Consider the following 72,089-nt stretch of genomic DNA (forward strand, 5'->3'; position numbering starts at 1 on the left):
CCGTCTGTGTTATGATTGTGTTTTCTTCAGGTTTATTCGGACAATTTGAGGCAATGTGGCCTTGCGTTTTACATAAGAAGCATGTTAGCGAGTCGTCCGATATAAATATTCTGTAGTTTGTGTCATCGTAGTTGATTAGGATTGAACTAGGGAGTTTTTCTACGTCTTCTTGACTTATGAATAATTGACGACGAAAGCTTAAAATGTGGGAGAAGTCGGCATCTTGTATACCTGCTCTTAAAAATGAGATGTTGCTAAGCAAAACTATATTAAGTTTGTTAAATTCATGTTCTATGGCTTCGTGCGGAATGTTGGGATAGACGTTAGATATAATTATTCGTTTGTTTGGGTTATGCAATTTACGGATTTTGAATTGTTGTTCATTAATTGTTATTATTGGGTGGTTGATAGTGAGATTGTCTACTAATGCTTTATTAGTTAGGAAAATGCACAATCGTTTATTCGATATACGGGAGGCGAAGATGATGTTGGCCGGTTTTACAATATTGCCGATAGCGATAATATAATCTTTGTGCGGGAATGTTTCGTTTATGTCTATTAATATTGCTTGTTCTTTTTTCGGGATTAGGCTGTTTGCTACAGTTGAGGCAAAAGATTTTTTGTGTGCATCTGCGGATATTTGTGCTTCGAGATTGTTTGTTGATGAGGAGGTCTTCTGTGGTGTGAGGATTTGCTGGGTTATTTTGGTTACTAGTGGCGTTGATTTGGTTGTTAATACCTGTGAGGTTTTAATTTGATTGATTTTACTGGGTGACTTTGTAACAGTTGACTTTGTGTTGGTTGGTGGGTTTTGACGGATTGATGGGCTCTTCATCGCGGGTTTTTTTGTGAACATGATTTAGTGTTTTGGGCTTGTGCCCTGGTTGTTTTTTTTTTTTGAGCGCGCGCCTACGGTATTAAATAATTACCATATTTACCTGCTTATATTGACTGCGTTGACTGTATGCTATCGAAGCTAATAAATACGGGACTCGCGATAATAAACGTGTTGTCTGTACGCAGTATAAACACGAACTGAATATGCCTTTTGTTCATTAATATAATATACAAATACAATATACATTATTTTATTTTGAACTGAATAAAATATGTTGCATCACGTAAAATTAAAAATACAAATTAAATGATAATTAAATAAATGAAATAATAATTATAAATGTAATAATTTACCAACTAGGAACTATCTTCATTTTCTGATGCAAGTCCATCCCTAATAGGTAAATTTCTATCAAATCGAGAATCAACCATTTCTGGCAATAAACAGTGATAGTAGAAGTTAGTTAATTGTTGTAACATTTTTTCTGACCAAAAATTGTCGTCTCTTTTAATTTTTTCATGCAGCATACCTCGAGGTGTCCAAATACAAAAATAACAAAATTGTCTCTTTGAAATATGAAGTTGACCTTGTACTTGGTAATAAAATGTATCCGTACGTTTCAATCGAAGCTGCCCATTCACAATTTCACAACTTGTAATTTTTTTTCTTGTTATACCTTCTTCAGGAGTTAGGTCTTTAGAAGTTATTGGACACTTGATTTCAACCAGTGAATCTCCATCAATCAGACCATCTGGAGAAGCAGCTAAAAACGGCAAATCTTAATCAATAATTAATCCCGACGGTACAATAGTTTTATTTAAAATTCCAGATAATGCACATTTTGCGTTTTCTTCGTTTTGTGTTCCATATTTTGTTGCATTATTTCCACTAAATGAACCGTACAAAATATTCGAAACAGTTTTAGCTCGTGATGTTTTAACTCTAAGTTTGCATATTTTACCGAAATAAGAAGCAGTTAATCTTTTTTTCCTGTGCAGATGCCACTCTGTGCATTCATTTTGTCGCCGTGTGTCTAAAATCAAAATTAATATTATGAAATAATTTTATTTTAAATATATTTTATTTAAAAAAATATGTAAGGTTTAATCATGAATCATATACCTTTTTCAATTTGCTCTATTTGTTCTCCGGTAAGTTTCAAACGAGATAAAAAAATATCTTTTTTAATTTCATATTCTTCTTTAGACATATCTGGAGAAGTAGTTAAATCCGCTGTAGCTCCATAATGTTCATCTGGTCCATGTACTGTTTTATTATAGACAGGAGGATGAAAGAGTCGTCGTTTACTTCTGGATTCACTTTTTAAAATAGATTTTGATATGTACTTTTTAGTAAATATTCCAGGACTACGCTTAGAAATTTTTTTATGTAATGAGTACAAACGTCTAGGGCCTTCATTGTAGGATGTCACCGCGGCATTACATCGTAAACTATATGATCCACGCATTGAAAAATTTACCCGTTTACCGCCAATAAATTTTGCCAAAATGGAGTTATACGACTCTGCTGCATTATTATTAACTTTATACAATAAACTTTCTGCGTGAAATAAAATGAGACTTTTAGCTGCCACTAATTCATCCCAAATCCCTAAAGACTTCATTTCTGGTACTACATTTATTTCACCATCTTTTGTCCCGTTGCAAAAATAAACTCTACAGTTTGTATGCTCACCAAAAACATGACTATGGCCATTTATTAAATCTTTTTTTAAATTCAACAATTTTTCTTCAAACGAGATGTCTTTTTGATTTTTCCAATACTTCACAGCTTCAGTAATTGCATACCTCAGACGCAAAACTCTGTCTTTTATTGTTTGTCTAATATTACCAGGAATATTCACGCCTCTATTTGTTCTTCTTTTTGTAGCAATGTCTTTTAATTTGTTTACGTAATTACGTAAAATATTATTCGAACATTCAATTTTTTTTATAACAAAATCACTTCCATAGGGTTTGGCCAAATGCAGTTTATTCATGACACTACTGTCACCATCACCTATAATAACATTAATTGAAATGTACATTTAACTATGCATTATATATATATTATAAAATTTACGTATTATACTGAATACAATTAAAAAATGACGTGAAACGAATTTATATATAAAAATTATATTTCTATCTCATATATAAGAAAAAGAAGCATAGCTTTAAAATCCCCTATTGGTTATATATAATACGTATATAATTACGTTTCAAGTTTTCTCTATAGCTATTCGAAGGAAAACTTATGGAAAACTTAGTATTGAATTTTTTAACCTTAGATTATTTTGACTAGTTATGCTGTACAGTGTACACAGACACAAAACATTCAAAACACACCAACACAAAAAAACACAAATCATTGTAAAATCAATACATTCATCACTTCGTTCAAAATCAAATATAAATTAAATTTTATTACATAAATGTTATTCATTTCATCAAAATATTATAGTTTTTTGCATGAAATTTTCACTGGTTGTTTATATTTGCATTTTCTATACACGATAAAAATTTGAAAATAATATGATTCTTTTTGAACTGTTTACGGATATTGTCAGTTTTCAATTTTTTTAGTTTTTTTTTCTATAAATATCAATAAAATTTTATTTGTTGGGTAAAAAAGCGTGAAAATTTAATATAAGGACCCTTATATATTGTTACAATAGCAGTTGAAAAATATAGAAAATATATATGCATAATTTTTTTTTATAAGCATTTAAAGTTCAAATTTTGCCAAAATTTGTCAAATTTAAAATGTAATAATTATTTTGTAGTTAAAAATTTATAAAATGTTCAAATTTTGTAGCTAAGGATTAAAAATTTAAAACAAGGTTCCACGTAAATAGGTTATATATAAATTACTTTATTCACAATAATATCATCAAATATATACTTGGTAATATCATAGACTGACTGACTGTTTTCGCTCAGAATCGTTTTTCTTATACAATGATATTATATCATTGAATTCAAATTTAACACCATCCATTACAGTGACCCACTTGTCACCTACTGTACTGCAGAGCGACATCCACTTACCCACCTTTTTAACATAATATTTAAATAAATTTAAAACGATTTCCGTCCCTGGTAAAGATATCTGATATTTTTCGTGAAATGAACGTATAAAGAAAAATTCATAATTTATGAAACTTGGACTATAGATAATAAACTATGTGTAGAGTGTGAACTCCAACATGTTGGTGCAAATACATTTTTAATTATTGTATCTAAAAAAGTACTTTTAGAAAACATATAGTATATTATAATATATATCTTAATAATATTACCTATGAGACGTGAATATATCAAATTATGCATATCAAGACTTTTTTTGAAACCATCGACAATGATATCTGCTTCCATAGCAGTGGATGGAAAGTTCCAATTTTTAAAACACATGTGTTCTTTAGGTTCTGTGTTGTTTTTATAAGCTCGTTGACATACACAGCAGTACTTATTCCTTACGCCAATAAACATAATTTTTCGTGTTTTAGCTCCAACAATACAAGCCTAAAAATTAAATTAACTGATATATTTATATTCTACAAAATATAAAATTATTATTGAGTCTAATCAATTGAAACTTACAACTCCAGAAAGAGCATTGTACTTGGTTTTGTATGATCGTTTAGACCAAGCGCCATCTGCAATCACAGCAATCATTGGTCTACCTTCAGCATCGACATCATTATTTTCAATAGCAATTTTCGCTTCTTCTTTGCCAGCTAATTCCATGTCTTCCCATGATAATTCATTCATATATGTGGAAATATCGTTATGAAGTAACTGATATTTACTATTTGACATAACAGGCATGTTAGTTATAGCTCCTAATTCTTCAAGTTGTGCATGCCTAAAATTAAACATTAAATTATCATTATACCATAATTAGTTGAAAATGTATGTTATAAAGTGGCATAGTTAACGAAAAAAATTGGAATATAAAAATATAATATAAAATTCTTCATTTAAAAATAAGGCCACTGATGTAAAAAAAGACGATTTAACCTTACCCTTGTCCTATATTTACAGCAGCTGTCACCATTGCAATATTAGTGTTAAATTTAGTACATGGTGCTTCAGAATGTATAACTTCTTTTTGGTGACAAAAATTGCAGGTAAAATAAAATGAACTTATAAAGCCATTTCTTACTTCATGACTAAAAGTTAAATTATTGAAAGTACAATCAAATGGAGAATGATTAATTGATTTTATAGATTTAAATATGTGATTTATGTCCACAATCCGCCTTCCTTCAAGATTAATTTCATCTGCTTTGTCTTCGTCATTACTATTTTCCATCGCCAAAGGTAAAGCCAGATCTTCCATAGTGTCATCAGAATTTATGACTCTAAAAAAAAAGCGGGCAAGTGGATTTTTTGAAAATTTGATAGTGTATTGAGATTGCAAATATAAAAATTTTGTCAAAATTTCATGTATCTACGATTATTGTTTTTTGTTTTATACCAAAAAGAAAACTCGATTTTTCCAAAAATGTGCGTTGCGTAAAAATTCCCGTATTTTTCTCGATTTTTTGTTTGTTTTTCCCGCCGCGTTTAAAAACTTTTGGACATTTTTTAATTTTGACCACCCCAAAGTATCAACTACATTAATTTTCCTATCAGAAAAGTTGCTGGTCGAGAAAATCGGAGCACTTTTACTGCCCCAAAACGTGATAACAGACACAAACAAAATAAAAAAACACACATCATTGTAAAATCAATACATTGTAAATTAATATGAATATTATTATATATTTATATAAAAACACTTCCCTAGTGGCTAAATTATTGTATACTTACACACGAACATCACGATTCAATATTACATTTTCATTATTTTCAATTCGATCAATTTCTTTTTTCTACAAAATAAAAATAAATATTATCTGTATTATAGGTAATATTATTTTGAAATTGTTTTTTTTTTGGTAAATATTTAACCATTATTTTGGAGTAACGACCTCATAACTAAAACCGATTTCATGAAAATGTAACGGCCCTTTTTCCAGTTTTTACTAAATTTTTCGGTAGTTTAAGCTTATAGCTATTCTATTCAGAATTATGAAAAAGTATTTATATAAAGTACTATGCAAACAAAATTCTTTACCAGAAACATATGTGTCTATACGTACTGATCTAAGCACTTTTTCGAGGAGACAAATATTAAAAAAATTAACATTTTTGTAAAACTACTTATATAGCTTCTTAGCTTCACTCAAAATCTATAAGGATATGAATTATGATACCTAGTAAACTATAACGTTTTTATATTTTAGAGAATTTATTAAAAACTTCAATTTTATAAAAATAATGTATTAGGTACTTTAATTTTATGTACATTTATTTTTAGTATAAGTTATAATTTTGTTAAACAAATTAACACTTACCTTTTTTTGGTTAAATTCAGCTATATTCCCCTTTCTCTTGGGAGCCTTGCTAGGAAAATAACTCTGTTTTTTACCTTTTCGCCAACCACTTTTACTATTCATTTTTCAAATGTAAAAAAACAATACAAAAAGAAACGTTTATGACACGGAACACAAGCACAATTTAAATGAACACGTTTAGAAACACACGTGCGTGTTTTGTAATTTGGAAATGAATTGGAACACAGAATAAAATATTTTATTATCCATTTCAAAATTGTAATACAATTTACGAGACAGAAAAGTGTAACACTATCGTTATACGTTTTATACATATATTATGTATGTATAGATTTACTGATTTCCTAGTAAATAAAATTATATTATCGGTATTTATCATTAGCTATCTATAAATCTAATCGCTAATGTGTTTATAAATAATATTCGTCCGACGCCAGTGGAGTCGCGCCGCGTCTAGCATTCCCGCACTCGCATGCACATGTCAATATAATAAAATACGGCCGTGTACTAATTTACTTTTTGAACAGAAATATGCTTCCGCTGTGACAAGATTGTGAGATTTTGGTTGGTCCGATTTTTATTCTGTAAAAACATCAAGGTTGCTTGACATCTTTTCCAGGTCTTGACCGAGGGATTTTCCGAAATATGAATTTATGTCTTTGGTATGATGAAAACAAAATGTCCAAATTTATAATTTTTTTAATTGTGGATATCCAAGGCAAAAATTTACATTTCGAAAAAAGCCTCGATCAAGATCTAGAAAAGATGTCAGGAAATCTTGAGATTTGTACAGAATAAAAATCGGACCAACCGAAATCTCACAATCTTGTCACAGCCAGAGGTCTAAAAGCGATAATTTTTCAACCGGCTAGAACCACCTTAAGAATATTATCTTAAATGTAATAATAAACAATTGAATGATATTTGTGGCTAAATTCTCATACAAACGAGGTGTTACGTATTCTTGTTGTTTATTTTTCACGTCCAAATCGGCAGAATACAAAAAAGTGGTGTGACACATCGATTTGCATATTAGCACTCTGTAAGATAAACGGTGGTGGTATTTGTGTCTTGTAATTTAACCTAGGTATTTTATTTTACCTTATGTCATTTAATCTGATTAATAATTATAACACTGCAGTTTTTATACTGTCAACTAAATAATTATGATGAAATTTAAGTTGTATTAGATAAAATTATGGTAACTTTTATATTTATTAAGTCATAACTCGTAAGACATAATAGAAACTAACCATTTGTATGTTTATACTAAAATAGTAATTCCAGTTTTTGGTACAATAACATAACATTACATTCCTAGGTACCTAATTATTTTGACTATCGATATTAATATTTTTTTAACATTTATTGGTTTATATACAATCTGTAATGGTATTTACAATAAGCATATGTCCGAAAAAATATTTATACACAAGACATGGAAACGTGAAGAAAGAAGTCACCCAGCAGTAACACATCGATATAGATAAACATTTTATTTTGTACTTATTATTAATGTAATATTGTACTTTTATCGTTAATAATGAAGTGACCTACTTGATACATTAAAAAACATTAAGTATTTTGATTATAACTCAGTCCATTACTATTGGCACTGATCAAAACATTTTCAATTTCTTTTTAAGTTATAAAGGTTAGTTATTAATAATATATTACACTAACGTTGAATTTGCAGATGTGGTTTTCATTGTGGGTTAGTACTTATGAGTTTGATTAATTTATTTAACTAATGTCGCAGTTCTGCGATAGCAGTCAACCGGTGCGCACGCGTTCTCCTGTGCGCCTCCAATGTGTTTACTGTTCTTCTTACCTACCTCAAATTTCACGAATTTGCTTACGGGTTGTAATGTTATTCAACTTCCTTCGGTTTTGTGCGATTTTTTAAGTTATCTTATTCACTTGCTTCGTTACAAACATACAACACAAATAAATATTTCGCAAACCGCCAGGTGCGTGTATACGCGTTATACCGTATACGTCGTTTCTTATCAAGTGCCGCCGCGGCGGCCTTGTAGTAATTGTAATTACTATTATATTAATAAATACGCTATCGCTGTGCAGTACTTCGATTCTACCGTGATTAAACTAATCACAGTTCTACCTGAAAATGGCAAATCATAATAATAAACCTTCTTCCTCGTCCACAAACGCAAATAAAAACATTGGATCTCATTCAAACAAAAATACAAACAAAACTAACAGTTCTTCAGACGGCGAGTGAAAAACTCAGCAAAAATCAAAAAGAATCCACTCGGACTCCTCAGTATCTGATAATCCTACATCACCCAAACCCCAACAAATACGTAAAAAATTATTTTCTACAACAAATCGATTTGAAGTTCTCAAATGTTAACACAGACGAAAACTTGGACGACAATCTTATCGATTTAGAACCGCCGATTATACCGGATACAATCAAAACCACCTCCTCCTATATTCGTCAAAGGAGTTGAAGACTCCCCCGAACTTTGCCTGACCTTAATCGAACTTATTGGTGTCGATAACTTTATTTGTAAGTCTACGTCCGATTGTTTAAAAATCCAAACGACGAACCCTGTTGCATACAGAGCATTAGTGCGCTTTCTTAGAGATGAAAAAGCTGAGTTCCATACGTACCAGCTCAAGGAAGACAAGCCTTTACGAGTCGTTATTCGTAACCTCCACCCAACCTCACCATTAAATCTAATCAAAGAAGATTTAACTGTTCGCCTATTCGAGGTAAGACAAGTAACTAATGTCCTCCATAAGGTAACAAAAAACCCCCTCCCCCTCTTCTTCGTTGATCTAGAGCCTACTACTATTGCAAACGAAATCTTCAAACTTACATCGCTTTTGCACACCAAAATCAAAATAGAAGAACCGTATAAATCAAAAACTATTAGCCAATGCTTCAATTGCCAACAATATGGCCACACTAGAGCATATTGTGGCTATAAATCCAGATGTGTCCGCTGTGGTGACGAGCACCAGTCTACTGATTTCCCAAACTCACGTGATCATCCTCCAAAATGTGCACATTGTTCAGAAAACCATCCAGCCAACTACAAGGGCTGTGCAATTTATAAAGAGATTCAACGCAAGAAAAGACGCAGCCCAACAAGCAATTTTATACACGATAACCTTAGATCTAAACCTTTAAATGTACAAGGTAGCCTTCCTGATCATACTTTACCTAGTCAACCACCACCTCTAACAAAAACATATGCTCAGGCTACGCACAACACCCACACCAATAATAGTATACCAACTGCTCCAGAAACCAATGCTCCTGACATAAATAAAACGTTGTCATCGTTTCTTGATGAATTTAAATCTCTCATCCATCCTATGTTATCTCTTCTCACAAAATTAATCTCCAGCTTAATAGATAAAAACAATGCCTAATTCTAACAATAAAAATTCTGTCACTGACAACTCACTCTTAATACTTCAATTCAATGCAAATGGACTTAAAAATCACGCCCTTGAACTAGAAACTGTTTTAAATAACAAGCGCATCGATATTGCGCTCATAACTGAAACTCACTTCACTAAATATTCTTATGTTCGTATCCCTGGGTATACTTTAATCAAAACTAATCATCCAGATAACACCGCACATGGGGGCGTTGCTATATTTGTAAAATCCACACTTGCTTTTCATCCTTTACCAAACTTTTGTCAAGATTTTCTTTAATCCTGTGCTATCAGTCTTATTGTAAATAATACTTCACTCACTGTCGCAGCAATATACTCTCCTCCAAAACACAATGTCACTAACACTCAATTCACGGAGTACTTTAACACAATTAAAAATAACTTTATTATAGGCGGCGACTACAATGCCAAACATCAGTCTTGGGGTTGCCGTGTGAATAATCCGCGTGGTCTTACATTATATAATTTTATAAACACTAAAGGATTTAAAGTATTAGCTCCACCTGGACCAACGTATTGGCATCCTCCTCCTCAAAAAATCCAGATATATTTATTTATTTAACGCCAAGCGGCAATTTATAGATACATTGTACGATTAGTAGATTAACATGAAGTGATAATAATGAAATAAAATACATGGAAAATATAGTTATAATTATAGACTTAAGTTTAAACTTATACTAAACAGCGTTCAGCTAGAAGAGTACATGCTAAGGTAAAATAAACTAAAGACAAAAACATTCAGTAGAGATAACAGTAATATAGTCAGCCAAAGATCAGGAGCTATTAAGTAGGCGGAGCATTCTATCTAATGGATTATTAGAGGAGTAGTTAGTACGGTGAGAGGAGACAAGGTATAAAGAGTAATTTCTAGTGAAATGCACAGGAACGTGGAAAGAGATTGAGGACAGAAGGTTAGGGGCATCTATTGAGCCGTTGAGGAGGGAGGTGATGAATGAGAGGTCAGCATCGACACGACGAGATGCGAGAGTATGGATATTTAAGGAAGTTCTAACTGGTAGGTAATCATGGGGTGGGTGACTAATATTGAGTATAAAGGCGGCGTAGGAAAGGAAGCGGTTTTGGACACGCTCTAAACGTAATTGGTCCTTGGCTAGATATGGGTACCATACAACTGAGCCATATTCTAAGACAGAGCGGACAAGGGAAAAATAAAGGGAGCGAAGACAAGTAGCGGACGTGAAAAGGCTAGTGTTGCGCTTTAAGAACCCCAGAGTTTTTAACGCTCTACCAATCGTAACATCAATATGGTGTTCAAAGGAAAGAGAAGGAGTGAGATAGAACCCAAGATCTTTGACAGTGGATACACGTTTGAGAGTAGAGCCATTAAGGGAATAAGGATGTATTATGCAAGTACGTTTTCTATGAAAAGACATAACATGACACTTGTTGAGGTTGAGCGTTAGGCCAATACGCTGGGCCCAGAGAGAGAAAGTATTGAGATCTGATTGAAGTTGAAGACTGTCAGACGGAGATGTAATTTTTGAGAAAAATTTAATATCGTCGGCAAACAGAAGAACTTTAGAGGATGAAATGTACCTGTTAATTGAGTTAACGAAAAGGATGAACAGAAGAGGACTGAGATGCCCTCCTTGGGGGACCCCAGAGGGAGTAATAAATAATTCAGAGTCAACGCCGTGAACTCTTACGAATTGCTTTCTATGACTTAAATAAGATTGGAGCCATGAGAGTAAAGGATTACCGATACCAAGTGAATCCAATTCAGAGATAAGGCGGCTATGAATGACAGTGTCGAAGGCTTTATTAAAGTCCGTGAACACAGCATCAACTTGACAATCAGATTCAAAGCTTTTTAAAATATATGATGTGAAAGATAGGCTGCAAGTGACAGTAGATTTCCCACTACGGTAACCATGCTGCTCATCCATTAGAATATGGTTAAGACTTCTTTTGATTGAGGAGTAGACGATGGACTCAAATAGTTTAGAAATGTGTGGTAGGATGGAAATAGGTCTGTAATTAGAAACGAGCGAGGGAACTCCAGATTTAAAAACAGGGGTGACAGAACATGTTTTCCAAGCAGCTGGAAAGATACCCTCATCAAGAGATAGCCTAAAGAGTAGGAATTAAGGATAAACAATAGAATCTTGACAATTAAAAAGTAAACGTGCTGAAATCCCGTCAGGGCCATTAGAATTGGTGTTTTTTAAAGAGTTGAGTGCAAGTTGTACATCGTTGAGGGAGAAGTGACAATTAGAAGGAAGTTCATATGGAATAGTATTAATATTAGAAATATTGACGGGTGGAGAAATAGAGTTGTTATACATAGAATAAAAGTACTTAGAGAATAGGTTAGCCGAACCAAGAGGAGTATCAACCTTATCATTGTTCCAAAATAGTGTGGCGGGTATAGTGTTTTTCTGGTTTAGATTTTTAATAGATTTCCAGAATAGTGAGGGATTGCGATTGAACGAGTTTTCGGTATTTTTTATATAAGACTGGTAGTCTATTTTAGATTGGCGCTTGCATTTAGCACGAAGTTCGGAAAAAGCTGAGTAGTCATAGGGGGACCTCGAGCACTTATAGAGTGCGTGAGCTCGCTTTTTCTCCAAAATAAGATTTTTGAGAGAGGGAGTAGTTCACGCAGGGAATTTTGGCAATTTAAATATTTTTGTGGGAACAAACAGATCGATAGCATGAAGTAGGGCTTCATTAAAAACAGAGGCTGCATCTTCGATTGTGTACTGTGAAAATGTTAACTCCCAATTAAAGGAGTTAATAAATTGCGTTATGGCAGGGTAGTTTGCAGCCTTAAAATCTTTATAAGTATGAGTATTAACTACTGATTTGTCAGATTGTGAAGGAAGGACCACGTGAAGAGGTGGGTGGTAAGGATCAGGAATAACCAAATATTCCGTTGCTAAATTGACTGTAATTCTATTGCAGTTGGAAAAGACAAGATCTAAGATACTGCTATGATTATTGCGAAAGAAATTATGCTGGAAAAAATTAAGGTAAGAAAAAGAATCAATAATAGTTGTGGTAATTATACTGGGATCATTAGTCCCGATTAATCCTAATTCATCAGAAGACCAGTTGATATTAGGGAGATTGTAATCACCACATATGACTAGGGAATTTGGTTTATAAGAGGAAATGATGTGTTCAACAGAAGTGGTATGGGATTCAACTACAGAAAGGGGGGATCGAGGGGGTAAGTATACACCTCCTACCAATAAGTGGCCAGAGTTTAGGGACAATAATACAAATACTTGTTCAACATTAGTTACGGTTAGTGAAATAGGTTGAAAGGAACGGGTATCCTTGATAGCAATTAGAACTCCGCCACCTCGGGTAGAAGTGCTGTTATTATGGTTTCTATCAAGTCTTATTACTTGAAAGCCAGCGAAACCAAGTTCGCTGTCACTTATGTCAGGAGTCAGCCAGGTTTCTGTGAGGATAATGATATCATAAAAGTGAAACATGGGGAAAGAACATCTGAAGCTAACTAATTTTGTTCTTAGACCACGAACATTTTGATAGAATATTTTAAGGTTACAATTAAGGGCATTATCACAAAAGTTATTATTACAAATATTAGAAAAATTATTAGGTTTACAAAATGAGGCTTTAAGGTTAGTGAAGTCTAGCAAGAAAGAATCTAGAGTTATTTCAGCAGTGTAGCAGCGTGAGCAATTTGAAGAACGAAGTTTAATGTTATACATACAATTGCAGAGTGGATCAGTTAAACAGGAGTAGTAGCATGAGTCATTTTTTACAGTTTTGTTGAGGCGACGGAGTGCTTGCCTAGGCAGCGAACAGTCGAGTACTGTTAGTTTTTTGATTGGGTAAAGGCCGAGTTCGATGTTTGATGGCGTCTGTCCTGGGATGATCTGCGGGCCGGTACAATATAGGGGAGTCCATCTCTGTATTTGATTACTAAGTCAGAATCACCGTTCTTTTTACGATTTTCCAAATCAGTGTATACGCGACGAATTGCTTTACGCTCACTGGGAGTGCGATCACGAGTAACCGAAATGGGATGGCGCATATTGTCAGTATGAGAAGATCTGATATTAGTATTATAGTCTGAGACAAGTTTCTGGGATATTTCTTTGGACTGGAAGAAAACCTTGAGTGGTCGGGGACCTCGATCACTGGGTTTACCTAGCCTTATTGCTTAAAAGTCTGATGGTAATTCGGGAAAGTACGGTTTGATAGCCTCGGTTATTTTTAGGACGTCATTAGAGACTCTATCTTCTAATACAGAAGAAGAAGATTCTTGAGCACCACGAATAATGACATTTCGAGAACAGCGCTCACGTTCTGTGATCTCATGGAAAATGCTAGGAAAGGTGTCAGCCGAGGAGATAAGACGACTACTGTTTGCAGATTCAAGATCTTGGACTCGATTGCTGAGACTAGAGATGATTTTTTGGAGTTTGTCGTTCTCAGATTTTAATTCAACAACCTGAGAGGAAAGACGACCTAAGTTTTCATTGAGCTCAGAAAATTGAGCATTTTGAGATTCACACAAGCGTTTGCATTGGGCCAGGGTTTCTTTTTGTGTTTTTTGATGTTCAGCCATAGTGTTGTTAAAAACAACAAGGGTCAGCAGATCGGAAGAAGAAGAGGCTGGTTTAGAAGACTTGCCAGACATTACAGAAGCAATATTGCCAGCAGTGGTTGATCGGGTGGAGATCCTTGAGGGTGAGCTCTGATTCATTTAAATGAATACGCCTTGTATATTAGATATCTTTGTGTCCAAAATCCCAAATAATTTATATTGCACCACTAAAAATATCCTTGATTTGAATTCAGATCACTCCTCTGTTCTTCTAACCCTAAATACAACTCCTACTAAAAAAGAAACACCACAACTTTTTAATAAATTTACAAATCACCTTCAATTTCATGATTTTGTAAATGCAGAAATTCAATTAAATATTAAACTAAAAACACCCGAAGACATAGATTTAGCGGTAAATAATCTAACTAATACAGCGGTTCCCAACCTGGGGGGCGTATACACATAGCTGGGGAGGCGCAAGCAGTCATCACAAAGTATATTTATCAAATTTTATTATATTTAAAATGAAGAGAAAAAATGAAAAATTAATAAAGACTGGTTATCGTTATAGAATATAGATTATAGAATATAGGGTCGTTAAAGTTGATAAAGTAATCGATAAAGATTACAAGTGTTTAGCCACATCGTCCGTAAATTAATCAGTACGATAAGAAAAAGCCAGGGGAAAAAACTATTAGATTAGTTTAGACTCGATTTATTTTTATTTTGCAGTTGCTCAGTGCACGTCAGTGTCGTGGTACGTAGTCGTCGCGAGTGCACGTATATCAAAGTAATGGCTTCTCCGAAAATAAGAACGTATATCGATGATTATGTCAAATTTGGTTTTACGTTCATTGAAAAAGATGGTGTCCAAAAGCCTCAGTGTGTTATTTGTCACGTTGTATTAAGTAACGATGCCCTCCGACCTAGTCGACTAGAACGACATTTAACCACAGCTCATCCGATGCTAAAAGGAAAACCTAAAGAGTTTTTTGTTGCTAAAAAAAATTCTTTAAGTAAAATGAAAATTGACCATACCGGTGAGTTTCAACAGAATAATGAAAAAATTGTTGAAGCTTCATATCACATCGCCTTCATGGTGGCTCAGCAAAAGAAACCCCATACCTTGGGTGAAACATTAATTAAACCTAGCATACTTAAAGCTGTTGAAATAGTACTTGGCGAAGAAAGCAAAAGGAAAATAGCTTAATTATCTCTTTCAGATAATACAGTGAAACGACGTATAGATAAATTAGCAGTGGACATTAAAAATCAGTTGATTCATAAATTAAAACATTCCGTATTCTTTGCAATCCAGTGTGATGAATCAACTGATGTGGCCAATTGTTGCCAGCTATTAGTTTACTGCCGTTTTATAAATGAACAGTCCATCGCAGAAGAACTTCTATTTTCCCAGGCTTTAAATTCCACCTCAAAAGGCAGTGACGTTTTGTCTGCCATTGACATATTTTTTGATCAGAATGGTTTGTCTTGGAAAAATGTTGTAGGTGTCTGTACAGACGGTGCACCTGCAATGCTAGGGTCAAGATCGGGTTTTGTAAGCCTAGCAAAAAATAAAAACCCGTCAATAATTGGTTCTCATTGTGTAATACACCGACAAGCTTTAGCTGCAAAAACGCTGCCATCTGAACTTAAAAATGTACTTGAAGTATGTATAAAAGTTGTTAACACCATCAAAAGCAGTGCACTTAACTCACGTCTTTTTAAGATTCTTTGTTCAGAGCTGTCCGCGGAACATTCTGTTTTATTATTCCATACAGAGGTTCGTTGGTTATCCAAAGGGAATATGTTTGAACGTTAGTACGAATTAAAATGTGAAGTTGAAATTATGCTTTTACAATTAGGAAAAGACAATCTTCGTGAGAATTTTACCGATGAAAACTTCACATTCTACTTTGCGTACCTAGTAGATATTTTTGAAACTATTAATAACCTAAATCTCAAATTACAAAGGAGGAATACGAATATTATAACCGCCAAAGATTCTATAAACTCTTTCTAGAAAAGATACAGCTGTGGAAACGCCGAGTAAACAAAGAGACTCCTAATTTTTCGTCTCTCCGTCGATTGAACGAACTTATCTCTGATGAGGAAAAATCTATTTGTCTTGCTGGATTGAAAAGTATAGTGATTGAACATCTTGACTGTTTGACTGATGAATTCATGCGATATTTTCCGGATTTTTCTAACGAAAGTTGGAAATATACGCTAACAAGTTGTCCATTCATTGCTAACGTAGACACATTGCCGGATACATTTCAAGAACAGGCAATCGAGCTGAAGAACGATTCACGCGCAAAAATTGATTTTAACAGTGGCAGCTCTTTGGAAGAGTTTTGGGTAAAATACCAACCCATTTATCCTGAAATTTCAAATGAAGCCTTACAAGTCCTTGTACAATTTTCATCGACTTATTTATGTGAATCTGGGTTCTCCAGCTTGGCCATTATAAAAACCAAACATAGAAATCGCTTGGATGTCGAATCTGACTTGAGGTGTTCTTTATCAAACATCGAGCCGAACTTTAAAAAATTGTCCAAAGAAAAGTGTTGTCAGCCTTCACATTAAATGTTAATTTGATGATACATTCTATTATTTATATTTTTTACTAATTTAATTAATTACTCACGTCAATTTATAATTTCATTATAATACTATATTATTTACAATTATTTATATTTTATAATTACTATCATCAATAAAAAAGTAGTCTTTCTAAATATTATATAGTTTATTTGTAAAATGTAAAGTAAACAAAAAAATTATAATTTTTTCAATTTATATGTGGGGGGGGGGGGGTGCGAAATTTTTGAAAATCTACAAAGGGGGCGTAGAATAAATAAGGTTGGGAACCACTGAACTAATATCATTCAAAGAGCTACCTGGTCGGCTACAAACACAAATCCACCCCCTGCTATCCTAGACTCGCTTCCGATGTATATGTTACGGACAAAGTGGGGTAGTCGGGCATTGTGCAACAATAGCCGGGCATTGTGCACAGTGCCCATCAGTTTCGGGTAAAGTATTCAGTTAGTAATAATTGTTTACTATGACCGGTCATTCTATAACAATGTCTGGGCAATTTGGATTGCCCGACATTCTTTTGGTCAATGTAAAAATTTACTGTATAATATATGTCGGTACCGCGGAGACGACCTAAGGACGATACCGCGTCGTCTCGTAATTAAGATATTATATACCTAACTCACAATGACAAAATATAACGATTATTAACAATACAAAGATAAAATATAAATATGATAGAAAAATAACAGACGACGCGTATGAGTGTATGTGTGGCAGGTGTGTGATAGGTGCACGCCTCATATCACTGATGATCGATCAGACTCTGGGTGCAAACACTTCTTTAGTTATCTTATCGACCACCTATCTTTATTATTACTCTGTTATAATTTGGAAAGTTTTGGTTATGATGTGGGTTATGATGGTATATGTCTAAAATTATTTGAGCAATACTCCAGTACTGTAGATATACTGTGTAGTGTGTTCAGTGTTCAGTGTTGTTCAGTGACGTTTTTAATATTGTATTAATTTTTTTTCCCAAATTTTACCATGAAAACCGAATTTAATAGACGTTTAAAGTTATTATACAGTGAAAAAAATGCCAATAGTACATTTTTAAGTAAAATAAAATATATGAACTTATAAATAAAATTAAAGAAATAAAAACAAAAACCACGGCTAAACAGGTACAGAATATAAAGCTTTAAAAAAATATGATGTTATGATGGTAGGTGAAGTTGAAAAATTGGTGGTGCCAATATTGCCTACTTCTAATTCAATTAAATATTATGTTTAGAATGATATATGAAATAAATTTGAAATATAAAAATATTACTAGGGAAATTATAATGTTAAATCTAAATTTGTGTATAACATGTCAAAAAAAAGGAAGTACTATAAAAAAAGGTTTAGTTGTACGACCAATCCTCTCCTCAGAAATGAATTCGCGTTGCCAGGTCGACTTGATCGACATGCAAGCTCAGCCCGATAAAAACTTTAAATTTATTTTGGTCTATCAAGATCACTTAACTAAATTTGTTTTACTGCGTCCATTAACCCATAAACGCGCGGAAAATATTGCTTGCGTTCTTTTGGACATTTTTACTACATTTGGTGCACCTTCAATACTTCATAGCGACAACGGTCGAGAATTTGTTAATACGATTATTAGCGACTTATGTAATATGTGGCCTGAACTTAAAATAGTTCACGGAAAACCACGACATTCCCGAAGCCAAGGTTCCGTCGAAAGAGCAAATCAAGACATTGAAAATATGATGGCTACTTGGCTCCAGGACAATAATACGAGAAGATGGAGTGAGGGGCTGAAATTTATTCAATTCATGAAAAACCGATGTTTACATCATGTGATTAAATGTTCACCATACGAGGCTATGTTTGGTACAAAAGCTAAAGTTGGACTACCCACTTCATCACTTCCAAAAAATATTTCATCTATATTGAAGACAGAAGAAGACTTAGAAGAAGCTTTAAAAAAAAGTACGTATACTTATAATATTATAATAAATTTTACTATTAAATGGATGTATTAAATTTAAAGGAATTTTGGCTGTCCTACGTATAAATAATATTTCGATAAATATAATATGTAGGTATTAACAATTAAAAAAATATATTTTTAGCTGTCGTATGCCCGATTGGTGATGAACATGTCAATATTAATGATGAAGTGCACGAAGTTCAAGACAAAAGTATGTCATATTTATTCATCTAAAACATTTTATTAATATTTTTTAGCGGTGACGAATGATGACATTTCCGAAGGTGATGATGATGATAATGAAAGTGATGGAAGTGATATAGAATTAACAACTGTAGATAATACGAAAATTGCAAAAGACAAATGTATACTATGTATACTAATGTATACATGTATACTAATATTCATCTAATAAATAATAATAAATAAATAAATTTAATATTTATTATTATATTGTATTAAATTTATTTAATTGTATTGTTTTGAACATGGTAGCATACATTGCCCTTCAAGGATTCGGTCATTGTACACAATGTCCGAGCAATGTGTTTTATTTTCACTTTAACCACTAAAATTGGGCATTGTACACAATGTCCGGGCACTGTGCACAATGCCCAACTACCTCACCTTGTCCGTAACAAAAATATACGTACAAAAATTTCTGAAAAGCGAAGAGCTAGAGCCCTCTATCAACTTACTCGTCTTCCTTCCCACCGTCTAAATTATAACCATTTATCCAATTCCCTGAAAACAATTCTTGTCAAATTTAAATCTACAACCTTGCAAAACCATCTATCTAATCTTTCTCCAAAGGAAGGTACTCTTTGGAAAACAACAAAACAAATACTACGTTATAAAGCACCAAACCTCCCAATCAAAAAATTTGATGGCAGTTTAGCGTGCTCGGACACTGAAAAGGCTGATCTTTTTAAGCTTCATCTATTTAACACATTCCAGCCACACTCTAATATAAGTGATGTTGTGCATTTGAATACGGTCGATGAGTTTCTTAATTCTCCACTTCTCGTCTCTTTACCAGTCAAACCATTCACTCCAAACGATATTAAATATACCATTCAAAAAAGCTCTCTGAATAAATCACCTGGCTTCGATCTTATAACTGCTGAAGTAGCTAGAAGTCTCCCAAAAAGAGCCATCGTCCACATCTCACACATAATATACAATGCAATTCTTAGACTTTCGTATTTTCCACTACTCTGGAAATTTTCAACTATAATATTAGTCCCTAAACCAAATAAACCTCCTGATCTTCCATCATCCTATCGTCCAATTAGTCTCTTACCATTCTTTGCTAAAATACTAGAAAGGTTAATTTTAAAACAAATACTACCCATTATTATGGAAAATAATGTACTACCTGATACCCAATTCGGATTTCATGCTTCTCATTCGACTATACACCAAGTACACAGATTAGTTGACGCTATTTCCTATGCACTGGAACAAAAATTATATTGTACGTGTGTGTTTTTAGACATCTCTCAAGCATTTGACAGAGTCTGGCATGATGGCCTACTGTATAAGCTTAAAAAATTCCTTCCACCTGCTTACTATCTAATTATAAAATCGTACCTCATAGAACGTCATTTTCAAATTCGCTACGGTTCTGCTTTCCCCGATATAGCAGTTATAAACGCTGGTGTTCCACAAGGTGGCATATTATCCCCTATCCTTTATAACATTTATGCTTCAGACCAACCAACCACTCCTTTTACGTCAGTAGCCGACTATGCAGATGACAAAGCGATAATTTCTATCAACAACGATCCCCTCACTGCCTCTTCAAACCTACAAAATCATCTTGCCTACATGGAAAACTGGTTTACCATATGGTGTTTCAAAGTAAATCAAAGTAAATCTACCCCCACCACCTTCACCCTCAGACAGGCTCCGTGTCCAAATGTTTCTCTATATGACACACCCATTCCTACCTCTCCTACTGTAAAATACCTTGGTCTAACACTAGATCAAAGACTTACTTGGCCCCACCATATAAGAACCAAAAGACTGGCTCTAAATAATCGCCTACGCATGTTAAAAACGGTATTATGCAATAATAAATATACCTCCACGTCCACCAAACTTCTTATATATAAAAGTCTACTCAAACCAATGTGGACGTACGGTCTGCAGTTATGGGGTAGTGCAAAAAAAAACAAACGTCAACAAAATTCAAGCATTCCAAAACATTGCCCTAAGGAAACTAACAAATGCACCTCCCTACGTCTCCAATTTTCCCCTTCATTCAGACCTAAAACTAAAAACAATAACAGAGGAATTCAAATGTTTCTATAAAAGATTCTACAACCACCTAAGCACTCATCCGAATCCACTCATAAAAAATTGGCCTCCGCTACTATACCAGGTAATCCCCCAAGGCGCCTAAAGCGCAAGTGGTGTCGTGATTTGTTATAGTAATAAAATAAAAAAAAAGTAAATAATTAAGAATTCACAGAAAGTGTCATCAATGGGTGGCTCCTTTCATCATATTATTTTTCCTGTCATAATACCCTTACCATATATTCTTATTGTATTAGTGATACAGATTGTATATTACTTGTAAAAATAAAAAAAAAACTAATGTCGCCAATTGTTTGCATTATAATAAATTTATTATAATTTAATTTAATCCAAATTTTGAAAATAGAATATAATTTCAACAAATTCGTCATTTGGTCACCCCAGTAAGTACGCTTTACTAATGACCTCGTTCATTTCAGAACCCGGGTGTTTATCCATACAATTTATTTAATTGGCATATTATAACAACAAATATTTTCAATAACTCTTATAATATTCATCATGTCAAAATAATTTATTATTATTTTTTTTTTTTAATTTTTATTCATACAACCCGTTACGCATCAAAACAATAAGTCATTGGCGTAGCCAGGATTTTTTTTGGGGGGGGTCGGGCTAATCAACTTTTACACTTTTACACATTAAATACGTACTAGCACTGAAAAGTGTTAATACTTTTAATACATTTTTAAATATTTTAAATACAATTTAAGACTTTTTAAGCGACTATCATAGACCATTAAAATAATCTTTAAATTTTCTTAACATTTCGGGTGGAGGGGGGGTGCAGCCCCTCCTATGGCTATGCCTTTACAATAAGTAACATATATTATGACAGTAAAAACGACAGGAATTACGGATTATTGAAGAAGATTATCTACAATCGACCAGGAGGAACTACGACTTTATTTATTATTATAAATAATATATTTTTGCAGAACATAAATTAATTTTGAATTTTAAACTTTGGCGCCACTGTTGAATTGGAAAATAAATAAATCATCTAGTTATTATTTTTACCGCTTAAGAGCACAAGTATAAATATTCTATATTCCGTAATATGACGGTCCGGAACATTACGGTTCTACTTTCCGTACTTCTACGGTCCGAGGCTTTAGATTTATTTTCCGTAATTTGACGGTCCGTAAAAATACGGTTTGTCACTTTCCGTTATGTGACGGTCCATGATGTTACGTTTCGTACATTTATATTTGTTGAAATATACAATTAATATTAGTATTCAAACCATGTAAACACACGTGCGTGTACAATGTCGTTTTCTAATAGATACTTATGCAGCTACGATATAGCTGTGTAACACCTTTACTATCGCTTTCTATATTATATACGGATACGGGATGGCCTCGATTGTTAATATAAATAGGGCCTTTGATGTATGTAATAATCACTTGCACAGACGCCGTCATACCGAGTGTACGCGGTGTGTGCGTATAGTCACAGTTTAATTGTCCAGTTGTACGTTATTATATATTATACTTATACATAATCATATTGTCGTGTTATTACTTATTATATTAATGCTAACATCATTAGTCCGTCAAGCTCCACTTTCAACAGGTTATGGGCCCAGGACAATAGCCCAGGACATTAGCCCAGGACAATAGCCCAGGACAATAGCCCAGGACATTAGCCCAGTCAATAACCAAGACATACAGTCTAGTGGATTCGTGATCGAAGTATTTTTATATCTGTATTAACGCAGAAAACTACAACCAGTCGGAGATATCCTGGATTTCGGAAAACGGCGGAACAGTGTACATAGGTAAAGTTTTGTTATAAATTGTTATACAGGAAAGTATACGGGAAATCATCGGTCATGGAAGACACGGTGAAGATAACAAAATTATGTGCGGAAAACTGGTCGTTATGGAAGTTCCAGATGAAGGTCATTTTAAATGCCTTGGAAGTAGGTGAGATAGTTTCAGGTGAATGGACGAAACCAAGTCTACCTATAAAGAAGTCGGCAGGAGAAACCGACGAGGATGCCAAAGCACGTTGGCAAAGGCAGGCAAACGCTTGGCAAAAAGCGGACGGTAAATGTCAGAAAATAATAGTTACCTCAGTGGACGATGGTCCATTACAATATTTGATTAACTGTGAGACTGCATTGGAAATGTGGGAGAAACTGCTGAGTATTTACGAGCAGAAGTCTGAGGCAAGTATACATTTGCTTCAACAACAATTTTTCAGTTATTCAAAGGAGTTGACAGATGACTTGTCGACGCATATTTCTAAATTGGTCAATTTAGGAAGGAAACTGAGAGTAGCGGGTGAACCAGTTACGGATAACATGGTTATGACAAAAATACTAATGACATTACCAAAAGAATATAATCATTTTTACAGTGCTTGGGATTCAGTCCCAACGGGAAGTAAAAATATAAATAATTTAACTAGTCGGTTGTTGATTGAAGAATCACGGGTTATCCAGATCAAAGGTGAAGTTGGTGAACAAGAGAAATCGAGTGCATTTCCAGCCAAATTTCAAAACAGATCCGATGGAAAAAACGGCAGTTATGGTAAAGGTAAAAAGCAATTTACTAATAAAAGTAATGTTAAATGTTATTACTGTGGTAAAATTGGTCATTATAAAAGAAACTGTAAGAATTTTCTAAGTAGTATGAAAGGTGGGAAAACCGGTACTACAGGTACAAATTTAAATGCATTTGTAAGCGAGTCAAGGATAAATGAAACTACAACAGATACGTGGGTTTTAGACTCAGGCGCGTCGGATCATATGAGCGCGAACCTAGAATGGTTTACAAGTTATGAACCATTGAAATATACACAACAGGTAACAATAGGTGACGGAACAAATCTGTACGCAACAGGAAAAGGTAATATTAATATATTATCATACGTGAACGGTAATTGGAATAAAAATTACTTGGCAAATGTATTGCACGTGCCGGGATTAAAATTTAATTTATTCTCGTGCGGGTCAGCGTTGGACAAAGGTTTAGAACTAACGTCAGACAATAAAACGTGTGTGTTCAAAAGAAATGGGATTCCTGTATGCATAGGCACAAGATGCGGTAGGTTGTTTGAATTACAGATCAAAGTCGAAACACCGTCGAAAGCTGAATGTTATGCGAACATTGCAGTAGAAAGACGATTAGAAGTATGGCATAAGCGTTTAGCTCACCAGAATATTCAATACGTGAGGAATTGTTTAGCAAAACATAATATTGATTATTCAACCAAGGACGATCAATTTGTATGCAGCGACTGCATAATCGGGAAACAACACCGTCAATCGTTCAGTAAAAGTGAGACCGAATATTTTAACGTCGGCGATTTAATACATGCAGATTTATGTGGACCGATGCAGAGGGACTCTATCGGTATGTCAAAATATTTTTTATTATTTAGAGATGACTACTCACGTTACAGAACGGTATATTTTATTAAAAATAAATATGAAGTAAAAAATATTATGGAAACATTTATAAAAAGTGTTAAAACAGAAACAGGATCTAAGGTCAAAATATTAAGGACTGATAATGGGTTAGAATTTGTAAACAAGGATATTACAGGTATTCTACAGAAATATGGCATACGACACCAAACTACGGTAGCATATACGCCGGAACAGAACGGGAAAGTCGAGCGTGATAACAGAACAATCGTAGAAGCTGCCAGGACAATGATATGTGCGAAAAATCTTGACGAATCATTATGGGCAGAAGCTGTGAACACAGCCGTTTATACACTTAATCTAACCGGGACGAGTTCACAGAATGGTAAGCCACCTTACGAGTTATATTATAAAGTCGTGCCAGATATTAAACATTTACGAGTTGTTGGTACTGCGGTATATACACACATACCAAAGCAAAAACGTCAGAAATGGGATCCAAAAAGTGAAAAAGGAATATTTGTTGGCTATTCGAACAGCACGAAAGGTTATCGTGTATGGTATTCGAAAACAAATAAAATATCCGTGTGCAGAGACATTATATTCGAAGACGAATGTAATAATTATGAAAATGTAATTGCTGACACAATAGAGTTTACAGACACTCAAATTAATTCAACGGGCGTGCGTGAGAAGGACGAAAACATAGTCGATGATAGAAATGTTATGGTTCTACGTGACAGGAATACACTTAAGAAGCCGGACAGGTATAATGTTCAGACTTTTATTGCTAACTGTGTCAGTCCATTGAATTATGATGAGGCAATTACTGGGTCAAACAAAAATGAATGGAATAATGCTATGAACGACGAAATTAATTCATTACACGAAAATCAGAATTGGACTCTAGTCGATTTGCCACAGGATAAAGTTGCATTACGAAATGCATGGGTGTTCAAAACAAAATATAAAACTGACGGTAGTATAGATAAATTTAAGGCCAGATTGGTCATTAAGGGTTGTTCACAGAAATATGGTATAGATTACCATGAAACATTTTCGCCAGTGGTCAGATACGAATCAATTAGGGCGATATTCGCAGTAGCAGCTGTGGAAAAATTAATACTACGACAATTCGACATCAAGACAGCATTTCTGTACGGAGAACTACAGGAAGAAATATACATGGTACAACCACCAGGATACGAAGATGGATCGAATAAAGTATGTAAGCTTCAGCGTAGTTTATATGGCTTAAAACAAAGTCCAAGATGTTGGAATATACGTTTTAAGAATTTTTTGAATGCATTTGGTTTACAATGTACCGAAGCAGATGCATGTGTATTCAAAGCTGATAACAGCCAAATTATTCTTGCAATATTTGTTGACGATGGTTTAATCGCGGCAGATAATGAAGATATTATAGAGAAACTTTTAACAAACTTGGAGAAAGAGTTTGAGGTTAAAAAGGGAAACTTAGAATATTTTCTAGGTATGCAGGTAAACTTAATGAAAAATGGTTCATTATTTGTGCATCAGACAAATTATGCATGTAGCATAATTAATAAATTTAATATGCTGGACGCCAAAGAACTTTCAATTCCGATAGACAAATCACATACTATTGAACAAAAGGAAGAATCGGAGATATTAAGTGAAGAAATACCTTATAGGCAGGCAGTAGGTAGCTTACTGTTTTTATCACAGGTAACGAGACCAGATATAGCATATGCAGTAAACTTTGCTAGTCGTTACTTAGCAAAACCAACTAAAGCTCATTGGAACTTGGTAAAACGGATTATACGATATGTCAAACGAACATTTAATTATGGCTTGTATTTTAATCACAATACACAACTGTCATTAGAAATATTTAGCGATGCAGATTACGCAGGTGACGTTCAGACACGACGTTCAACGTCAGGATTTCTATTCAGATACGGGTCAAGCATAATTTCATGGACATCGCAGAGACAACATTGTGTGTCATTGTCATCGACAGAGGCTGAATATATTTCGGCCAGTGAAGCTGTAAAAGGGATCATGTGGATTACGCGGTTGATAATAAGCTTATCAAAAACAGGTGATAAACAACCGACATTATTCATTGATAATCAGAGTGCTATTCGTTTAGTTAAAAATCCGGAGTTTCATAAGAGGACAAAACACATAGACGTACGATATCATTTCATACGGGAGAAATACGAAGAAGGACAATTTCAACTACAGTACATTGGAACAGAGGACCAGATTGCGGACATTCTAACCAAGCCTTTGGTTAAGGAACGATTCGAGAAGTTGCGGTCAGCTGTAGGAGTGACTACAATTAAAGAAATTATTAATTGAGGGAGGGTGTTGAAATATACAATTAATATTAGTATTCAAACCATGTAAACACACGTGCGTGTACAATGTCGTTTTCTAATAGATACTTATGCAGCTACGATATAGCTGTGTAACACCTTTACTATCGCTTTCTATATTATATACGGATACGGGATGGCCTCGATTGTTCATATAAATAGGGCCTTTGATGTATGTAATAATCACTTGCACAGACGCCGTCATACCGAGTGTACGCGGTGTGTGCGTATAGTCACAGTTTAATTGTCCAGTTGTACGTTATTATATATTATACTTATACATAATCATATTGTCGTGTTATTACTTATTATATTAATGCTAACATCATTAGTCCGTCAAGCTCCACTTTCAACAATATTCAGTAATTCTACGGTCCGTTCGATTATTTTCCGTGATTTTACATGCGTCCACCTGTCTACTGAAAAGTTCGCATTTTTGATTATAATGTTATATGGAATAACCAGTTGTAAAAAAAAATGCTGCCTTTTGGTTGCAAAAAACTGCGATAACTAAAAACAACCATTACTCTGTCACCAGGTTTACACATATCCACCAAATCATGCTCCAATAATACATCAACAAACTGGGCCGCTTGCCCGGCTGGACATTTTTGGCGGATTCTTGAACTGTTAAAGTCTGCCGATCTTTAAAAACAAAAAAAAGTACATAATACGGACGCATGTAAAATCACGGAAAATAATCTAACGCACCGTAGAATTACAGAATATAAATGTAAACACGAGAAAAACTGTTATTGCATTACGTGTAATTGTGAATCGTGTCTAATATGCTAACTGTAAGTTTTACCAAGGTCATCACATTTTGTTCTGTTAATCTGTTTCTATACCTAAAAAAAATTGACACAAGGTTAATTATAACCAAATAATATCAATAAAACAAGCTGGTTCGTGCATGATCGTTGTGTTATTAATTAAGACTAGATGTTTATATATGGTCATTTACGAAATGAAAATGAGTGGATAGATATTGTTTTAACAGTCAAATTATATGATTCAAACGGCGAACACTGTTTATGTATTTATGTATACTTGCTTATTTTGCTAATATTTATTATCATAGCCCAAAAATGACCCTGCCCGTTTCGCCCAAAGTAGTTTATACCAGTTTAAAATTAAGTTAGAAATGATTATAATATTTTAATATTTGAGTATCATTTAGCGTTATCCAGAAAATATCACGAAATATCACTTTTGTTTTCCAAATTTTTTTTAAACATTTAACACATTTTAAATTAAGTCCACAATATTTATTAAAAAATCAAATTTATCTCACAATACAAATTTAAAATCAAGTCCAGAATATTAATTAAAAATCAAATTTATCTCACAATACAAATTTAAAATTAAGTAAAAAATATTTATTAATACCTACCCTTCAATGCGTTATTTGATATTCGGTGTATGATGTTCTAGATTTATCTTAACTTTTCTGTTGCCTGGAGTAAAAATTCTGTTTCCCAGCAGTATATTATAAGGTAGGCAATCTACCTACGGCAGATCGCGGACACCGTGCTGTTTGTACATAAGTGTATGATTTAATTCTAAAGTATCAAAGTTATACCAAGTTTGTCGTTTTTCCTTAATTCCGCCTACGGTGGATTAATATAATCAATTAATATAAAATCCTAACCTAACCTAACCGTACTATAATCCGATGAATAAAAAAAACCAAATTTAATCCTTTTTAAATTAGCCTATCTTCTTCCCAGAGGTCTAATCTACACACAAACATTCATTTATATATATATATATATATTAACAAAAAATAATAATACAAACTTACAAACATGCCTGATTAACTAATAGAAACCAATATATCATACACTATTATTATTTCTATTTTTATTTTTTCTGGACAACCCTTAGGGGTATGAAAAATAGATAGTAGCTGATTCTCAGACCTACTGAATATGCATATAAAATTTCATAAAAATCGGTCAAGCCGTTTCAGAGGAGTGTGGTAACTAACATTGTGACACGAGAATTTTATATATTAGATTATTTATAAACGATATTTCTTTTCTTTTCTATCTCAATTAACCATAATTTTATTACTATAGGTTTTATAACAGTCGTCTTTTAGGGATCAGAAACTTTAGCACAATTTCTCCTTGACGTTCGCTTATAATATTTGACTGAACTTTTGCCAACTTAAATTTTAATTGGTCTAAACTATTCTGGGCAAAACGGGAATCATAAAGAAACACAATTTGGGCGAAACAGGCAGGGTCATTTTTGGGGGAAACGGGCTACGCCCCTGGGGGTTTTCTCCAGCACGCGCATGGCAATAACGGGTTTTCTCGTGTTTGGGAGGGTGTACATAATTTTATTTTGCTTGTAAAAAATTGTACATAAAAAAGTACATAATACTGTCAACTTTTGGTATTAAAATTCGAAAGTGGCAGTGCTGGCTAAACGGAGCTAGATTATCTACCTATATAAAAAAAAAATGACTACAAGCAAATCAAATTAAATTTTTATGAGCGTTTGAAATTAAAATTTTTACAATATTGGATGTTCACTCGATATCTTATGTAGCGATTTTCTTATTATATTGTAATTAAAAACGAATGATTGTAGATACATGAAAATTTCACTGAATGTTTATACTGGCATTTTCTATACACCATACAATTAAAAAAAGTAACCAATTATATATGTTCTATAAATAAAAAAAATATACCTACAGAATTATTTCTTAACTATTTTTTGAAACTACTTATCGCTGTGTATACAATTATTTGTACAAAAACAAATATTCAAGTAAGTATAGTATTTGAAATAATTCTTGGTTTTAATAGAAAACGTACTTCAAAAAGCTAATCATAAAATATACGCGTAACGCGACTTGAGCACGTAAAAGTCAACATACAGATTACAGAATATACATGATACATTGCCACCTAAAGAAAAACGTTCGGTACGGTCGATATTATATTTCAATAAGTAATAATTCAATAAATACAAATCAAGCTATGTAAAAATACAGTTTATACGATCTATGTATTGGTATATTTATTTAAGTAAGCAGTGACTTAAATTATAATCGATAGTATATGGGTACGCGCGGATATTAAAAATATTGCAGCACCATTTACGTGTATGGATTTTATAATGACGCGAAACGTCGTCGACGAACATCCATTCAATAATAAAAGACGCTCCCGAATGAGACGCGTCGGCAAGCCGTCGACTACGAGTAGTGGGCGTGGCTCAAACGCCGCGTGCTTGTGGTTCATGAAAACACCTAACAGCGCATTCTCTTAGCTGTTGTATACGTTTCACTTTTGGTATCACGTCCTCTTAAGATGTATATAATTTAACACAGATCCCAACCGATTGAACAGAACATTGGGTTAAACAACAAACAAAGTACACAAAACAAGTTCAAAAAGGAGTACTAAATACAACTGAGCTAATCTCAATAAAAATACCACCTGATCCATTATGTTGCCCAGCAAATAGTATACTAGTTATTCCATCAGAAGTTTCTTTAGATAGTAATGTTGTATCTACACCACCTGTAAGTGAAGTTGAGTAGGTATATTGAAAATGTTCAGCCGGTTCCAAATTCATCACGTTGCACTGCTACTCTCATACCTACCAGTTCCTTCATCTGAAGTTTTTGTATATAATGGTTTATCTACACTGGCTAAAAGTGAACCTGAGTACTTTGTAAATTTTCAGCAAGTTATTGGTGGAAGGAAAAGGAACATTATTAATAAAAAAAAGTTAAAACAATTACAGACAAATAAAATATCTATATAATGGACTTTTAATGATTGAAGGCATACCAGAGAAAGTAAAAGTGTATTTGTAAAGTATATAATCTATCATTTGAGAACATGAACACATTAAGAAAAAACATATCAACCATCAAAAGTAAAATTGACCAGGATAAATATGTACTAACAATGATGGTTGTGAATCGTGCAAAAGATACTCGAAGGCATAGCACACCAAGAACAGTACGAACTTATGTGGGATATTATTTACCAAGTATAATCGGTGAAAGAATTCCAGTTTGTTCTACTGTGTTCAGTAATGTCACATCATTCACTCGTAGGCATTTAAATCTGCTAACTTCAACATTCAAAAAAGATCAAAGAAGTACTATTAAAAAAAGAAGTGGATCAAGACTCAATGAAAAATCAGAGGAAGTCACTGAAAGTATCAAAGCATTTATTATGAAAATGTGTCGAGAAGTCACTATGCTAGAAATGATACCGGAGGAGTTATTTACCACCTGAAGTGTCCGCAAAATATTGTGGGAGCATTTGAAGGAAAAAAGAATTAAAATGAAAACCCTGTGGCTTACATTTCTAAGTTTCATCATGTATTTACAAACAGTTTTTGAGTTTTGAGTTTTGAGTTTTGGCCATCCTCGACAGGATGTTTGTAGCAATTGTACAGAGTGAATTACCAAGGTTAAATTAGAAAAAGATATAGAGGCAAAAGCATACTTAAAACGAAAACTGTACAACCATAAAGAAAATGCCAAAATGTTTACTAAAATTATGTCCGATATAAGACCAGGATCTATTCATGTTAGTTTTGACATGATGCGAAACTAACCTCTACCTAAATTATCTGTTACAGATACATTTTACAGTCGACAAGTATGGCTGTATAATCATTTGTAATAAATTCTGAACAATATCAAACTCCTGCTAACTGTTACATTTATATACATGGCTGGAAAGTGAGAGTGGAAGAGGACTCAAAGAAGTTTGCTCAGCTTTATTACATTTTCTAGAAAAATTAGAAGAACGTCTAAAACAATATCCAAATCCACCAACTACTTTAATTTATTTTCCGATTCCGTTCAGCGCAGAACGAAAATCAGTTTCTAGTTGCTGTACTATTATACTATATAAACTGCAAAGAAACAGTTTTTCAAGCAATTTATTAGTTATATGCCTCCTGATCAGGTGTTTGGTAGAATAAAAAAATGCCTTCGCACTAAAGAAAACATGATCTATCCTACTGAGTACTACAGAGTTTTTGAAAAAATTTACTAAATTCCATATATTTAATATAGACTTCTTTATTTATGACATTAAAAACATGTAAGAATCTAGTAAAACCAAATTCTTTAAAAACTACTGAACAAAAAATTTTTAAATACCAAAAAAACAAAAACACTGTGGGTCTGTCAAGTACTTAAAACGGTGTTCCTAACTTACTTCTATATCAACTATACTTAAACGCAATACAAATTTAAGAAATCTGGGTGATGTTGGAATACTTAATAAAATTAATCATATTAAAAAAATTGTGTGATAACAAATCTCGTACTTTTGGTCCCCAGTTTTACTTGTATTTTTAAATCTAATTGTGTGCGCTTCTCTTTCTCGTTTACTTAAAATCGTTCTGTACTCACCGCTTGTGCTTTGGAAGTCAATGCAGCTCACCCTCTGCAATTTTTCATCAGTTTTTTTGATTTGTTTTGGGGCAACTTTCACGTGAGTACTGAAGCTTGGTTTGTTGTTATCACCGTGCTCTCGTTCCTAACTTCCGCCATCAGCTGTTTTCTGGAGACTTTAACGTTGGGCGTCGTTGTTAGCCACTTATCGATTTACTGTACCTCTACATACAGTCTACGGGTGACTTTAACGCTGGTATTCTTATAACCACCGCTACATTGAGAGCTGTACTACATTACTATTGTACACTTCATCATGTCGTCTAGTAAAACTCCTTTTATTAATGCTCAAAAATCACCTACTAATACCCGGGTTCTTCGTAGCCACCTTGGAGCAACCTTTCTTAATACGTCAGTTACCAGCGCTACCTCCTTAGATGATATGATGTCCACGCTACTCTCCTTTCGTGGTCACTATATGTCCTCTAATAAAGCGCAATCTGCTGCCCAAGTGTCTCAGTTTAAAGAACTGAAAAACGACCTTAAACAACTTTCGTGTCTAGTTGCAGAGCTAAAAGCTGAAAATTCAGCGTTACGTTTTGAAATCGACTTGCTTAAGGACAAGGTAACGTCCCTTGAGTCAGGTTCCACCTCTGCTATTGCGACAACTAGTGTCACTCAAGTCTTGCAAGAGACTTATGAGCGTGAAAGGTGTTCTTTCAACACTATGGTGTATGGTGTCCCTGAGTCTAAGTCTTCTCCTGTTTCTCAGAGGGCCGAAGAAGATAAAGTTTCTTTTTAGGAGCTGCTTGGTGATAATATCAATGTGCCGTTAAGGGGCTGTAAATATATTCTACTTGGTAAAGCCAATTCTGATAATGTACGTCCTCTAAAGGTTATTTTTGAATCTAAAGGTGATGCATCCAACCTGATTTCCTCCTTTAATGAAGCTAAGCGACAAGGAGTATCATTTCCTCAAGGTTTTCGTATTATCAAAGATAAGACTCTACTTCAACGGCAGCAGCTAAAATCTTGCCACACGGAATTTGATCTTCGGACTTCTAATGGTGAATTTGGGCTAATCTCGGGGTCAAAAAACGGAGAACCTCTTCTGCGCCGACCAGGTCCAAAGTCCAACACTCAAATCGTCCACTAGATTTAACAGTTTCTGGCTATTATCAGAACTGCAGAGGGCTACGCACGAAACTCTCTAATGTTAGATGTAATGTTGTGTTCTTTAACTATATGTTTATTGTTTTAACTGAAACCTGGCTAAGTTATTCATTTTCTGTTGTGAACTTGGTTTTTTTTAATTATAATTTTTAAATGTTACCTTAATAAGTTGCTTGTGAAGCAACTATAGTACTTGCTCTCGGGGGGGAGGGGTCTTAATTGGTATCCGGATAGATATATCCTCTTGCATTGTACCAATTTACTGTTCTAACGTTGAGCAGTTGTTTGTGCGCTTTCACGTTGGACCTCTTTCCTTTATAATTTGTGGTGTTTACTTTCCCTCTTCCTCGCATCCCTCAACTTATGAGTCTCATAAGTCTGTTATTTATTCCGTTGTTTCCCAGTACTCTAGTTACTCCTTTGTCTTCTGTGGTGACTACAATCTGCTTGAAATTTCATAGTCTGTAAATAGCGATGGTTTCCAGTATAGTTCATGTACTGGACTCAGAGTTCCCTGTGTCCCTGAAGGATTTTCCCTAACAGGCTTCTTGCAGCACAATAGTGTCCTTAATTGTCGTAAAACAGTTTTGGATTTGGTGTTCTCTAATCTTAATAATTTGACTGTTGAACCAGCAATTGAGCCCATAGTCTCTCTTGATCACTACCACCCTGCGCTAAGTATTAAATATATTATGATGACGCCAGTTATGCAGTTTGATTCAACTCATGAATTCTATAAATTTCATAAGGGTCGTTATAAGGAAATCAATAGATACATTTCTTCCTTAAACTGGGAGCAAACCTTTTCTAATCTCGATCTAAACTCCTCTGCGTATGCATTATATGATGCTCTCCACTTCACTGTACTCAAATACGTTCCCAAGTCCACATTTATTAAGTCTAGTTTTTCCACATGAGTCTCCAAGCGCATGAAAGATCTTATTTTCCAAAAGAAAAGAGCACATGCGTACTATACTAAGTCATCAGGTTCCCTATTTCGCTATAGAGAGTTTTCCATCCTTCGGGCACGCTATAAATTTGAGGCGAAATAGTGCTTCAGAAGCTTTGTCTCCAATGCTGTAGTCATTTCACAATGAACCCAACAGTTTTTGGGACTTTGTTAGGAAACACCGCTCACCTTATCCTATTCCCAAAACTGTATTCCATAATAATACAACAGGACATGGTGAACAACATTCTGCCAATTTGTATATACACCAAAACGAAGCAACTGTGATCTTTCCAACATTAATATCTTAGAATATGACTTGCCAAGTAACTGCTTTTTCTCAATTGATGATGTTTTTGACGGTCTTACCTCTCTGCGTAATACTAAATCTATTGGGCCTGATGGATTATCTTTAGTATTTTTATTTAATTTTAGGCCGTCGCTTTTCCACTGTGGTTTTTATTTAGACGCTCCTTGGATGACGGATTTTTTCCAGATATATGGAAACTATGTGCTATTACTCCGGTACTAAAATCCGGGGATGCATCTCTAGTCTCCAACTACAGGCCGATATCTATTCTTTCCCACATTGCCAAATTATTCGAATCAATAGTTCTTAATAATATTCAACCAATTGTCAACAGAATGTTAATGGAGGAACAGCATGGGTTCCGGTCAGGCCGTTCTACCACTACTTGTAATGCAGTCTTTTTTAATTATATACAGGGAGATTTATTAAGCGTAAAACACTCATTATCTCAAAAAGTATTAATATTTTTGAAAATATTTTTTTACATAGTTTCAAGTTAAAAATACAAAATTTTTACTAAAAAATTATATTTTTTATCCTTATAATTTTTTAAGTTTTTAACTTTTTTTAATGACAGCATAGAGTTTTAATTTCATTTTCCAAAGCAGAATATTTTTCTAAGTATTTCAATGTATAAATATCGAATTTATGACGAGTAGTTTATAAGTTATAAGTATTTAAAGTTTAGACAAGCGGAGTAGTGGGACACACATTTGCGGGGTAACCCCATACCACTCCACTCCGCCCATCTAAAATTAAATTCTTATACCTCATAGACTACTCGCCCTAAATTATATTTTTATGAATCAAAATACTTAGAAAAATATTCTGCTTTGGACTATGAATTTAAAACTCTATGCTGTCATTCAAAAAAGTAAAAAACTTAAAAAATTATATAGATAAAAAATATTTAAAAATAAAATTTTTTAATAAAAACATAGTTTTTATTAACAACTTGTAACTATGTAAAAAAATATTTACAAAAACATTAATACTTTTTGAGATAATGAGTATTTTACGCTTTATAAATCACCCTGTATTTGAAGCTTTTAAAGCTCATTCGCAAGTTGATGTCATCTTCACTGACTTCTGCAAAGCTTTTGACCGTGTAGACCACCATATATTGCAATGTGTCTTGCAAGCAACTGGTTTCGGTGAGCCACTTTTCTCGTGGTTTCGTTCCTTTATTGAAGGTAGGAAACAATTTGTGAAAATTCATGGAGTCTCTTCTGATATACTCCCCATTTCATCTGGTGTCCCTCAAGGTAGCCACCTCTCCCCGCTACTGTTTCTATATTTTTAAATGGTATTAACCATTCTTTAAAGTTTAAAGCATGCACGGCTCCTAGCGTTTGCGGATGATGTAAAAGTATTCTATCGTATCCACTCTCTAAACGACTGTCTTATCCTACAAGATGAACTGAATGCAATTGTTGCATGAGCAAACAAACTAGGTTTGGATTTCAATATTGCTAAATGTAATTATATGACCTTTACACATCTTAAATCACCAATTAATTGTAAATATGCAATTAATGGGACTATTCTGCAATCACTTGATAAATCTGTCACTGATCTTGGTTTTGTTCTCTGTCTTACGCTTAGCCCAAATTTACACATTGAGCGTGTCTGCTGCAAATTTCTTAAAATCTTAGGTTTTATTAAACGCATAACATCTGAGTTTAAATTATCATCTCCTCTTAAGGCATTGTACTGTTCACTTGTTAGGCCTACTCTTGAATACGGATCTGTCATTTGGGATCCTAATACTGCACAAACGCAATAATGCTTGAGCGAGTCCAAAATAAATTCTTAAAATATTCCAGTCATGTACTTAGTATTGAATGTCCTCCTCATAATTATTTACCAGTATACGAATATCTCAAACTAGATTCACTAGCTGATCGTAGGCGTGCTTCTAACCTTACATTTCTATCCAAATTATTAAATGGGCAGATTGACTCACCTCACCTTCTCTCTCTCATTCCTTTAAATGTCCCCCCTCGCTTCACCTGTCAACAGACCACCTTTAATTTACCTACCTCCTCCACTAACTATGGTTTAAAGTTTTAAGTAATATTTATAATTTCTTTATAAATAAAAAAGATAATTGCAACAATAGTAATAACTATGAAGGAACTTTAGAGCCCCCACAATCTTCGTCAGGTGTCATTAGAAAAAACATTCAAACCGATGGAGAGAAAAAAAAATTAAAATAGTAAGAAAATATAATTCAAACTATTTGAAATTTGGATTTATTCAAGAACCTAATAGTGATCTACATCCACTGCCACTTTGTGTTGTGTGTTCTGACATATTATCCAATGATGCTATGAAACCTTCGAAACTTTAAAGACACTTCCAATCAAAACATAAGAATTTAGCAAATAAACCAATTGAATATTTTGAAAGAATGCGTGATGACATGCGAAAGAAAGTAATAACTATGAAAAAAATGACAATCGAAGATAAATCCTTGTTAAAGGCTTCTTATTTGGTAGCACTTCAGATCGCAAAAAATAAAAAACCGTATACGATTGGAGAAGACCTAATTAAGCCTTGCATGTTACAAGCCGGTGAAGTAGTATTGGGAAAGCAGGCTGTCAAGAAACTCAAAGAGATTCCTATGTCTGCTAACACTATCAAACGCAGAATTGAAGAAATGGCTGATGATATTGAAAATCAAGTTATAACAATGGTGAAAAATTCACCATTTTATTCAATTCAACTTGACGAATCGACGGACGTAAGTAATAAAGCACTTCTCCTTTGTTTTGTGAGAGTTGAGTATGGAGGAGGGCTACAGGAAGAACTTCTTTGTTCACTCAACTTGCCGGGTAGAACAACTAGCTCTGAGATTTTCGAAGCACTTGATAGTTATTTTCAGAAACACGGAATTGAGTGGAAAAAGTGTATTGGGATATGTACAGATGGTGCTGCAAACATGGTTGGACATCTTTCAGGCATTGTCGCAAAGGTGAAAAATGTCGGTCACCCAGATATTTTGTCTACCCACTGCATTTTGCATCGTGAGCAACTTGCGTCAAAAAAAATGTCCCCAGAACTACAAGAAGTATTATCCGATGTTATCAAAATTGTAAATCATATTCGATACAAAGCACTTAATTCAAGGTTATTTGAGTCACTTTGTGAAGAAATGGGTTCCCAATATACACACCTTCTTCTTCGTGCAGAGGTAAGATGGCTGTCGAGAGGGAAGATTTTAACCCGACTATTTACTCTACGTGAAGAAGTTAAATTATTTTTCCAACAGCAAAATAATGTGAAATTTCAAGAACTTTTATTCAATGATGAGTGGGTAGCCAAGCTTGCATATCTGGCAGATATTTTTTCGCTGTTAAATGAATTAAACATATCCATTCAAGGACAACTTAAGGACGTGTTCACAGTACGAGACAAAATGGATGCTTTTCAAAAAAAAATATTACTTTGGCAAACACGGTTGGCTGAAAAATATCTACAAATGTTTCAACATTTTGATGAATATATGAAAGAAAAGGACGTTAACCAGCGAGTGGTAGCTATTGTTCAACAGCATTTAGAATCACTTACAGAATCTTTTTGTCGTTATTTCCCAAAAAAAGAAGACCCTAGACATGGTAATATGTGGATAATAGATCCATTTGCAGCAAACAATGAATTAATAAGTTAAATATGAGCGAAAAAGAAAGCCTCATCGATTTATCATCCGACTCCTCACTCAAAACTAAGTTCCTGGAATTATCAAAAAGCCATTTTTGCCTGTACGTTAAAAATGAATACCCTTTGTTGAGTGAAAAAGCAATGAAAATCTTAATTCAATTTTCAACTACGTATTTATGTGAAAAAACATTTTCTTCGGTCACAGTTATTAAGACACGGTACCGATCTCAGCTAGAAATAAGTAAAGCTCTACGACTTGCAGTGACTACATTGGAGCTAAAATTGCACGAAATTCTTCAAAACAAACAGGAACAAATATCACATTAAAATTTAATTAAAACTTAAAACTTTCATCATAAATAAAAATAAAACCTTTTTTACTATTTTACATGTGTATTTTTTTATATTAATTTGGTGTACGATTTATCAGTAGTGGAACGGTATTTATGTAAAAAACTATTTTAAGCTATACGTGGTCCGTAGAATTTGGAGTATGGACTTAGTGGTCCGCTAGGTCTAAAAGGTTGGCGACCGCTGGTTTAAACGAACCACTTCGGCGCTGTATGTCTATTGCCAATTCAAACCCCTCCTTTACCGTCTCACAAACCTAATCAAATATTTATGTATATTTATGTATATGTGTATTTATGTAAATTGCACGATTATATCCCACTATTGTAATAAATTACTTGTATTAATATTAAATGTAAATAGGGCTCAAGCCCGTAATGTATGCTAAAATAAATATTAAACCATACAAAAGAAACGATGTAAAAAAATGTATGAAATATTTTGTTGTACCAGATGCTGAAGACTTTTACAAAGGTGATGATGATCATGGTAGTGACGAAAATTATATTCCATGCTCTGAAGAAGATGAATAAACTAAAATTTTTCATAGAACTAAGCCTTATTATAAGTTTTTTTATTTTTTTTTTTGTTATTTTGAAGAGTGACAATGTTATAAAAAGTTATAAATTATAAGTGTATTTTCCATTAAGTCATTTTAGAATCTAATTTTTATTTTTTAATTTTAGTAATTTTGATACCTGATAGTTTGTTATAAAAAGTTTTATAAATTTTGAAGACTGAAATGTTATTTAATCGTATTTGTTTTTCATTTATTAATTTTTATAAATTATTCTATTTTTATTTTTTTTCGTCGAATAAAATATATATTATTTTCAATGCAAATCGCTAATTAAATGCAACTTAAGAAATAGCAAGAAATAAATTTCCTAAAAAAATATGTGTTTAGTCTTTAAAAAGTATATTATAATTTTATATTAATCTTCATTATAATAATAATAAATAATAATATAATAAAGATTACAATATAAGATATTAATATGCTTAGCAGGCTAGCAGCTAGTCGATAGTAAAATAATAGAAATATTCATATTATAGTAAAACCAATAAACGCGTGCAATGCATTCATTATTGAGTATATTTATCACTACAATATAAAAACTTATAACATATGAAACAATAATAGCAGGTTTTAAAAAATTATCAGTAAAACTATTCAAAAATATGAAAAGTGTGGGGTGCGTGTTGCATACCTACCATTTGCGTATTTTCTTTTTAATTATTACTTATTATTCTATGTCTTTTAGATACATTAAATAATGTCCATAATAAAATGAGTGAAATGGTTATAAAGAAAAATGATTTAACACTGCTACCTACCTATACCAATAACCACTATAATCCTAACGGGGAACAATATAATACCGAGAGACCTAAATGGGGAAAAGGTGGAAGGGACTCTGGACAGCAGTGGCCTACGAGGGCACTGGTGAACAGGCTACGACCGAATTATGGGAACGTAATGTGGAAGGGGCAAGACAAAAAAAATAAACATAAAACTATTGTGTACAGGCAAGATAACACGGACCTTGCACTGCGTGGATGACTCTGGACATTTTACTTTTACACACATGTCAAGCCATGGTGGGACCTAACATTATTAAGGGGGGGCTATCAAGAATGTTCCTGCATGTTGTGGCGAAAGAGCGGTCAAGAGGCGGGGTCTGGTGGCTCCTTTACCCCCTTGCGGGAAGTCCCCTCCAGATTATCGGGCCGCGGGCTAATAGTGGTAAGTGTGGTCCGGGGCCTCATACTCCGCGCACAGGGACAACTGGGTTTTACGTCAGCTGTGTGTGAATGGGCATGAGACTACCCGCAAGGCCCCAATTGGCAACCACACTAGGCCAACCAAGCCTGAACACTCACTGGGACTGAGCGTCACCACAACACCGGTTAAGTTAAAAAGAAGAGTGTCTCAGACTCTTTGCCGGTCAGAGTGTAGTATCAGTACACTCTGCACGACGGGGACCCTACCTAGCTGGGGGGACAACAAATTCGAAAGAAGGTATATGAGAGACAGAAAAAAGGCGGGGTAGTATAGGGACATAGGGGGGGAGAACGCGGAAAGTTACGAATTAAATGACCCGGATCTACGAATGTTGTTCGTACAACTGTGGTGCACAGTTGTGCTGAGCTGAAGCTCGCGCACGGTGGTGACTCCGTGTTAGGCAGAGTACACCACATGCGAACCCCCATTTTCATGGAGTCCCTGGGACAATTCGTGTCACCTGGTATGTATACTAATTGTGTTGATTTTGAATCGAAAGAAAAGAAAAAGGTATTAATTGATTGAATGTTAAGCTGACATTGATTTATTGTATATTTAAATGGAGAACTGAGATTTTGATTAGAATTTATTATTAATTAATTGTTTGTGTGTGTAAAAAGAAACGAGTTGGAGAAATAATTTTGATGAGAGTGATCACACTTGAGGATGTTACCCGGGAGGTGGTACATTAGGTTTAATGTGGACTATGTTGTGGGTACCTTTGGGTGTACCATCATCAGGGTGTACAAGTTCGTATGCGTTAATAGTTTTAATACTTTTAATTTCGAAAGGGCCATTGTAGAGGAGAATGAATTTGGATATTTTTTTGTCTAATTGATTACTGAGCATATGGGTGCGGACTAGTACGAGATCGCCTACTTTAAAGTGAGTGGGGTTTAATTTTGACATTTGAATTTTCTTACGGGATTCTGCTTTTGTGAGTTTAACTTCTTGGGCGAGTATTAATTGTCTATTGTATTCGAAAGGGGGGTTGCTATGGGGGAATTGTATAAACTGTATTAGTGGATTATGTTTTGAATTTTTCAGGAAAAGTGTAGAGGGAGTTTGGTGGGTGGACTCATGGCGTACGTTGTTGAGGTCCATTCGATATATGGTACATACTGGGGCCACGTTGAGTGTTTTTGGTGACAGTACGTCCGGAACATCCTACCTAGCTCATTCATGACTCTTTCTGCGGGGTTGGACTGTGGATGGTAAATACTGGTGTGGGAAATTTGAATATTGAATTTTTTAAGGGAGGTTTGCCAATACTTGCTGATAAACTGTCGACCGTGGTCGGACACAATATTTTGTGGAACTCCAAATTTTGGGAAATAATCAGTGGTTAATTTTTTGATACAGATTTTAGCATTGGCTCGCCGGAGAGGGTATAGCTTAATGAAACGGGAAAAATTATCTACAATTACAAAGATATAGGAAAATTGAAACATACCTACGGGGAGAGGGCCATAGAAGTCAACTAACAATTTTTCAAGGGGTTTTTGTGAGAGAATGGGTTGCATTAATAATAATTTAATGATAATATTCTTAATTAGAATGGGAAATAGATTTAAATTAATTTAATATACTGTTATACAATAAATGTTGGAATGTCCTCAGACAGTTAATTTTATTCTAATGAAACAAAATATAATAATGACAACCAGATTCAACTGTTATAATAAAAAGAGAATTAAAACTTTAGTTTATGAGATATATTAAATGGAACAGGGGCCCTATGCGAGTCGAAGCTACCGATACACCTTTCACACAAGCACAGTCTACATCGTTTTATATATTTCAGGGGAAAGTAATCATAATAGAGAATTACTATAGGGGAAAATTTTACTAATCATAATTATAGGGAAGCACTTTAACAATTTATATAGGGAAACAATTTTACAATTTATAGGGAAAGCAACATAATGATTTTTTTTTTATAGAAACAATTTCACTTTAATTTCAGGGAAAAATAACATGATATTTTTGTACAGGGAAACAGCTTAATAATTTTGATTTTTGTGTAGGGAAACAACTTAAAGTTTGATCTAGAGAAACATTTTAATAATTTTGAATATGGGGAAGCAACTTTTTAAATGATTTTTAATTTTTCTGTATAGGGAAACAACTTGAGAGAAGGGAAACAACTTAATATTTTCATTTTTGAATATAGAAAAAACATTCTAATATTTTAACAGGGAAACATTTTAATATTTTAGTATTGGGAAACAACTTAAGAGAGGGGAAACAACTTTAATTTTATATTATATATCTTTGACAAGGGGGAAAAGAATAATTATGGTTTTTTGAACGTTGATATTTGTATTTGATTTGTAGTTTTAATGTAGAATATAGTAATTTAGTTTTATAATCATTTAAATAATGGGTTTTGAGCCTACCAAGGGTAAAATATACATTTTAGGTTATAATTATAATAATGTGGTTTCACTCAGGACAACCAATAATGAGAATCTACAGATTTATATAATTTTTACCATGAGGTCTTGAATAAAATATAAGTAATAATAATATAAACATTTTGACCATGTGGTCTGGAAAAAAAAACAGGAGTTATCGCGCCCGGGACAAAAATGAACCTAACAGTGTTATGCACGGGAGGAAAAACGGGTCTAGGGAACATATCAGGGGGGGTTATAAGGGGAAAAAATATTATAATCATACCAAAGGGAGATAGACGGGTCGTTTGCAGTGTCCGGAACTTCGGTGCCTCAACTATCCGCCAGGCCAGACCAACAAACGCCTCTGCCGCATCCAACTAGCACATAACAGCAGGAACAATTTCTGTAATGAACAGGGTGGATAACAAATGTATAATGGGGGGAAACATAATAAATAATAATAATTGACTTTTACCTTGGCAGGGCATCATTCTGCCATATTTAGTTACACATTATATTTTTTTTTTTTGCAAAGGTAAAGTTGTTAATAAGTTTAATTTAAGTTGTTCTCTTGCACAGGAGAGTAAGAAGATAGAGAAAAATGAATTAATTATAAAAAAAAAAAAACGTGGGTTTGGGGAAGAGTTGCTATGAGGGACTTGAGAGGTTGCTTTAAGAGGTTTAATTTTTTTTCAGGGGACTTATGAATTTGAAGATGAAGTTGGATGAAAATTTGCCATGTGTTTGCCATTTATTACGGAGAATTATTAAGTTTTATATTAGGATTTTGCCATTTTTAGAGAGAGATTTACATTTTATATTTTAATTATTTAACGGGGAAAAGAGAAGAGAAAAAAAACAGTTTATTAATAAAAAGGGGAATTTTAGGACGTGTCCTGTCACGGTCGCCATATGTAAGAGTTTGGTAGATTTTACCCTACCAAAAACTACCCACGACCAAAGGGGAACACTTTAGTCGTGACCTGTGAGCCGCACCGCGTGAGACCCGAGGATCAAGTCGGTGGAGCTCACAGGCTTTGTTACACGCATGGGCTGATGAAAGCCCAAGATTTATGGAGGGAAATAAGTTAAAATAAAATAAATAATACGAATGCTTTTTTACGGGTAATCAGGTGAGTGTATTGTACACAAATAAAATAGTTATTAATTTATAAGGTGGCGCACGGCAAATACACGAAATATAAGGTGGCACATGGCATATACAATTTAAATAAATATAATATAAAGAAAGTTGGCACATGGCATATACAATTTAAATAAATATAATATAAGAGAACGTTGGCACATGGCATATACAATTTAAATAAATATAATATAAGAACGAAACATGGGGCATTTTTCCCGGCCCACAGGAGGCTACACACCATATCAATCACGGTGTGCCCTCACGGGGTTACCGAGAAAATGTACAGGTGGTTCATTTAAACCGGGGAAAAATTACAGAGGGGCCCGCGTCTTGCGACTCCTAATATCGTGCTTTTCAGGGGGGGGGGGGCAAGGGAAAGACATAATTACGACATCGACGGTGCTGGTGTGGTCTGAATTAGACGGTGCTGATGTGGGTCGACTTCGCCCCATCGGGCCCATGGAGGTCGGCTTAGCCCATCATGGCTGGTATGGACCTCGTCGGAAAGAAAGATCGAAAAACTGCCGGCCGTGTCGTGGGTGACGTGAACAATCGTCGCGCGATCACGAGGTCTGTGATAGACGTGAGACCGGAGCGATTTTGACAAATTTTTCTATTAAGAAAAGGCACGTCCGACGTGTTGGCCGTTGGCAAAAAAAAAAAAAAACGTCTGTTCGGTCGGACGTGGGCAAAAGTAGTAAGTGGTCGGTGGCCAAGCAGTCAGGCCGTTGCTGAACTTGGTGTTAGGGCCCTGTAAAGATAGGTATACCAAGCCGCCATTTTTCTCCTTTTCTCCTTATCACTTGTAATGACTATCAGTACTTTATATAGGGTTTTAACTATGTGCTCTGTTAGAAAAATTTAATTTTCATGGTTTTCGTCGTTTACTCGTTTTTGATTTTGAACTTTGATGTAACGAATAAATAATATGGGTGGCTGTACAGCAATTAACTGCAATAACAGTGACAAAAAAGGATTTAGGATGTTTAACTATCCTACTAATGAAGAGAGGAGAAAAAGATGGTTGTTGAATACTCGGAGAGATGAATTTAACCCTTCAAAAAGTTCACAACTATGTGAGGTAAGAAACTACTTTTTAAGTTGTTTTTAATTTGTATATTCTATTTTATAATAATTGTGTATTACCTATTATCATTTAATGAGTTCAATTAATTATTACAGCTTCATTTTGAAGAAAGTCAATTTGAAAAAAACCGTGCTGATGGTTGGAAGAAATTGAAACCGAATGCTGTTCCAACATTGTTCAATGTCCCCAATCCACCACTAAAATTTGACACAAACAGACAGTCAAAATATAAAGTTAGTAACATAAAATATAAATTAAAGAAATTAAGTGTTGGCAAATTTTTAAAATAGTCATTATACTTACATTATAATTATATTTTATGATTTTATTATACTATTGTGATATGAAACAATATAAAATATGAGTGTCTAATACTATTTATTTTGATTTTAAAGAGTACAAATCGTGTACTTAAAAATATCCAAAATGAAAATATTCCTGCATTAGAAAACATTAGTGAGCCTATTTCAGAAGAATTACTAGTAAGTATTGCATTATTGTTTTTACAATGATGTATTTGTTTTCAATATTTGAATATCAAGAATTAATAATTCTTGTTTTATGTTTTTATCTGAGGGGTGAACACCTTGGAGGTAATCAGTGTACAAGGTGATGGTAATCATGGGTATTCATGAGTAATCATAGGTAATCTTTGTAGTAAATCATGGGTAATCATAGGTATAATCATTGAAATCAGTAATCTGGTATACAAAATTTCTGTCAGGTGTTTACCCCTCGTTTTTATCATACTATATCATAGGTACTAAAATAATAAATTAAATAAAAAAATGTATTAAATAATTATTTAACTTATTATTATTATTATTATTTTATAATTAAATAAATAAATTTTATTATTAATTAATTAAATATTATACATTTAGTTTCTTTTTATTTAAATAGGTACAATCACCATTGCAACATTTTGTTAACTAAGCATAATATAATATATTGTTTCTTTTATTTTCACAGTGTGATCAGTGTTCATCACATAAAAAAATGATTGAAGAATTACAAGTTGAAATAAAACGACTTCAAGAAGAAGTGTCAAGTCGACAAAAAGCAGTAGATAGCATTAAAAGTTTTATAAGTGACGAGCAGCTAAAATCATTGGAAAACCCGATCAGGAAATGGAATAAAGAAACAATTATTAAATCTCTTAAATTAAGATATGCACTTGGTATACATGGTTATAATTATCTTCGCAATAATAATTTCCCTTTACCATGCTATAACACCCTTGTTTATCGTGTCCGTCACTTAAAACTGTCTTTTGGTGTTTTCCATGACATTTTTGAAACCTTACAATTTAAAGTAAGTGAAATGGATCCTTCTGACAGACTATGTTTTTTATCAACCGATTCAATGGAAATCAGCAATCAGCTTACATATAATAAAAACACTTCAGAAGTTGGTGGCTATTGTACTCTTGGAGATCATGAAGCAGGAAAAACAGGAAGTAAACTTTTACTGGCTGTTATCCGTGGCATAAAATCAAAATGGAAACAAGTTATTGGATGTCATATTACAGGGACCACAGTGGATGGACAAGCTATGAAACAATTTATCGAGGAATGTCTCTAGAGACAGCTGTTAAAAATAATGTGTTACATAAAGACGCATTGAGTACTGCACATTTTATTCGTATAATTCACGAGTGGTTTTCTTTACTATCCAGTAAAGTACGAAAAACAAGTATCACTAAGAATAATAAAGAAACAAAGTATGTGTTTTTGGAAAACATAATAAATCTTATTGAAGAGACTCAATTTGATAAAGGTTGGAAACCTTTGAATACTGGTATTATCATGACAACTTTATCCTTCATTGATATATGTGAATTATTATTTCTGAAGTTTCATTATGACTTCGTACTAGGACATCGATTTACTCAAGATGCCCTTGAAAATATATTTTCTAATATTCGTCTTAAAGCTGGTAAGACTCCCAACTTCTAATCAGTGCCTTCAAGCATTAAAGGGGATTTCCGTTTCACAGTATCTATCAGATATTGATCATAGCAACTATGCCAATGACAGTGATTACTTCTTATTAGATTTCTTTCAGAACACAAAGCAAAATGTTGATAGTGTACAAAATCAAACTTCTCTTACAGTTTTCCAAAAAAATTTCTCAAATATCATATTTAAAACTGAAAATTTTAATACTTTAACATCATATTTTGATTCATCAGATTTAAACAATTTGTATTTTTTAAGTGGAAGTGCGATACATTATATAAGTAAATTAATTTGTGAATCATGTCGTACATTAGTCGTTATGCCTTCCAAGGAATGTAAAATAGCATTAGATATGAAATACTTTACAGAATCCATGGACAAAGGAAATCTTACACATCCTTCCTTATCTGTTATTTTGTTAATTTTAAATTGTGAAGTAATTTATAGGGAACATAGATCATTCATTTTGCATAATTCTTCACAACTATTAATGGACAAGATACTTTCTGAAATACTGATTAATTTTCCAATTTGTAACACCACTCAAAACTGTAACACAAAGTATTTAATAATTAAATATTTCTTTACTATTCGTGGATATAGTATAAGTTCATTAAGTGTTGCTAAAAAAAGAAAAAGGACATATGGTACAGCGAGTGTAAAAAAAATTAATTTGTTAAATAAATGCTTAGATATATTAATAATTTATTGTGTTCATTGCTTTTATAAAATTTTTCCCACTCTATGGTAAATTTAGAAGTACATTATATTCAGTTTACTCATTGGCGCAAATAGGTGGTGGCTTGGGGGGACTTAGTCCCCCTGTATTTCTGCCAAGCCCCCCCCCCCCCCAGTTCATAAGTCAGGAATTAGTACTGAGCATATATAATTTTTAGAAAATATTATAGGAGAGGCTTTAGTCCCCCGCAAAATAATTTGTCTATTTGCGCCTATGAGTTTACTCAAATATAATAATAAATAATTTACAATGATGAATAGTACAAATCAAAAAAAAAATTACAAAAACAATACAATAATAGGAGTTCAATAATTTGAATTGATAGCTATTGATACAAATTCTTGACAATGAATCTATGATTTTAGGTAATAATGGCCACCAATGGTAAATTAACTGGTAACTTTTGAGTCAGAATTTGATAGTAGCTGTTGTAACTGCTTATCTAATAAACGTTTTCTATTTATAAGAGCATTTTTCAGTGCTGTCAAACGCTGAATTTCTTCTTTTGATTTTAAGTGTTCTTCAATACATGGTGGATCTTTGGACTGAAAATACAATATTATGAATTATATCATATCATAAATTGAAATAAACACAACTGTTTTTCAGTATGCAATAACAAAAATACTACAAATTTAGTATAGGTACATTCTATTTTAGTTAATATGCATTTTTAAAAATAAATGAAATGTAAAGGATAGGTTATAATATATATGGTTATGTAAGATATATAATATGTACCTATGTGTATACTTTTGTTTTATTTCAATTAGACAAAAATGTAATGTCCTTCATATTGAGTAAATGTACCTAACAATGAGCACTTAATACATTTAATAATGCACTTACTTTTGTATGTAAATTCGTTAAATTTGGTGGTGTATCCATATTATCTTCAGCTATTTAGTTAAAACGGCAATTGAACTACACTTACAAATATTTTTGGTACCAAAATTATAGTATAAAGATATATTTAATATGAGTACTTATATGACGAACAATTAAAATATTAATAATAAAGAGTTGCTAGGCCAGTTAAATAAAATAAATTTGTAATAAATTGTTCATCAATTCATCATATTATTTTGTAAGCAAAGAATTTAGAATATTATAAATTATAATTCACGCCTCACGATTCACGAATTTTATTAAGATGTGATTAAAATTTAAAACACATTAGTCAACAACATGTGAATACATTCTGATACCTAGTTGATAAGCTAATCGAAAGGAGAAAAATGGCGGCTTGGTATACCCACCTCTGCAGTGCCTTATTGGTGTTGGGTCTTGATGGAGTGGGGCAGGTCAGTGTCGTAAGTTTGCGGGAATTCATACAGAAATTGGGATATAGAGACAGTATTGCCTGCGGGCCGTGCCGGCGGACGCGACGAAAGCGCCGGCGGCAACGGGCGGCGGGCAACCACGACACTTTGACGACGGACACTGCATGGTAAAGGGGGGATCGGGGAACAACTATCACATAACACTGCGGTCATTAGTGCACTAGCGCGCGATATCTAGTTTTATTACCCATGGCGGGAAGAATAAAGGTGCGTTGACTTGTCAACAACGTTAGAATAGGTATGCTCGGGGATATTATAATTTATTAAGGAGGCTAAAAATTCCGTGACGTTACAGGGTTTTAAATATAATATATTCAATATATATAATTATAATGCTTGCCTCCAGTACGTAACAATACATCCATAATCTATCTGAAATTTTTAATGTATATTTAACAGTTTAATAGGAATATTATTTAATTTTAATTAAATAACTAGATTTTGTACTTCCATACATCAATAACATAAAAAAAGTAATTTAAAATTATACACTACCTAGTGTTGTCTAATATCCAAGGAATTTATAAGTAACAATAAGTTTAAATACCTAATAAGTATAATATTTTGATTATAATTTTTATTAATTTAACAATATAAACAATATTGATTTATTTAATCAATATTGTTAAATATTTAAATAAGTAAATACGTCAGGACAATAAGCGCTATTTTTTGTCAGTATTTATACAACATTTTAATTGTTAATTTTATTATAAAAAAAAGAATGTATAAGGATATGGTCTAGTTGGACCAAAAACATTTTCAATTCGGTCCAGCCGTTCTCGAGTTTTAGTGAGACTAACGAACAGCAATTCATTTTTTATATATATAGATTATGGCTTTATATATTATATTAATTAGGTTGTCTGAATCGGATCCCCATTGGCATTCTTGAGGAGTACTGGCTACCTCAATGTTATGTTTTTGGTCCAACTAGACCATATCCTTATACATTCTTTTTTTTATAATAAAATTAACAATTAAAATGTTGTATAAATACTGACAAAAAATAGCGCTTATTGTCCTGACGTATTTACTTATTTAAATATTTAACAATATTGATTAAATAAATCAATATTGTTTATATTGTTAAATTAATAAAAATTATAATCAAAATATTATACTTATTAGGTATTCAAACTTATTGTTACTTATAAATTCCTTGGATATTAGACAACACTAGGTAGTGTATAATTTTAAATTACTTTTTTTATGTTATTGATGTATGGAAGTACAAAATCTAGTTATTTAATTAAAATTAAATAATATTCCTATTAAACTGTTAAATATACATTAAAAATTTCAGATAGATTATGGATGTATTGTTACGTACTGGAGGCAAGCATTATAATTATATATATTGAATATATTATATTTAAAACCCTGTAACGTCACGGAATTTTTAGCCTCCTTAATAAATTATAATATCCCCGAGCATACCTATTCTAACGTTGTTGACAAGTCAACGCACCTTTATTCTTCCCGCCATGGGTAATAAAACTAGATATCGCGCGCTAGTGCACTAATGACCGCAGTGTTATGTGATAGTTGTTCCCCGATCCCCCCTTTACCATGCAGTGTCCGTCGTCAAAGTGTCGTGGTTGCCCGCCGCCCGTTGCCGCCGGCGCTTTCGTCGCGTCCGCCGGCACGGCCCGCAGGCAATACTGTCTCTATATCCCAATTTCTGTATGAATTCCCGCAAACTTACGACACTGACCTGCCCCACTCCATCAAGACCCAACACCAATAAGGCACTGCAGAGGTGGGTATACCAAGCCGCCATTTTTCTCCTTTCGATTAGCTTATCAACTAGGTATCAGAATGTATTCACATGTTGTTGACTAATGTGTTTTAAATTTTAATCACATCTTAATAAAATTCGTGAATCGTGAGGCGTGAATTATAATTTATAATATTCTAAATTCTTTGCTTACAAAATAATATGATGAATTGATGAACAATTTATTACAAATTTATTTTATTTAACTGGCCTAGCAACTCTTTATTATTAATATTTTAATTGTTCGTCATATAAGTACTCATATTAAATATATCTTTATACTATAATTTTGGTACCAAAAATATTTGTAAGTGTAGTTCAATTGCCGTTTTAACTAAATAGCTGAAGATAATATGGATACACCACCAAATTTAACGAATTTACATACAAAAGTAAGTGCATTATTAAATGTATTAAGTGCTCATTGTTAGGTACATTTACTCAATATGAAGGACATTACATTTTTGTCTAATTGAAATAAAACAAAAGTATACACATAGGTACATATTATATATCTTACATAACCATATATATTATAACCTATCCTTTACATTTCATTTATTTTTAAAAATGCATATTAACTAAAATAGAATGTACCTATACTAAATTTGTAGTATTTTTGTTATTGCATACTGAAAAACAGTTGTGTTTATTTCAATTTATGATATGATATAATTCATAATATTGTATTTTCAGTCCAAAGATCCACCATGTATTGAAGAACACTTAAAATCAAAAGAAGAAATTCAGCGTTTGACAGCACTGAAAAATGCTCTTATAAATAGAAAACGTTTATTAGATAAGCAGTTACAACAGCTACTATCAAATTCTGACTCAAAAGTTACCAGTTAATTTACCATTGGTGGCCATTATTACCTAAAATCATAGATTCATTGTCAAGAATTTGTATCAATAGCTATCAATTCAAATTATTGAACTCCTATTATTGTATTGTTTTTGTAATTTTTTTTTTGATTTGTACTATTCATCATTGTAAATTATTTATTATTATATTTGAGTAAACTCATAGGCGCAAATAGACAAATTATTTTGCGGGGGACTAAAGCCTCTCCTATAATATTTTCTAAAAATTATATATGCTCAGTACTAATTCCTGACTTATGAACTGGGGGGGGGGGGGGCTTGGCAGAAATACAGGGGGACTAAGTCCCCCCAAGCCACCACCTATTTGCGCCAATGAGTAAACTGAATATAATGTACTTCTAAATTTACCATAGAGTGGGAAAAATTTTATAAAAGCAATGAACACAATAAATTATTAATATATCTAAGCATTTATTTAACAAATTAATTTTTTTTACACTCGCTGTACCATATGTCCTTTTTCTTTTTTTAGCAACACTTAATGAACTTATACTATATCCACGAATAGTAAAGAAATATTTAATTATTAAATACTTTGTGTTACAGTTTTGAGTGGTGTTACAAATTGGAAAATTAATCAGTATTTCAGAAAGTATCTTGTCCATTAATAGTTGTGAAGAATTATGCAAAATGAATGATCTATGTTCCCTATAAATTACTTCACAATTTAAAATTAACAAAATAACAGATAAGGAAGGATGTGTAAGATTTCCTTTGTCCATGGATTCTGTAAAGTATTTCATATCTAATGCTATTTTACATTCCTTGGAAGGCATAACGACTAATGTACGACATGATTCACAAATTAATTTACTTATATAATGTATCGCACTTCCACTTAAAAAATACAAATTGTTTAAATCTGATGAATCAAAATATGATGTTAAAGTATTAAAATTTTCAGTTTTAAATATGATATTTGAGAAATTTTTTTGGAAAACTGTAAGAGAAGTTTGATTTTGTACACTATCAACATTTTGCTTTGTGTTCTGAAAGAAATCTAATAAGAAGTAATCACTGTCATTGGCATAGTTGCTATGATCAATATCTGATAGATACTGTGAAACGGAAATCCCCTTTAATGCTTGAAGGCACTGATTAGAAGTTGGGAGTCTTACCAGCTTTAAGACGAATATTAGAAAATATATTTTCAAGGGCATCTTGAGTAAATCGATGTCCTAGTACGAAGTCATAATGAAACTTCAGAAATAATAATTCACATATATCAATGAAGGATAAAGTTGTCATGATAATACCAGTATTCAAAGGTTTCCAACCTTTATCAAATTGAGTCTCTTCAATAAGATTTATTATGTTTTCCAAAAACACATACTTTGTTTCTTTATTATTCTTAGTGATACTTGTTTTTCGTACTTTACTGGATAGTAAAGAAAACCACTCGTGAATTATACGAATAAAATGTGCAGTACTCAATGCGTCTTTATGTAACACATTATTTTTAACAGCTGTCTCTAGAGACATTCCTCGATAAATTGTTTCATAGCTTGTCCATCCACTGTGGTCCCTGTAATATGACATCCAATAACTTGTTTCCATTTTGATTTTATGCCACGGATAACAGCCAGTAAAAGTTTACTTCCTGTTTTTCCTGCTTCATGATCTCCAAGAGTACAATAGCCACCAACTTCTGAAGTGTTTTTATTATATGTAAGCTGATTGCTGATTTCCATTGAATCGGTTGATAAAAAACATAGTCTGTCAGAAGGATCCATTTCACTTACTTTAAATTGTAAGGTTTCAAAAATGTCATGGAAAACACCAAAAGACAGTTTTAAGTGACGGACACGATAAATTCTACAGTCTGTCCCGGCATATACCCTCCTCCACCGCCGCAGTGAGTCACGAGGTATATACTGTCGTTACGCGTCCACCGTTACTGAGCGCCGCCGTCCGAGCCGAGTCAGCAAGTTCCATCCGACCAACGTACGACCACCAACGGAACAGATTGCAGAAGGTCCAACACTGTTCGCCGTTTTTCATCAGCATACCGCCATCCGAGCCAAGTCACTGCTGAAGCTGCCTAGCTGTTCACGCCGGTAATAACAATTGTATTACCGTGCCACTGATCCCGTCATTGTCCATGGATGCACGCCGCCATACGAGCTGAGCCCGTCATCATGAACACCCGACCAAAAACCGTGAGTTGTATGTTCACGCCTTCCCCCCCCCCCATGTTTTATGTGATCCTTTATTAAACTATTTTATCTGTACACTCGTAAGAGTATAATTAATTAATTCAAAAGAAATACTGTACAACAAATTATTAAAATTGTGTCTGTATGAGAAATAATAAGTTTTTGAGAATAAACGCAAAATCAATTCAACCAAAAACACCCTGTGTTTAATTTTCATTACAATACAATATAAAATTGACTATATCAGATATCTATTATTTTATTTGTAATATTATTTTTTCCTTAGGCCCATCTCACTCTGTTGATTTTGAGGAGAGTATATCAAGCGATGAGTGCTTAACTCTACAGATTCGGAAATGTGTGAAAGTATAATAATGCCAGTTAAAAATACACGAGGTAGGAAAGAAATTATGACTAGTCGTTTAGCATCAGCTTTAGACAAATGTAAGATTAGTGACAGGGATGCAGCTCACTTATTAATAGCATGTGTCGAGGTATTTAATGTATATGTAAATGACTATGCAATAAGTCGCTCTTCAGTTAAAAGAAGTCGTGAAAGTTTTCGTTACCAAATATCTTCCGAAATTAAAACAGCATTTCATCAATTAAATCTTAATTTTGTAGTTGTCCACTGGGACTCAAAAATACTTCCTAATTTGATTGGAACCAAAAATGTAGACAGATTACCAGTTATTATAACCTAACGTAGAACAACTTCTTGGAGTACCACATTTGTCATCTGGTACTGGAAAGGAAATTTCTTCACGTCCGTCAAGTTGGCACCGGCACAATACGCTAGGACTATACATCTGATATAAAAAAATTGCTAGGAATTTGCTCGATTTTGCTAGGTCATTTTCAGAATTTGCTAGTATTTCGTTTAAGTGTAAATCAAAATTCAAATATGCCGGTGCCAACTTGACGCAGCACCGGCACATTGTCCGATCGGCTCGACAGTGGTACCGAAATATTGCTAGTCATTTGCTAGATTTTGCTAGGTAGTTTTTGGAATTTGCTAGACCTTGGTTTTTCCAGTAACCCGGAAAATGGAAAATGGCTCAGCACCGGCACATTGTCCGATCGGCTCGAAAGTGGTACCGAAATATTGCTAGTCATTTGCTAGATTTTTCTATGTAGTTTTTGAAATTTGCTAGACTTTGGTTTTTCCAGTAACCCGGAAAATGGAAAATGGCTCAGCACCGGCATTGTCCGATCGGCTCGAAAGTGGTACCGAAATATTGCTAGTCATTTCCTAGATACACAATATTTTTTTAGATTGACATTTGTTTTGCATAAAAAAATTAGCGGTTTATGCAAATCCATAAGTATAAAAATACATTAACATTATTTATCTAATACGTATGAAATATTATGATAATGTGATTTAATATATTTTCCATATTAGGTTTAATTATTTAAGTGATAACATATTTGAAATAAACTGGTTTATTAAATATTAAAATTTTGTTCATAAGTTAGAATAAATATAAATATCTTATCTACTAAAAGAATAATACTTGTACCTATAAGTACGAGAACATGCAATTTTTTTATTAAATAACGAAAAGAAATTATAATTTATGATTACGAACAAATTTGCGTACACTCTGAGCGTGGATCTTATTTCAGTTCTGGTCTATTGGGTATTTGCCTATTAATAGTGGACTTGTATTATCTTAGGGTTTTTAGGTGATAAGTTCTAGAATTATATATTATTGTATGCTCTTTAAATTCTATATTTATCTCCTTATAAACATATTAATATTATAATAAGAAATAGATCATATAAACATAATGAATGTACCTATTATAGTATTATGTGTTAATAATTATTAATAAAATAATAACAAATTAAAAATTTTATTAAACAATATTCATATAAAAATTATAGTTACCTGTATACAATACTAAATAAATATTATTAAGTGGCTGGATATTCAAAATTTGTATTCCTTTTTCAGAGTTAAACAAACGTAACCAATAAAGTCGATATGAGTAATTTTATATAATTATTAATTAATTACATAAAATTAAAAAACATAATAAAAAAAAAAAAAAAACATAAAAACACATACTAAAAAGGTGGGTAAGTGGATGTCGCTCTGCTGTACAGTAGGTTACAAGTGGATCACTGTAATGGATGGTGTTAAATTTGAATTCAATGATATATCATTGTATGAGAAAAACGATTCTGAGCGAAAACGGTCAGTCAGTCTATGATATTACCAAGTATATTAGATGATATTATTGTGAATAAAGTAATTTATATATAACCTATTTACGTGGAACCTTGTTTTCAATTTTCAATTCTTAGCTATAAAAGTCAAACATTTTATAATTTTTTAACTACAAAATAATTATTAAATTATAAATTTGATAAATGTTGTCAAAATTTAAAATTTAAATGATTATAAACAAAAAATTGTTTCTATGTATTTTACATATTTTTCAACAGCTATTAGAAAAAAATATCAGGAGCCTTATATTAAATTTTCACGCTTTTTTATCCAACAAATAACATTTAATTGATATTTACTAAAAAAATTAAAAACTGACAATGTCCGCTAACAGCTAAAAAAGAGTCAAATTATTTTGAAAATTTTATCGTGTATAGAAAATGCAAATATAAACAACCAGTGAAAATTTCAAGTATCTACGGTCATTTGTTTTTGAGTTGCGCCAAAAACCAAAATCGATTTTCTCGATAGCAAATTTTGCGTAAAAATTCCCGTTTTTCCTTAATTTTTCTTTTGTTTTTCACGACGCTTTTGAAAACTACTGGGAAATTTTTACTTTTGACCCCCCAAAGTACCAACTAGATTCACTTTCCTATCAGGAAAGTTAGTATTGAAGAAAATCCTAGCACTTTTATTGTCCTAAAAGGTGATGACAGACACAAAAAAAAATAAAAATTAATAAAAAAATAAAAAAATAAAAAAAAAACACACATCATTGTAAAATCAATACATTAATCGCTTCGCTCAGAATCTAAAATGTTGAACTATAAGACAATATTATTCCATTTATATACCTAGGAATTATTTATATGGATAAAAAACACATTATAGTAAAACTAACCACTCATTGCATAGCTCAGGATCTAAAATTCTTATCAGTACCAAGTGTAAGTGACAATCCAAGAGTCCTGAACGTCTGAACAGTGGACTCATGCAGTAAACTCGCTTTCAAATTTCAAAATTTTATCCCGATGATTTTATCCTATCTACTACAGGTGGAGCAATTATTTTTTTTTCTGAGATTGTACGTTGACACCCAATAATTGAGTAATGATTTTTACTTAATTATTTCGATATATATTATATATAGTTTTATACTATTTTTTTATAGAGGTTTTAAAATAAATAAAAAAAATGTCAATATATAATAAATAATTCAATATACATTATTTGCATAAATTAGATGTAAGTACTTACTTTCGTTGCCATTGTGTATTTAGTAATTATTATAAACAATACACTTTAACACTTTAATAACACATAACAGTAGATACAACAACAAAATATTACCACACGATTCACAATCCAACGTACACTGCTTGGTATCGACTTACTCGAGCAAATGCGCATAACACAATGATATTATAATATCATAGACATAAAAATAAAATAATTGCAAAAAATTTCTATAAATAAAATGTTGCCTATTTCCATTTTTATTAAAATAATTTCAATACTACAATATATTAGTATAGTAATCGTTATATTTAGATCGCAGACTGGGATATAGGACTGTCGAAAGACATTGATGGAGGGTGTGGGGGGACTGTAGAACAAATGCGATTGTTGGGTAATGTACACACTACACTGCGTTATGTCTTGGTGATCATAACTAATCGTAAATAAAATACTTCCGTACTCTTCTCAACCAATATTATTTATGTACTATCATAATAATATTGTTGTACAGTCTTGTAACAGTCCTGTATGATGTTTTTGTCTGTGATCTAGATTTATATTTGTCATGTTTATCATATTAGCAGTAAGCATGATATTATGTGATGATACCACAGAATAATATATAATATGTAATGTTTGGCAAAAAAGATTGATTAACATAACCTTCTATGTGATGAAATATTGACAATTTGTACAATAAATACATATTATAATATATTATATTAAGTTTTTTACTTCAATTTTTTTTAGAATGAAAATGTATATTTTATTACGTTTTTTAAATGTATTTTCATTAATCATTGATGATTTGTGATTTTTTAAAACGTTTTTCGTCTCTCCATTTTCCGGGTTACTGGAAAAACCAAAGTCTAGCAAATTCCAAAAACTACATAACAAAATCTAGCAAATGACTAGCAATATTTCGGTACCACTTTCGAGCTGACACATTACGCAGCGGCCACCAGTACAAAGTACAGGTACCGCAGCGACCAGTCTACACTTTTCGTCAACCGCCACTACGGGCTACAGCGCGACAACGCCAACTCCCCCACCGCGCCACAAAGACACAAGGTGGGACGGGAAGGCGAGTCGCGTAGAACGAGTACCGGCCGTCGTAAACTCGACAGTTGTGAAACCTCTGTCTTTCCGACATCCTGTTACGCGCCGTGCACGCATACCACGACAATACAAAAACCATCCCTATATCTTGCATAAAAAAAACAAGTCGCCGTCCGTTGTTCTTTTTTTTTTATATTGCATATACATACTATATTCATACCTACGTGTCATACAATAAAGACCGACTCCACCATCATAAAACATGGGGGGGGGGAAGGCGTGAACATACAACTCACGGTTTTTGGTCGGGTGTTCATGATGACGGGCTCAGCTCGTATGGCGGCGTGCATCCATGGACAATGACGGGATCAGTGGCACGGTAATACAATTGTTATTACCGGCGTGAACAGCTAGGCAGCTTCAGCAGTGACTTGGCTCGGATGGCGGTATGCTGATGAAAAACGGCGAACAGTGTTGGACCTTCTGCAATCTGTTCCGTTGGTGGTCGTACGTTGGTCGGATGGAACTTGCTGACTCGGCTCGGACGGCGGCGCTCAGTAACGGTGGACGCGTAACGACAGTATATACCTCGTGACTCACTGCGGCGGTGGAGGAGGGTATATGCCGGGACAGACTGTAGAATGTCCGTTCGTGGCGGTATTAAAATACCGTCCGGCTCATTCAGTCTGGGGGCAAGTGCTGTATATAGATCGAGCAATTCGTGTCCGTTCGTGGCGGTATTAATACCGTCCGGCTCACTATTCGCTTTTTCTCAGCGGGGAGAATGATGATGATACGGCGGCCGGCGGTCTGTATTTATGCAGTACAATGCTTGCCGGTCCTGATTGGAATATCGTGTGACACTTTTCTGTGGCGGCACTGGTAATGATGAAAACTAGAGTGCGCCACTTAATTAGGCACTAAAATTGGGCATAAAAAATAAAATAAAAACTTGAAATTTCGATATTGTTGCTGTGAAAAGTTATTCTTTGGAAGTTAGGGTTTGCGTTGTTGCTTGGAGTCTCGTCTGTGTTTCAATCTTTCCTTGTACAGGAGTTTCTTTAATTGAGTCTTCGAAACACTTTCAAAATCCTTCAAATAGTTCTTAGCTTCGAGAATGCTTCTTCTAACTTCTTCGGCGGATCCTGGATGTTTGCTTATCATATATTTTATTGTATTGATGACGACATCTGAGTTTGTCTCCCTAGGATGACTCGATCTGGAGGATGTTTCTGCTTTGTCTCTTTCTTCGATCTTCATCACTTCTAGTGGTGTTACTGGGGTAGGATCTCTGGTTTCTCCGGGTCCTTTCTCCCAACATCTTAAAAAATTATCCCAGGTCACCCCGGTCGCAGATGGTCTTCGTTGAGCTTGGATGGTTGATGGTATCTCTCATGTTGGTTCTATGTCGTATTTTGTCCTCTTGGCCTCTTCTTGTCTAAAGAAAATGGCTATTTTCCGCTTCTGCTCGGTGCTCAACAACCTGTCGATGCTCGTAAACTCCATCTTGTTGAGTGACGCTTTACCCCAAAGTTTTGTTAGCGGAATCTGTACCAACATGTTGCTCGGGTCCTGTATGGTTAGAAATTGTTTTTTTTTACATATTTTCACAAGCAAGTTATTGGTCACATTTTTATTTACATTTTTTTTTTTTTTTTTATTCGTCTGTATGAGATACACCTGGTGTATTATCTTCATAATATTTCTTAATATTTTTAAAGTTGAATGTGCAATAATTTCCACTATTCTGGATGGTTACCGTATTATTGCTGTGCACTTCTTGCACTTCATAAGGCCCATGATAGATCAAAAACAATTTGTGTGTTTCCCTATCTTCCGCTGATGACAAACGGTGTTCTTTGATCAGAACTTTGTCTCCAACCTTGTATTGGGGAAATTTTATTCTCCTTATCCTTGAAGGCGTTTCTGAGCTCCGATTTTTCTTTAGTACGTTTCATAACTATTTGCACTATGTCAGGCGGTTTTTCCGTCCCATCATATTTAGGAAACGCTACTTATTTGGTCAGTGATAGTTTGGTCTTTTCTCCAAACATTATATAATTTGGTGTGTAGCCAGTGGTAGTATGAGTTGTGTGATTAATCCAATGTTCAATGTTATCTAACCATTTCAACCAGTTTGTGTGCTGCTTGTGACAGTAAGTTCGGAGTAGGCGTCCAATCTCACGGTTGGCCCTTTCTACTGAATTGCTTTCTGGATGGTATGGGAAAGCAGTTACTGCATCTAATTTAGCAGGATCCATCCGAATGTGAGAAGGGGTGACAATATGACCCAAAAATTTTACTTCTTGACAAATTAACTCACACTTTGAAAACTTACCCGAGTAGCATTTTCAGTGCTGTCAGTGTTTAATATATTAAGATGTGTTGGTGCAGAGTACGGTGTAAATCCTGTTCAGTGAACCGTTTTTTTCTGATTTTGAATACCGATTTTTTATACAGGTTAAACCGTGTATTTGGAGTGCTGATATCGGTGTAATAACCGTGCATCAGTGCTCCTCAATTTGTATATACTCCGTGTTCCTTTGGTTTAATTTCTTGTGTAATAACAGTTCAATTTTCTTTGATTCAACGGGGTTCATACATTGTTTTATCAATTAGTATATAACAGTTCAATGTTTAATACAGTAACCGTGCATACTATATAATCAGCGGCGTATTTACGGGGGGGGGGGGGATTTGGGGGATAAATCCCCCTTGGTCTTTTTTTTTATTATTAAAGAATTTACCTATATATACCTGACACTAAATCGTGTTTATAGTATTTTTATGTGTAACATTCAATGGCTCATCCCCTCCCAATAACTATTCCTAAATACGCCGCTGTATATAATATTATATACATGTATATGTATATATATATATTAGCAATGAAATTTCATATTCTATATTCCCCTCAACTCTATCATGAAGACCTTTATTTAAAAATGTCTATGCTAGATTGACCATTTACTACTCTCCCCCCACACCCCAATAAAAAAAATAAATAAAATCCTGACTATGAAATAGATTGATTAGCTTATAATTTTAACCAGATTGAAAGGGTTCAACAAAAGTTTTTCAGATTCACCAGCTGTACTATATGTTGTTTCAGAATATATATATATTGCTTGTCACCCACATAGTTCCATTATTATTATATAATAGGTAATTATTTAACTATAAAATTAAACTAAAAAACATGAATTAGGAACAAATATTTATTAAATTCATTATAAAATGTGTATAATAATATGTTTAGTAAGATTAATAATATTTTAATTGCTTTTGTCTTTAAAATTATAAATACATAATTATAGTAGGTTCACCTTAACCTAACTAAAATAACTAAAAGAACATAATATAAACAGTACATAATTATTTGAAATGTTAAAATATATAGTAGCAATGGCATATTAGCTATTTATATAACCAATATTATATTTAAATACAATATATGTTTATGGTATAAAATAAGAAAAAATCATAGTTGATATAATACAATAAAAGTAAAAAACCGTATTAAGTAAATAATAATAATTAATTAGATATGTACCTAGCTTAATAAAACACTTGATCAAAATTAAGAATGCACATTATGGTAAAAAAAAAAAAATAATAATAATAATATTTAGATTAGGTACTTCCTAAGCCATTTATAAGTAGGTATATATATAATTACTATAGTAATACTTGCACCCAATAGGTACATTTTTTTTTATATAAGAATAAAATATAAAAGAAAAAATTTGAACTTTTTTATACGATTCATAAAGGTAATTATTTACTAAATAATAATTACAACACTGAAGATGATATTTCTTTTGAGACTAGAAAGCCAGAATGTCTAATGTAATTGTCTGTAACATTGTGGAATGTAATTTCTTTCTGTGGATCAGTTCGAAAACCAGACAAAGCTTCTATAACAAATAATTTTAATAGTATCTTAATATTTTTAAACTTATAATATATATAAATGTAAATACTTACCATAAATGATGGAGAATAATTTTAAATTAACAAAACCTCGTTTTGTTTTCCCTTTATAACTGAAGGCAGATAATATTTTATAAATAAAGCATGTGTCAATTGCTTGTCGTATTGCTGCACTAAAGGAATTAATACTTCCAACTTTCATATAAACATAAGTTTTCTGAAATTTCAAAAATTATGACTCATATTTTTAAGTATTTTAAAGAGATATTTAAGCTATAACAATATTGATGCATAATACTTAGTTCAAGTTTTAGACATGAAGTAAGTTATTTAAGTAAATATTTAAAATACATAAAAATATGATTCAAAAACAATATATACTCACTAATTCTTCTTGATTCTTTAACCCATCAGTCTCATCTGATAAAAGAGATTCTAGTAAATCTACTTCTTCAATGGATTTTGCTGGTAGTAAATTAATGAAAGCAGCGGGTAATGTGGGAATAGGTAGAGCTAAAGATTTCATTCTAGAATCAGATTTCATAATAATTTGTACTTTTTGGTCCAAATTTTTTATGGCATTCACTATTTTAGTGTTTGAGGTATTTGTCATGTGTAATTGTATCAAGATCTGTTTTAACATCGATTTTGTTGTCTTTTCATTTTTTTCTATCAATGATTTAATGGCTAACAGATTTTTGCAACAATAGTTATCTAGAACAAACATTCTGAATAATATTTTTCCAACTACAATTTACCTAATGGAATACAAACCATTTATGTTTACACTTTCAGTCAAACTACAACTAGTTGAATTTTCAACATTTTTAATTACATTATTGTCAATCATAAAATTGCATTCATCACCAGAGTTGCATATAAATTCAGCTATTTCATTAATGTCACCTAAATGATTGTTTAATATCAGAACAAATTTTAAAATAAGCAATTTATGTTATTTAATAAGAACTTAGTGCTTAAGTAGTATTTAATTGTATACCTTCTTTATTAACAGAATTTTCTTGGAATACATTATTTAAAGATGTATACTCAGCTGGCGTCAATAAAATATCATCATATGGTTCACCTTAAAAATAAATTTGATCTTATTATTTATCTATTTGAAACTAATAAAACCTATGATAAATTGTATGCATAACTTATAAGTATTTATAACCTACTTGTAGAATGAGTTTCTTTAGAATAACTCTTTGAATCTGACTTATTTTGTTCATAACTAGAACAGGCTGGACTAGTAAATCTGGTAGTAACTAATAATTTTTAAAATTGATAAGTATAGGTGTTGCATTATGTAACTTAATTAAAAATAAGAATGCATAAATTATAATTTATAAATATATTGGTAGATATATACAGGATTCAATATATTCTTTAGGAGTACTCCTAAAGCTTGAGCTCAAATTTTGAAATTCATTTGTAATTGTATTGGATACTTGTAATAATGGACTAACATTAATATCATCTATACTTGAATGTTTATCTATAATATTTTAAGTAATTTATAATTACATTTTTAATTGACAAACTTTTACCAAATTCCAACATATTATATAAGTGTAATTTATATATTTACTTTTTTCCACATTTTCTATGTTTTTTGGACTGGTTGCATTATTTGAACTACCCAATGTTCGAACTAAGGTACCAATGACTGTAGTATCTATATTTATATAATAGGTAACAATAAAAAACTAATTAGTTTAAAATATTTTATAAATTAATGAGTAAAATTGATTTTGTTATTATCAACAAATAACTAAATAGTCATCATAGTACAAGACTACATACATACTATTCATATTATTTTCTTTATATTCATCGATTGAGCTGGAGTTCATGCCTTGTAGTACATCATTTGTCTCTGACAAAACAGAACCAAAATGTGTACTAGATCTAGTTGCTATAACATTGAGAAAAGTTACAAATATTTTTAAATACATATATTTCTAAGTTATACAATTTATTAATATTACATATAGGTGTGGTAGGTGGTTTAGGTGGTTCCAGAAATTCCTTTTCAAGTTGGCGATTACATTTTGGTATTATTTTCCTTTTTTTAGGAGATGATCTTATTGGAGATATATAACTACCATCATCTGACGTATCTGGTTCGGACCAAGCTTTGGATAATTTTTTTGCTTGACTTTCTTTTTCTAAAAATTAGCGAGTATTTAAGTACATATATATATACATATATAAATTCATCACTAATTTATTCTAATATATTAGTAACATTATTAAGACATATTTATTAGAAAAATATAGTTAATTTTTATTACCAAACGGTCCTGCAACTGATTTCACTTTATAATTTGCACCATCTTTGGAATTGGGGGCTGTATGTTTCGATATCATATTAGCAACTTGTGACATAGAGAAATATATTTCTTTTTGACCTTTTTGGAGGTATGGGAACCAACAAATCGTCTTATTTACTAACCATGTATTTGGAACATGTTGGACCTCATTTGTCTTAGTAAAAACAACAACATACCAAGTCCTAAGAAACCACAATACTTTGATACAAAATATAAACAAATGAAATATATTTATTTTAAATAAGTATCATTTATGAACTGATAATAAATTGATTGTTATTAATTTTACTACAAAGTTCAAAATCTATATACATATTTTAACACTATCTAAAAAATATTTACCCAACTATTATTCTATAGTATCCTTTGCATAGGTATACAACACTGAACAATCTCAACATAAGGATTTTAAGGATAACAAAAACCATTTTCAATATAATACATTATAGAATAAATTAACTATACGAAAATAAATTAGTAACTATATTATTTACAAAATTTCTAATTTTATATATACATAATAATAAATATTTAATTTTTAAATATAAAATATAGGTGTTAATTTATTGTAAATGCAGTAAAGGCAAAATTACAAAAACATTATTATTAGTCAATGGAAGACACATCATTTTTTCTTTAATATCACTTAACTTCCAAGACTGAAGATGACTAAGATTAGATGCACTTTCTATATCTAATAAACGTGAAGAACAAGGATTATCAAAAAAGTTTGTTAACTTATTAAACTTTCGTCCAATTATTAATATATCATCACTATTCAGTTTGGAGGTAACAATATTTTCTATCAGTACTATATCTCCGTTTTTAGTTTTTATACAACTGTCAGCTTTATTTAATTTTAAAACAAAATTTTTCATTTTCCAACCTGTAAATTGGGGTTCACAACTATTATCAGTAAATGGACGATTTTTATTTTTACATTGAAAGTTAAAAGGCACATTATAATTTTCAGTTTTTGATGTTCGACTATCCCAAAGTATTTTTTCTTCAGTATAGCGTCGTACCAGTTGCTGTAACGGTTTTACACCACTTTTAATTTTTTTTTTTAATGGTTGCATATAGCTTTCAAAAGGAAATGCCGAAAATTTATTTAAGGACCCAAATTTCTTGACATCATCAGATAAATGAAGTAATGTATGAATATTATGGGACATGTAACACTTTCCATAAATATGGGCAAATGAAGCAACAAAGTGATAAATTAATTTTTTAGAAAATTCATTGTACTCATCAGATATATTATCAATAGAAAGAATTCTTATAGCAACACAAAGTTCCAAAAAATGATTATAAACTTCTTTACTAATTACATCATGAAAAATAACCATGCCAGTATAAAGTAAAATTTGCCTTAGTTCTGTGGCCTTAAGACGAGATGCATCATGAATTGGGTGTTTTCTACTATTCTCGTTTGGAGATCTTTGAAATTCATGAGGTAAATACTGTCCTAAACTGTTTAATTTTGTATCTAAAACAAATAACAAATTTTTTGGAAGAGCTAAGTGGTGTCGTTTCACGCCTCCAGTCCAAAACAGCAACATTTTTTTCATAACTCCAATGCAAACACTGTGCATATAATCAAATGGAGTACTATTTATAATATCAAACTCAGGTATTTTTGAAACAACAGTTTCACCGCAATGAAACTCTGTATCAATACATGCCACAAAATCACTATGAGTCCTTAAGTTAGAAATTAAATCTGGAAAATAAACACGGTTGTTTTCATATTGACCAATTGAGGAACACCTTAAACACGAATTTTTGGCAGTATGACCACGAATATTTAAAATATATGACTTTGCTGGTGCATCACAAATTATTGCTTTTAATAAAACTTTAAAGTGTATATTATTAACAACAATTCCTACATTTATTAATGTACACAGTTCATCAACAAAATCCTGCATATATTCATTACAATCAATTGGCTTAGATTTACCATAATAAGCACCTATAATGAAAACCTTAGGTTTTCCAACAAGGACATTTGAAAAATAACCAAGTATAGGCCATAGCTGACTTGGAGGGTTTTTCATTAAAGGTAAACCATCTACCCCAACTATCAATTGTAAAACAGTAGGCACATTTTTGTGAGTCTTGAATAAATACTCAATTTCATTTACAACTCCAAAATGATAATATAAACCACCTTCAATTGTTTTAAGTACTGTAGAAGTTGAAGGAGTATGTAGTAATGTACGAGAGTCCTTGGGCAAATTTTTAAATTGAGAGCACTTTGATAATGAAAATAATAAATCATCTAATACTGAATGACAGATAGAATTTCTACAAGCCCACCTAGCAATTATAAATTCAACATCTTCACATTTGTCATCATCTGACAATATACTGTTGTCATCGCTAGATGAGCTGAGGCTATTAAGAATGTTATCATCACTATTATAAGAGTTATTAAGATCATTATTGTACAAAGTGTTTACTTCAATGGTATTAGTATTTTCCGTATTTACATGCAATGAATCTGGTATAATTATATTTGGAATAAGAGGATTTGGATTATTCTCTAAGGATTCATCACTACTAGAAGAAAATAAAGAAGATATTGAGAGTGCAGCTCTTTTTCTATGACGATACCTAGTGGACTTGGACCTATTAAAAAATATAATTTCTGTTTTGATAATAAGTAACAAACTGATCTTTTAAATTGTTAATATAAAAATAAATACTAGTATATTAAAAATAAGATGGTACTTATATAAGTTATAATACTAAATATTATTACCTATAGGTATAATATAATAGACATTAATTAAAATGTACCCATAGTTATGTACTTATGTAGGTATATAACTTATCATACTGATGTCCTGTAGTCAGTGTTGAGGAGTAACTTTAATAAAATTACTTTTTAAGTAATTTGATTGTAATTTAATTACATTTTATTATAAGTACTTAATTTATATATGTTATTTGAGTTACTTTTTTGTAGTAATTATTATATAATTAGTTGTTACTTTATTTGGTTTCATATATGCACTAAAAAGCGTTATAAAATTAGTGACTGTAATTTTGAAAATGCACTTTTGTTTAATATAAATTTGAAAAAAAGTTTAATATTTAATGCGTAGAAAAATGAGTACATATTTGTTAATAATTTCATATTGTTGATTGTCATTATTTAATATTTAGCTTATGTATTGTCGATTGAAGACATGGTTATATATTAGGCTCCAGTGATATTTTTGAAAAAGGGAACTTCTATTGAAATTGAGTTACTTTTTAACTCAAAAGAAATGTAATTTAATTACCAAAAAACAGTAACTTCCCCAACACTGCCTGTAGTATAAATATAATGTATGTTCCTACATTTTATATTTAATTATATTGTGTTATTTAACCAATTAATTCAAAACTAGTTCAATAGGTACAATTAAGAACCATAAATATGTTAAAAATTGCACACTAATTAAAATAAAATAGGTAATTAACAACACATAAATATTCAACACACAAACATTTTGCATTATTAGATTGAATTAATTGTGTTAAAATAGGTATTATAGTCAAAATTAATATCTAAAACTAATACTTATTAAAAAATATAAATTACAAATAATATAGTAGGTACTTACATTTTAAATTGTATAATAATATACACCGCAACTACTTGGAAATTGAAAAAACGTCTATATCAATAATTAGCAATTAACAATTTTAAAATATTAAGGTATAAAAGTATTAGAGTACCTATAAGATTTTTATTTACGAAAACTATAAAAATCACAGCTCACAAGGTCGGCTTTCGACAGTTCGACACAACAATTGTTTTCATATTTATGAAATGAAATAAAAGCTGTAAGCAACCGTATCGTCGACAACAGCGCTCAAAACCGGCAGATCACGTGACATACCCGCGCGACGCGTTGTCAAATAATAATAAAATATAATACAAATTATAAATATAGATATTATATTGTATATGTATATATATAATTAATAATTATATTAAAAGCCGCTTCGTATTTATAAATATCTACCGTCATTTATATTATTGTTATATATATATATTAGTTGTTATTGTATTTAATAATAACTGATAAAGATATAAAGTGTATAGTTCATATAGCGTTTTTAAACACGGTGTAGAAAAACTTTGTGTGAACACTGTAAACGGTTCAGTTAATGTTAAGTTTAACAGAACAATATGTGCACGGTTCAGTGTCTATTAAACCGACACTAAATCTATGACAAATAATTTGATCAGTATCCGTGCATAAAAATGTTCTGTGAACCATATCTGGCTCATCTGGGTTTCCCATGAATATTGATCAACAGTGTTAGCACTGATATTAGAACTCGGTTTTTAAAAACCGACGTTTAACCCAGAAAATGCTACTCGGGTTAAGGGTCATCCAGACTGACGGATCCTTTCGAAAAGATTTCTTAGCAGTAGTAAATGGGACTCATACGTTGTATTTGACACCAATATGTCATCAACGTAGATGTGCACATTCTCTTCCTGATGGTATGTTGATGCTGATTGTGACTTCAACGCGGCTTCAATCCCTTGTCCGAAGGCAGTGTTGGATATGTTCAAACCAAAAGGTAATCGGGTAAAAGAATACGTTCGACCATCATATACAAAAGATACATATTTACGGACCGGTGAATGTAGAGGTATCTGCCAGTAACCGGATGAAAAATCGAGACTAGAGAAGAAATGCTTGCCATGAAATCGAGCAAGGAGCTCATCGAGTGGTGGAGACGCATCATGAGTGGGCACTATAATTTTATTGATCCGGCGGGCATCCAAGCACATTCGAACGGATCCGTCTGATTTCTTTACACATATGATAGGACTAGCATATGGGGACGAACTTCGTTCAATTACCCCCCAATCAAGCATACGGCTGAGTTCCTGCTCTACGGCGGGCCTTTAGGCGAATGGAATCGGATACGTACTTTCCGCGATAGCCGATATAGAGGCACCAGTATCCAGCAATGCATAAAAAATTTTATCACATAATTTGACCTCCAGCTCCGGGCGATCTGAAAGCTTGCCTGAAGGTTGATTTAATTTCAAAGGGATTGAAGTCGATGAGAAGGGGCCTTGTCTTGAGTGGAAATGACCGGAACAACGGTTTCCGTATCTTGACACAAATTAGTGGGGTCAACACCAGGGAGCGTCATTAATGGTGAGACCCGTCCTCGTTTTCCGACACATCCAGTTGGTTAACATGATGCTGCTGAGGAGAAGGAGGAGATTGACGTTGGTTATCTCTGGAGTCATTAAATCGCCTGTTATTGTTGTGGAATCGGCCCCGGCTGGATTGCGGATTGCCACTTCCTCGGGACTGATTGTGAAATGGTTGATTATTCTGACGTTGATTAGGATTATGTTGTATATTCTGACGCCCATTGTTCTGGTATTGCTCAGGTTGGATTGGTTGGTCCCAAAAAGACACGGTGTTCTCGAACTCTGTGAGCACTGAAATGAGCTCACTGGTAGTCTTGGGTCCTCGTCCTCGTACTGCAATGGCTAGTGACGAAGGGTAATGCTGAATGATGGTGCTCACTAAACTCAGTTGATGTATCGGTGGATCCAAATATTTTGCTTTAGCAATCCACATGATTGCATGAGTTGCGAGACCAGTGGGTGAACGGTATTGGTATGGTCGGACAACATCGGCATACACACGACGCTGAATGTCAATAGACCAAAACTGTTGTCGAAAACATTTAACAAATTCTTCATATGATGCCGGGCTAGGTATTAACGCGTCATACCACATATATGCATCATTCTTCAGCCTACGTTGGACAGCATTCAATTTCTGAAAATCCGTAAAATATGAGTTTTCGAAATAATTCGCCAATTCGCCAAGAAACCTTTCAGGGTGAACATCTTTTAACACTCAGGAGAACTCGGAAACGACATCGTTCATACGTTCAGTAGAACTCAAAAAGGATGGCCGGATACTGTCATATACCGTTGTCTCTGTTCCTAAGTTAGGCGGCAGGCTATATGTAGGTGGCATAGATGAAGACGGTAACGTGGTCTGTGGCCTAGAGGTGGAAGATAGTGCAGGATTGAAAGATATAGGAACATTGACCTGCAGTAGTTTTACAGCTTCTTTCAGGGTTTCAACATCAGTGGATACTGATGCCAATGTTTCTTGACAACTTTTGACCGTGGTTGGCTGATCAATCTGATTTTTATGTAGCGCAGACACATTCTTCTCCACCTTAGATATCCGTGTGTCGTGTTGACTCAAATTATTTTGGATAACTTTAAATTGATCCTCAAGACGATCAAAACGTGCCTTTTGTGATGTTCTGGTTTTCTCTTGAATTTGCTTCATCATGACTACGAGATCCGCCAAGGTTATCTCTTTGGTTGGTTCCGAAAGGGACTTATTGGGTTCTTGATTCGGCATGATGGTTGGGGCGACTTGCAGTACTTGGTCAATGAGCCTTTCAGGTGGATAAGTTTTGCGTTGCCCTGCACTGGAGGCCATATAATGAACGAAGGAGACGACGATTTTTTTTTTTGGAATGACAAAAAAAATGACCCAAATACAATACAATCTTTCAACACAATATGACACAGAAACGTATTGAATACCTAAATTCAATTCGTAGAAAAAAAATTATGATAATAATAACGCCGAAATAAAATATTCAAATTGATGTGAAGTCCTATCTCGACAACTGTAAAATAGTAACTAAAAATCACAAATTAATAAAACAGAATTCCGTACAAATATAGAATTCAAAATTCAACAAAAACCAATGAAATTGATATCGCGTATCAAGTTCAGCAACTCAAATAGATAGTGTATATAATAATTATTCAAAACAAAATCTCTCCTGCGGTGAAAACCGGGCAAGATCTGGGGCACAAGTGAATCCATGGCCGGAAAATATATATGTATAAAAATGGGTACAATACAAATAATATTATACTAACAGAAATCACTCGTGAAATAGAAAACATAACAAAAAAAATCAGGGTAACGAGAATCACAATGGTATTCAATCGATGGACAAGTACTCATTATGATTTAAAATCATAATTATTACTTCTCAGTGCCACAAAAGACATTAGAATAAAATTTAGTAACATACAAAGGACACTTGTAACAATAAAGAATGCCGAATTATACACTCCAGAAAATAACGTATATCTACAGATCTCACACACACTTGTAACGCATTACTGCAACGCGTGCACTTATTTTGGGAAGACAAATAGTGGGCACTTAAAACTACGATGAATACCTGAGAGCGAGCCTAACAGTGGGGGCATTACAGGGACATCCGAATATTGTTGATACTGAAGATAAGACTAATAAATATTTTGTATAAAAAAAACACATCGTCCGGCAAAAACTTCGGAA

General features: G+C 32.9%; 2 protein-coding genes and 3 pseudogenes across 2 annotated transcripts; 3 read left to right on the forward strand and 2 right to left on the reverse strand.

Annotated features, from left to right (window-relative positions):
* Positions 1–1,194: 1,194 nt before the first annotated feature.
* Positions 1,195–2,235, reverse strand: LOC132947200 (uncharacterized; annotated as a pseudogene).
* A 12,790-nt stretch (positions 2,236–15,025) lies between these two features.
* LOC132947212 (SCAN domain-containing protein 3-like) lies at positions 15,026–16,821 on the forward strand (annotated as a pseudogene).
* Positions 16,822–32,544: 15,723 nt separating this feature from the next.
* Positions 32,545–33,384, forward strand: LOC132947232 (uncharacterized; annotated as a pseudogene).
* Positions 33,385–44,934: 11,550 nt separating this feature from the next.
* LOC132947247 (THAP domain-containing protein 2-like) lies at positions 44,935–46,677 on the forward strand. The gene is made up of 4 exons (XM_061017498.1): positions 44,935–45,087; positions 45,189–45,326; positions 45,489–45,575; positions 46,066–46,677. The coding sequence occupies exons 1-4, from the start codon at positions 44,935–44,937 to the stop codon at positions 46,675–46,677; spliced, it is 990 nt and encodes a 329-aa protein (XP_060873481.1).
* Positions 46,678–62,227: 15,550 nt separating this feature from the next.
* On the reverse strand, positions 62,228–64,759 carry LOC132947254 (myosin-G heavy chain-like). The gene is made up of 11 exons (XM_061017509.1): positions 64,666–64,759; positions 64,360–64,539; positions 64,179–64,286; positions 63,963–64,046; positions 63,741–63,866; positions 63,547–63,636; positions 63,366–63,452; positions 63,140–63,271; positions 62,751–63,079; positions 62,420–62,582; positions 62,228–62,349 (listed from the first exon to the last, which is right to left on the reverse strand). Exons 1-11 carry the CDS (start codon positions 64,757–64,759, stop codon positions 62,228–62,230), a joined length of 1,515 nt encoding a protein of 504 aa, XP_060873492.1.
* Positions 64,760–72,089: the final 7,330 nt, after the last annotated feature.

This window comes from Metopolophium dirhodum, chromosome 1 (genome assembly GCF_019925205.1).
Source record: "Metopolophium dirhodum isolate CAU chromosome 1, ASM1992520v1, whole genome shotgun sequence".
Taxonomy (NCBI): Eukaryota; Metazoa; Arthropoda; class Insecta; order Hemiptera; family Aphididae; genus Metopolophium; species Metopolophium dirhodum.

What these genes read in the sequence shown, in the direction of transcription:
- LOC132947247 (XM_061017498.1), top strand. Translation starts at nt 44,935, where the DNA reads ATGGGTGGCTGTACAGCAATTAACTGCAATAACAGTGACAAAAAAGGA. An exon ending in AAAGTTCACAACTATGTGAG is followed by an intron (nt 45,088 to 45,188) that starts GTAAGAAACTAC and finishes TAATTATTACAG; the next exon opens with CTTCATTTTGAAGAAAGTCA. An exon ending in CTATTTCAGAAGAATTACTA is followed by an intron (nt 45,576 to 46,065) that starts GTAAGTATTGCA and finishes TTATTTTCACAG; the next exon opens with TGTGATCAGTGTTCATCACA.
- LOC132947254 (XM_061017509.1), bottom strand. Translation starts at nt 64,759, where the DNA reads ATGTCACAAGTTGCTAATATGATATCGAAACATACAGCCCCCAATTCC. An exon ending in TAAAGAAACTCATTCTACAA is followed by an intron (nt 63,453 to 63,546) that starts GTAGGTTATAAA and finishes TTTATTTTTAAG; the next exon opens with GTGAACCATATGATGATATT. An exon ending in AAATTCTGTTAATAAAGAAG is followed by an intron (nt 63,272 to 63,365) that starts GTATACAATTAA and finishes ACAATCATTTAG; the next exon opens with GTGACATTAATGAAATAGCT.